This window comes from Linepithema humile, chromosome 8, assembly GCF_040581485.1.
Source record: "Linepithema humile isolate Giens D197 chromosome 8, Lhum_UNIL_v1.0, whole genome shotgun sequence".
NCBI lineage: Eukaryota > Metazoa > Arthropoda > Insecta > Hymenoptera > Formicidae > Linepithema > Linepithema humile.
This window is the reverse complement of record NC_090135.1, coordinates 1,526,412-1,598,500: the sequence shown is the minus strand read 5'-3', so window position 1 is coordinate 1,598,500 and position 72,089 is coordinate 1,526,412. Positions and strand designations below refer to the sequence as shown.

Here is a 72,089-nt window from a genome sequence, read left to right as displayed (position 1 = left end):
ACCGGGGGTTTGAGAATACCTCCTGATGAAAAGTCTCAAATGGAAATAACCAGCTGGCCGGGATCCAGGCTAAACAAAGATCGCCCCGAGGAAGGAAAACCTCGTTAATCAACCGGGGGTTTGAGAATACCCCCTGATGAAAAGTCTCAAATGGTAATAACCAGCTGGCCGGGATCCAGGCTAAACAAAGATCGTCCTGAGGAAGAAAAACCTCGTTAAAAAACCGGGGGTTTGAGAACACCTCCTGATGAAAAATCTCAATGGAAATACCCAGCTGGCCGGGACCCAGGCTAAACAAAGATCGTCCTGAGGAAGAAAAACCTCGTTAAACAACCGGGGGTATGAGAACACCTCCTGATGAAAAGTCTCAATGGAAATACCCAGCTGGCCGGAACCCAGGCTTAACAAAGATCGCCCCGAGGTAGGATCGCCTCGTTAATCAACCGGGGGTTTGAGGATATCTCCTGATGAAAAACCTCAAAAATGGGAAAAACCAGCTGGCCGGGATCCAGGCTTAACAAAGATCGTCTGGGAGGTGAGGGCGGCTCCCCTAACAAGTTGCTTCTGGGAATGGACGACCCGGTACATGTAGCGAAGGTAGCTACCAAGCCAATGGCGCCCGACGACTCGGAGTAACGACCCGGAGAAGGGTTAAATAAACGTCCAGAAGGATACTCCTTGAATAAACCTGGGATTCCTAAAGGGTGGTGCCCATGATTGAAATTACCCCCTTGTGATGGGGCGACCTTCGGGTCGCCGTTTCAGGGTTGTAGGTTGTCGTTAAACCTTCGTGATGGGCCTTCGGGCACACCACTATCCCTCTCGTTGTGCGCCACCTTGTCGTGGTGAGAGGGCTCACCGTGGGGTGGTCTATGGATCACTCCACGGTGCTAAGAGCGCACAGTTCCCTTGTTAGAGGGAACGCAGGAGCCCGGCGACTCCTTAGGGACAAAGTCCATGCTTGCATGGCCCGAATCCCAATCGCCGGTAGGGGAAGGCGACCCCGACTACAAACGCCCGGTGGCACGGCACCGTTAGAGGGAGGTCTACTCCCTGTCCGTGACGACGCGGGTGCTCCCGCAGGCGCGTCTCTGCATCTCGGTGAGAAGCGGAGGCGCACGCCAAGAGGAGAAAACCTCTATAAAAAACATTGCGGGTGCTCCCGCCGGCGCCTCCCCGCGGTCTGGGTGCTCCTGGTCCACGGGTGAGTGCATGCCAACCTGAGCCGGCGGCTCGGTTCCCTTCGGGGGCCCGGGCCGCTGGCTCCGGTGGGGGGAATGTGGGTGCCTGGCTGTGACCAGTCCAAGGGTCCCACAAGGGTGATGACCAGGGATGCTATCTCTGGTCAATCATGGAGGGACAGTCTGAGGTACCTGAGAATATCAGTGACATCGGACTGGGTCACACTTGGTCTTTAGTAAGACTAAGGTGACGATGATGGTCCGGGGCGGATCCACCGGGAGTTTCCCGGGCTTCCGGTCCGGTCCAGCGGCTGGGGCCGTCCGACGTACTGTTGGGTTGGGCCCAGCCACGTTTTTATACATCGGGCAGGTCGGACTCGCTAGCCTTGGCCGGCAACCGACCTAGGAGAAGGAAAACTCTGATTACAAACCCGCAGAAGGACACTGTGTTAACAAACTACTTTTTTTATGATTAATATGTCGAGTAGCAGGAATAAACTTACTGCGACAGGGGGTTCGGATACCCAGTCGCCGGCGGGGGGTGAGGGAGGCTTCGGCCTCGGTAGTGTCCTACCCTCGTCGTTATCAAGCAACAGGCTATCCGTTGAGTCGTCGGCGAGCTCAGCGGCTGATAGAGAAGCTATCGCGCGAGATATTAAGCTCAATCCATCAATTGTATTGATTGATGTGAAAAAGGAAATGAGCTCCTCCAAAAAGAAGAGCCGGAGGAAAGTGGCCCCCAAGAGATGCGCTGTTAAACGTGAAAAGCCACTGGAGTCGGACGAAATTCTAACTCTCAGTTCTAACTCGGACACGCTCACCGAAAAGATGGAAGAATGCCACTCGGACTCGAGTGACTCAAGAATGAGTCTTCGAAGTTCAGCAAGCGACATATTGGGAAAGAGGCCACCGTCTCGCAGGCTATCCAGCGAGGCAGAGGACGAGTTGACGCTGGATGAGAGTTCCCGTACTGGCCCTTCCCAAAACAACAACAGGAGGAAGAAGAAAAGATCAGCAGTAAGCCCTCCTGCCACTGTATGGCCCACGAGTGAAGAGTCTCACGCGTGGGCAATAGCAGGTATGGAGGAGAGAAAGCGCGGGCGTCCACCGACTACGGGCGACTATGCGGGACTCGCGGCGGCTAAGCGAGAAGTCAGAGAGGAAAGGGAAAGAGAAGCGCAGCTCAAGCTTGAAGAGGGAATAATTGAGGAATGGATGCAACGGTGCAAAGACAAAATGCAGGTACTAGGCAAGACCCCCAGTGATACCGACTTTTCCCCTGATGAAGGGAAAGATGTTACTGGGCCGATCGAGGGAGCCAATGCGGCTCTGCTTGTTAGGATGGTGGAGAAGGAAGCTACAGCAATCAGGCGTGTCGCCACGACATGCAAGAACCTTAAGGGATCTTACATCAAGTTACTTAAGGACGCATCATCCACGATCCAAGTGGTTGCGGAGACCCTCAGCCGGCGCTCTCTCAAGGATGAAACTAAGAGCATGGCGGCAGAGAACAAGCGCTTGCAGCAAGAGGTGGAGTCACTGAGGAAGGAACTGCAAGAGGTTAAGGATGAAATGCGCGAGCTTGCCACCATGAGCACCCGCCATTGTCCTTCCCCTCCCGCACCTGAGATGGAACTGGAGCTGCAAATGCCTGAAGTGGAGATGAGTGAACCGGCCACTCTCCGAGACACAGGGGAAGTAAGGCGAAATGCACCCAGGAAATGTAAGCTACAGGAAGACAACAAGCCCTGGGAAACCGCGCAGGAAACCGCGCAGGATACCAGCAAATCCTCTTTTGAGGAACTCGCCAGGACCATCATGACCCAGGTCGGAATGATGATAACTGCGCGGTTTGAGGCATTAGAAAGCCGCTTGCTACCTGAGCGGCCTCTGCGGCCACCCCTGGCCTCTAGGAAGTCCGCTGACCCAAAGCTCGGTTCGGGCCCCTTAACTGCAGGCGAAAAACGGGACCGTAGGAAAGAAAAGCCCACCATTATAGAGAATGTGCGCCTTAAGCAACATATGGTAGTGGCTCGTCGCGAAGATGAAACTCCTCTGCTCCCACCCGGTAATATGAGCGAGGCAGCAACCTGGACGAAGGTTGTTAAATCGAAGTCCAAGAAAAAGAGGAAGACTGCTACGATTGCGAGCGCGGACACAGGTAAGGGGAGTGAGGTACCGCAACCCCAACCAAGATCGGCTGAGCTGAAAAAGCCCCGCGAACAACCACGGAGGGCTAAGAACGAGGGTAAGAGAACCCCCAATGAGAGGGCCAGCTCGCAACCCCGTCGAAGACGAGCACCGCGAACAGCGGCGGTAGTCATTCGAGGTAAGGATCCTCAATGCTCCTATGCCGAGATCCTCTCTGAGGCCAGGAGGAAAGTTTCCCTGACGTCCTTGGGGATAGAATCCTCTAAGGTTTGCAAGGCCGCTAGTGGGGGCATGATCATTGAGATCCCCGGAGCTGGTGGAGCCCAAAAAGCGGATGTCCTGGCTGGCAGGCTCCGCGAGGCCTTCAGCGAGAGGAAAGAGGGAGAGGAGGTGGTTGTCTCCAGGCCAACTATCAAGGGCGAACTTCGAGTCATTGGGCTCGATGATACGACTGATAGTGTCGAAGTTCAGAAGGTCATCGCTGAGAAAGGTGACTGTAAGGTGGAAGAAGTCCGAGTTGGCCGGATTCGGTCTATGACTAACGGCATGGGACTAGTGTGGGCGCAGTGCCCCCTTGCGGCGGCAGTCCGTGTGGGCGGCTTAAAGAAGCTTCGCATGGGATGGACGACTGTCCGGGTGGAATTGTTGCGCGCCCGCCCCGTCCAATGTTACAGGTGCTGGGGATTCGGGCACTTGAGAGCGAACTGCTCCTCCCCGGAGGATAGAAGTCTAAAATGCTACCGATGCGGTGAAACGGGGCATGGGGTAGCAGAGTGCAATAACATCCCACATTGTTTACTTTGCGAATCCCAGGGGAAGGAAAATGGACACCGCCTTGGCTCGGGACAATGCGGCGCCAAGAAGACCCTCACTAAAGGCAAGGGCAAAGGGCCACCCAAGAGCGTTGCAGCGGAGGATCCGGTACGGAGGGCCGAGGCAATGATGGACATTGACGATGGGGACCAAGGTCCTACAGATTAATACCAATCATTGCAGGCAAGCGCACGACCTGCTCGTGCAGCACTTGGCCGAATTGAGAGTTGGTATTGCTGCGGTGTCCGAGCCCTACAGCATCCCTGACTCTCCTTTCTGGCATGCGAGTGGCAACGGGAGAGCGGCCATCTACTGGAATAAAGACCATCTCCAACAGGGCTGTAGCCTATTCCAGAGAGGCGACAATTATGTGGCAATCTCATGTGGGGATGTCAAGGTCATCTCTTGCTACATCCCCCCTGAAAAAGGACAAGACCGAATAAACGTCTTTCGCGGAGAACTGCATAAGCTCGAAGGAGTTATACGAGCTGCGGGCAACAAGGCGGTACTGTGTGGCGACTTCAATTCGAAATCCCCGCATTGGGGCTCCAAGGTGACAAGTCGTAGGGGCGACCTCCTTTGGAGGTGGGCCACCAGCCTGGGGTTGCGAATCGTCAACTCTGGTGACACGCCCACGTGCACGCGACCTCAAGGTACGTCGATAGTGGATCTTACCTGGGTCACCGAGGACCTGAGCGCGCGTATGACGGACTGGAGGGTCGCGTCGAATCTTGAGACCCTATCCGATCACAGCGGAATCCTCTTTTCCATCAGAGAAGCGGAGAGAAAAAGGCGACGACGTCACCGTCGCCGACCACCATCCTTCAAGGACCCACCTCGATGGAACCTAAAGAAAATCGAGGAGGATGTATTTAGGGCCTCCCTGATTTGGAGCGGCGCTGTGCACCAGGCCGACTGCGCATCTGCGAAGGACTGGGCCGACTGGACTCATCGTGCGATGACGGAGGCATGCAACGCCTCAATGCCCAGGTCTCAAAAGGGGAATCCACGTCGGTCGGCGTATTGGTGGAGCCTGGACATCGCTGAGCTACGCGAGGGTTGCATTCGGACCAGACGAGACTGGACCCGGCTGAAGCACACGCGGCGTGGCGCGAGGGCAGCCACTCCTGAACGGCTGGAAGAAAGCGAGACCGCGTATAAGGAAGCCAAACGCACGCTAAAAATTGCGATTTTGAGAGCCAAGGCGAAAGCCTGGAGAGATCTCATTGGCGAGATCGACAGGGACCCCTGGGGGTTACCCTACCGTCTGGTCATGGGCCGACTGCGGCGGTCCGGGGCCGGTCTCACGGAGACCCTAGATACGGAGACTCTCGACCGTCTCCTGGACTCTCTGTTCCCGGCAGGGGAAACGCGCAATTTGTGCAACAATTGGCTAGACTGTGAGTGGGACGACGCATGGGCCGTCACTCCCCGAGAGACATCGGCCGCGGTCTGCGCACCCAAGAAGGCTAACGTAGCCCCTGGCATTGATGGGATAAGGGCCGCTGTTTGGAGGAGGATTCCACTGCCCATGATCGAAGACCTAACCCATGGCTTGAACGCGTGCTTGCGGGAAGGGGTCTTCCCCGCTCCATGGAAGGAGTCTCAGCTAGTGCTGATCCCGAAACCCGGATCGCAGGCCCAGGCCGGAGTGAATACGCTGCCTAAGGCGCGCCCCATTTGCCTTCTCAATGAGACGGGTAAGATCTTCGAGCGCGTCATAGCGGAGCGCATGCGTCAGCATATGCGGGATCATCCAGCTTCCGAATTGTCGCCGAGACAGTTTGGCTTTCGCAAGAGCCTGTCCACTTGCGACGCCATTCTGGAGGCACGGCGAATCATTGGTGAAGCGACACGCGAAGGGGGATTCGCACTTGCGGTTGGGTTGGACATTCGTAACGCGTTTAACTCCATCCTATGGATGACCATGCGTCGGGCTCTGGCCGACAGGGGGTTCCCGGACTACCTGCGGAGAGTGCTTGACGATTACTTAGCTCAGCGTACGATAGTCTACCCAACGATTGACAGGACAAGCGTCGGAAGAAGAGAGGTCCAGGCGGGAGTTCCACAGGGATCCGTCCTGGGTCCTCTCTTGTGGAATGTCACCTTTGACGATGTCCTAAGGAGGGAAACGGAAGACGGGTGCTGGGTTACCTGCTATGCCGACGACACGTTGGTCATTGCTACCGCGGAGTCTGTCCAGGAGGTCCGCAGGCGCGCATGCGTCCAGGTCTCCAGGGTCCTGCGCGCCATCCGCAGTCTGGGCCTTACTGTGGCTATCCCGAAAACAGAGGCGGTACTTTTCCACCGTCCGGGGCGAGCCCCGGCTGTACCACCCAGAGTTTGGGTGGGGGACAGGGCGATTGAGACCCGAGCGTCGATGACTTATTTAGGAGTGAAGCTCGACAGCGAGTGGTCCTTTCGGCCCCACTTTGAGTACGTGGAGGAGAAGGCGAGCCGGGTGGCGAGGTCCCTGGCACGACTCATGCCGAATCTCCGAGGCCCGGGAGAGGATAGGCGGAGGCTGTATGCGCACGTCCTACACTCCGTTGTATTGTACGGAGCGCCGGTATGAGCGGAAAAGCTCATGACATCTCCGCGCGCGCAAATACCCCTGCGCAGGGCACAACGCGCTATAGCGCAAAGAACAATTGCGGCATACCGAACAGTATCGAGCGCGGCGGCCACACTGTTGGCAAGGACTCCGCCCATTTATTTGCTGGCGGCCAAACAAGGCCGGACCTTCGTCCGGTTGAGAGAGCTAGCGAGGAGGGGCGAATTAACTCCTGAGATAGAGCGCGAGGTTCGACAGGAGGAGGAAACTCGGCTCCGCGAGGAGTGGCGCAGGGGTGCTTCTGCGCCATACACAGAGCCAGGATGGAGGACCCGGGAGGCTGTCGTGCCTGTGTTCGACGGTTGGCTGGACCGATCCCACGGTCTGCTGACCTTCAGGATGACCCAGCTGATCACCGGACATGGGTGCTTCAGCGAATACCTGTATAGGATGGGCAAATTGAACACCGACAGGTGTTTCCATTGCGGGGAGGGTCCGGATACTACACAGCACACCATGCAGGTTTGCCAGGCCTGGTCTGGACAAAGGAACGAGTTGACGGGCACGATCGGAGATGATCTGTCGCTCGGCATGGTTATGCGGACAATAACCGAATCCAGAGAGGCATGGGCCGCGTTCCACTCCTTCGCGGAGTCAGTAATGCGCGCCAAAGAAGATGAGGAAAGACGGAGGCAGAGCGAGGAAGCCGCGGCAAGGCGGCTACGCTGCAACTCCGACAATGAGAGTGAAAACGATGACCGGGACTATGCACCCCCTGATGGGGAATCGGCCTCCTCATCGTCGTAGGCTAGGAGAGACGCAGCACCGTTACGATCATCATCATCAATATATTTCTTCCCCCTTAATGCCGTAGAAGGGGTAAGAAGGTGCGAACAACAGGAGTCAGGGCTCTTAGATCGGCTAAGTGGCCTTAAGAGGTCAGAGTGCCCACTACAAGTGGCACGACCTGGCAATACCCTGGAAGATATGCTCATGGCGGTTCCCGACGTATTGTCGAAAAGGGCATAGGAGAAAGACTTGTCAACGAGGTGGAGGTTTTAGTGGGTAGTCTGTCCAACCTGCATTCCCCTTAATTGGGGTCAGGTTGACAGGAGTCCCACACTCCCGTCAGGACAGCCTGACGGGGTGCGTAAAAGCATTTCCCCCATCCCGCGCAAAAAAAAAAAAAAAAAAAAAAGGTTAGGTTTCCCCCCCCCCCCTTGTTGTGCGCCACCTTGTCGTGGTGAGAGGGCTCACCGGGGGATGGCCCGCTGGGGTCGTCTCACGGTGCTAAGAGCGCACAGTTCCTCCTTAGGGGGGAACGGGGGTCCGGCTACCCCTCAAGGGACTTGTCCCGATTAGCCGGTAGGGGTTGGCGGCCCTGACTTCAATCGCCCGGATGCCTGGATCCGTTAGGAGTGGTATTCACTCCACCGGGATAGAGGAGCAAACCTCGAGAAAAAACCCGGGGCCTGACCAGCCTCGTTAGCACGCCGATGTTTCGGCATAACGGTCGAGCCCCCCATGGCACGTGGGGGGGCGTGGCGACTCACACCGTAACCCCAGTTAATGGGGCTGGGGGCTGGTGCTAGCCTAGCTAGGACGGGCCGCGAGGGTGGTAAAACCTCTATAAAAAGACCCGGGCAGGCCGAGCTTGTTAGCCCTGTGTGGGCAGTCGGTCTAGGAGAAGGACACTCCGAAATCAAAACATAGGTGGATGGGGGGGAGGTGCGTAAGCTCTCTCCCCCAGTCGTTCCCGGACTCTGCGTGCTCGGCCGGGGGTCGTCCCTCCCCGTGACTCACGCTCATACATACGCACATTCACGCACACATACACACTTGGCCCCCGTACTCTCTGGGCGCCTTCGCTGCAGCGAAGATGCTCGGAAGTCGGGGGTCACGCATGCAACGGCGCGGGGCACCCGCGCATAGAGAGATGCGTGGGTTGCCATCTCCCGCCTTGCATACACATACACACTCATTCATAATCATACACTCTCACATTCACTCCGTACATTCACACCTATTCATTCTCATTCACGCCCGCCTGGGTGGGGACCTTTGGTCCGTTTACGGGTCGGCATGTGGTGGTGAGGGTGCGGCGGCCGCATCGGGACGCGTTCCTCGGGGGAATCCATATTCCATTGTGGGATCGGAGCTCCTTCCGGGGACGCGCTTTCGGGGCGTGTTGCCGCGCGTGAGCCGCCGCATGTCGGGCTTCATGCGGGCGGGTGGGCGGGGGGGGAGGTTCTCCCTCCGGCTGATCGGTTGCGTGCGCCGAGCGGGCCGGTCGCTTTTCGGGGGTCCGTGAGGCGTGCGCGCCGATTTGTGTGTTTGGTCCGGGACGACAAGGATGGTGTCTCAAGCCAAGGTGGAAGGTATCGTGCCGAAGGTTGAATGACCACAGAGACGGAAAAAATGTGTGGTCCGAACGATCCCTGTGGGTGAGTTGCGCAACCCCACAGTACATAAGTATACCGTAACCCCATGTCTGGGGCCGGGGGCCGGTGTATGCACTGTGCATACACGGGCTACGAGGGTGGAACAACCTCTATAAAAAGACCCGGGCAGGACGGGCTCGATAGTTCTGGTCGACAACCGTCCTAGTGGAAGGAAAACCACAATAAAAAACCTGAAGATGACAACTCTGTTAACAAAATACAAACATGGTAAATATTACGACGACAGGAAGAATACGTTTACCGCCCCAGGGGATTCGGACCCCCAGGGGCCGGCGAGGGGGGTATACCGGCTCGGTGCCCCCCCTGTCGTCATCGTGCGACGAGCTACTCAGGGCGTGCCACGCGGGCGTCCTGGGTCATATGGCTACCGCGGAGGGTGACCTGTGGGCGGAAGCCCATAGGCTTCTAAGGGATCTCCTCGTCGTTATCGAGGAGATCCGAAGAGGTCGCACTAATGTGCATAATAGAAGGGGGAGATTCCCCAGAGGAGGAGGCGTCAAGCCTCCCTCCTCCAAAACGGAGAAGGTGTCTGCGACAGGCAAATCCGAGACCTGGACGCAGACACGGAGGAAAGAAGGGCAACAGCCCACTTGCCAGGAGGAAAAAGGGGGGAGGGATGATTTCATCCTCCCCCCTCGGTGCTATAAGTGCCTCTGTAGGGGGTGCGAGAGATGGCGGTGCCCCTCGGCGGTGGATCGCAGCAATTGCTGCCTCCACTGCGGGGGGGCCAACCACAAGGCGCAGGGCTGTGTGCAGCGAAAGACGAGCTGCCCAGTCTGCGCGGAGGAGGGCAGGAGGGCGGCCCACCGGATTGGTGGCCGCACCTGCCCGGTCGTCCCACCTAAAATGGGACGAAGAAAAAGGGGAGGAAAAGGGGTGAAGGGAGGACCAGCCCCCTCAGCTGTACCCCAGGTCGGAGGAAGTCGGGGGGGGGGAAATACCATACCCCCCTCGGCGCTCCCAAGTGGAGATGCAGGTAAGGAGAAAAAAGTCCTGGGGGGCGGGGGAGAAGGTGGGGATGTCGCTATCCCAGTTATCACCCTCTCTCCTGACCTACCCCAGGCAAAGAAGGTGGAAATGGGTGGGGGGACGGTCCCACGGAACACCTCAATAGAGGAGGAAGTGGGGAAGCCGATCCCATGCCCTCAGAAATGGAGGGATGGAGTGGGGAGAGGGGGACCGATAAAAGTCCCATACTCGGCCCCACCCCAAAGAGGAAGGTGGAGACTGGGAATGGGGGGAGAGGGGCCAATAAAGGCCCCCTACTCCCTCCCACCCCAGCAAGCAAGGTGACCCAGGGAGTGGACGGGGGGGCCACACAGGACCCGTGTCCCGTCCCCGCCCTGGAGGAAGAAAGGAAGCCGCCTAAGGGGGGAGCTCGAAGCACCCCCAATCTCAGGCGGAAGAGTTGAGGAGAGGGGGGGGTGGAGTTGGCCGAGTGGCCTTCTTTTAGACACCGTACAATTAGACACGTTGCAATTGGACACGATATTTTGCACACGGTTCAATTGGGCACAGTGCATTTGGGCACAGTAATTTTAGACACGGTAGCTTTTAGACACAGCATATATGTGTACATACATAATTTGTATTACATAATATATACATATGTAAATACCGGGTGACACCCGTTTAGACACGTAACGATTGGACGCGTAATATTGGACACGGAACGATTGGAAACCGCACGATTGGACACCGCACGTTTGGACACCGCACGATTGGAAACGCATACTGCACGATTGGAAACCGCACGATTGGAAACTGCACGATTGGACACCGCACGATTGGACACCGCACGATTGGAGACCGCACGATTGTTTGTGGCTAATGCTAAGGACCATTATACATGAAAAAGTTTTAGTTGTATTCGTAAGTCTGTAGACAAATTAACTACTAATCAAAATTAAACATTTTCACAACATTTTCATAAGAGTATTTGATAATAATTGATTCGTTTGCATGGGATATCCGACTGTGATATACGATGCATTGTAAAACAGGCCTTAACGTCCTAATGACTACGACTAAAATTTTTTACATACATTGATCTTTATGGGTCATTTTGCATAAGTTACTTTTAACCGTGATAAGTTGCTTATTTGAGTAATTTCAAATAATTTTTTTTTTTACACATAAGGTATATATCACTGTTATTTATAAGTGTTATTTACTAAAATTAAATAATGATCCAAGATTACAAATTAGCGATATTTTGTGTTCCAATTGTTAATTACTCTCTTTTACTTTCAATAGTACAACTAATTACCACATTACTGCTACAAATTATATATCACTGTGTCAACGTAATAACAGTGCTGTAAGAAATATGTATTTATAGTCTAAAATAATTATTTTTAATCTCTACATTAGTTGATTAATAAACTTTAATAAAATATACATGCTAATACAACATTTTTAATCAAATTATAACCTGTACATGAAATTCTGCTTTTGAACATAATGCTTTTAATTTAGATCATTAAATGTCAAATTCATTTATCACATCTAAAATTAATCACATTTAAAAAAGTTAAGAGCGACATATCCTTGCATCTGTAGTAATTACAAATGAAATTTTTAACTGATCAAATATTAAGAGAAAATCTATTGACAAGGTATGAAATTCTATTAAGTGAGAGTTCTTCATTATTGTCTCTGTTTTTAAGAATTTTATGGAATGTTATGGAATTATCTGCTGTTTTAACAATATGGTATTCCACCCGGACCACCCGCTCCAGGAATTGCTCCCAAGAGCGGACGGCCCGAGCCCGGGCCCGCCGTCTCATACGGTCGACCGCGCCGGGAGGGATATCCCCCTCTCTGCGGAGCTCCCTAAGGCTATTTAACAAATTAAGTTGTGTTTATTAAAGAATCAACGTGCTTCTACAGTTAACGTATGTTCGTATGTAAAGTATTAATGTTCCTATCCAGTAAATGCATGTATGTGTATACTTTAAAATAGTCTGTAGGTTATCCATAGAATGCAGAGTAATATATTATCTACATCACAGTACTTAAAACTCAAACAATATGTGTCGTATCTGCTATATCTATGTATTTTTACAAATACATGTATGTAAGTGAAAATGTAATCAATTTAAGCCTTGAATTATGTGATATATATAGCATATCTACATAAAATATGACAACTGTCATACTTTATTAAATCTACTTGGATTAAGTCATTAGTTAAAGAAGCTTTTATGTGCATGGCATTTTCTTTAATTAATCATAATGTAAGAATGATCCATAAAATTATAAATTTAAAGCTTTTGGATATGGATTACTAACAAGTAATCCATATCCAATTTTCCTACATTGAAAATTATCAAAATCTCATGTAGAGAGGATTTCTCCATGAAAAAAAATTAATAAGAGAAGTTTTTATTTTCTATTAATTATATCATTTTTTACTTGGGTCAGTTTTTATCTATTTTTTAAGAATTAAATTTATAAATAATTAGCCAAGAAAAGAAAAAAAATTATCATGCTTGATCCAAGAAATAATAGTAAAAGAAACTTTAATGTAATTTTTAAATCATGTTAATTAAATTTTTATCTTTATTTTTCTTAAAATGTTCTTCATGTAGGTTGAATTATTTTTGTAGTCAATTAATAACTCAAAAATTTGTTTATTTATAAAATGGTAAAAGAAATTCTTGTTCAGAAACTCACAAGTATTTGACATCTGTCGTACTTAACAACGAATACACCATGTAATACATAGTATTAGTTTTTGAATGCAACACTTTAAAATACATGCTTTACATTTTAATTCATATATGTATATTACCTCTATAGAAAATAAATGTATGCCATCCTAAAATATTGTAACAATAAAAGAGACTTTAATATTTCAAGGAAATCTTTAAATTATATGGATGAACGCTGATATTTGCACAACATGTCACAAAGATTCTAATAGCGGATAAAATATTAAAAAAACTTTTGCTTAAAAGAATCTCATGTCTTGTTAATGGATTCTCTTCTAATACTTGATAACAGCTAGAGAGCTGCCTTGTAAATTATTTTGGATGCACAGAATATATGACTTGAAGCTCTTTTAAATCTGAAATAGGCATTTAATGATTTTAAATAGCACAATATATTTAAATTTCATATAAGCACAATAATTTTAATAGAACTTTATTAGCACATATCACTATACATACTCTATTAAGATTTAGTATGTAGGAAATCTTAAAACTTCTGAAACAGCAACTTGCATTGTAAATGACTTCTCTCACAGCACTAATGGATATTGCACAATGATATGTTTACCATCATATTGACACCTGTTATATTATCGAAAACAAAAATTAATTATTTATTGAAAGATATTGTTATAAATAAATTAATATGATGTAATAAATCACTAAACTTTTCTTATTAAAAAGTATTTAGATAAACATACAACACTTGCTTAAAATAGTGATATAACTAATTAAAATTCAAAGAATTTGTTACAAATATTAAATATAATTATTTTAACTTCTGATACATGTCTTCCTGATTATTTTATTTCCTCTTTTTACAAAGGCATACAAGCGCAATGTTATTTTGCAGAAATGAGGATATGGAGAGAATTTACACTGAGACGCTCTGAAAACAATAATATAACTTATTACAGGGCAATACAATAAGAAAGGTTAAAAAATATAACAAAATATAACACGTTATGCAAGGAATAGTATAATTTTTAATTATTTGAACATAACATACACACACTATGTAAAAAGTAGAAATATGCTTGCTGAGAAAATTGTTTGCACATATTCTTTAAAGTTACAACACTCCAAATTGTCACTGCGAGCTCCGTAATGATTATGACTATTATGTATCACATTATAAATTATATTGCATATTACGTTCTCGTGAGAGAGAAGAATCGGTTTCGACCGCGGATGACGATTATGTGTTGAAGAAACTGTTCGCCAAATCAAGTAATTAACGTTTAGATTTAATATTGATTTATTTATTAAATCCCATTTATAATTTGTATCTTTATAATACTTTAAGTACAAAAAGAATCAATCCAACTTAGTGGAATGCTTCAATATTAACCGATTTAGCAAAACACACATATTTTATCGATTTAGTATGTAAGCTAATATATAAATTTTATAGTTAATATTTAAAAGTAACAATTACAATTATAATACATTTATTAAAGTCTATTTTACATATATACGTTCATATACATACATTTTGTATTTTATGTTTCAGCTGTCAGCTCAGCCTTTCAACACGAAGCAGTATTATCGAATGTCCGTCATAATGATGATAATGAAAATACAATGCAATATACTGTTGTACAATAAACATGTATATTATGAAATATTTAAACTTACATATGTAATAACTAATTTTGCACCTTATATCGCAATATGATTATTATTACGTATCACATATCAAATTACAAAAAAAAAAAAAACAAAACGCAACGTGTTTTAATAAGGAAAACTATTGAAAAACTAATGAAACTTAAAAAAATAACATCCAGCAAATTAATATTCCTCTTAAAAATCGTGAAAATAACTAAAAATACTGTTGTACTATAAATATGTTATAAAGTATTTGATTGAAACCAACATACGTAATAACTAATTTTGCACTTTATATCGCAGTATGATTAGAACTATTGTGTGTATCACATTACATATTACTACGCAATATGAAACAAAACAACGTGTAATAATAAGAAAAAGCTGAAGAAAAACTTATAAAAATAAAATGTAGCTAATTAACATATTTTTAAACAAATCTATCATGTTAAAAGTTTCAACAAATAATTAAATCTTTTAGCTTAAAGAACAGGCTTCATAACACTAATACAACTTTATTTTGGAAAGTTTTTGGCTCATGTTGCTTTGATATTAATCCATTTCAGATATTTTCTTATTCCTCTTGTTTTTTTTTTTTTAATTTTCTTGTACATTTTTGATAATTATTTTCAATATTTAATTGATTTAGCTGGAATATTTGAGTTATTAGAACTGAAAAAAAATTTTAGCAATTAAAAAAATTATTGCAATTTTTTTAAATTATAAAAATGGTTCTAATGGTGACTTACTTAATAGTAAATAATGGTTTTCGTTTCTGTTTGCGTTTTGTCTCGGCTTGTATGTCTACTTTTTGAATAATAACTTGGCATTGTTGATATTCCTTTTTAGTATCTAAAAAATCAAAATTCTATAATATAAAATATATGTAAAGAAAAAGTATTTTCTTCAATTTAAACGAGCCGCGCTCCTCGGACTCGGCGCACCATGCAAACTGACCCCGCTAGATGGAACGAGCAATACGAGAAATACATCGACTGATTATCGACAGACAGGGAGACAGAGACGAGAGGAAAAGATAGACAAAGAGAAACGAGCACACGTATGCAAGGAAGAATTAGGAGAGAAAGATAAAGTAGTTAAAAGATATTGTGAAAGACTAGAGACCAAGTTAGTGTAAATAAAAGGATAATAATAGGCTTTAATTGTCGTTTCTTTGTTTACAGGTAAGAGTGTGAACATTGTAAATAGTTGTGAATAGTGAATAAATTTTAAACTTTGTTTACAGAGAAACATATTGTGTCGATTATTATCCGTGAAGGACCTAAGAGAGGATAATTGTCTTATATATATACAATGTACAATAAAAATATTAATAAAATATTATATATACAAGTTGTTCAAAATGTGTCAAGACAGCTGGATATTTCTAAAAATATACATTTTATAGAAAAATATTTTAAGCAAAAGTTACAGGATAGAAAGTAATATATTTAGTTTTAAACCCTGATAAATATTTAACAGTGTGAAACTTAAATCAAAAATTTAATCGTTAACATCATTAATTACATTACTTTATATTATGTAACTTTTGTCTAAAACATTTTTGTATAAAATGCTTTTCGAAATATCCAGCTATCCTCATACATTTCGGATATCTTGTATATTAGATTATATACAATTAATGAATCTAAATTTGATTATTGATATTGGATAAATAATTTTCTTGTATATACAGTATCGAGTTTTTTTATCGATATTATCTATAATAAAATAAATTTACATAAAAAATTATTACAACTTGTAATGTTAATCACAATTATATTATAATTGAAAATAATTGATGTTAGTTTATAAGTTACTTATTATAATAATTTAAAATAATAATAATTTTACCTTCCAGTTTGTTTGAATGGTCAAGATTAGTGTTTTGTTCGGAAAAATGAGTCATTTTTGTAAATATATCTTGATTATATATAACTAAAAATAAATAGGTGATAAATTTTTGTTTCTAAAATGCTATCAATATTTTTTAAATACATATTTTATTATTACCTATTTTTTATGATTTTTTTATTTATTTATATTTCTATATAAATAAGATAAAAATTATATATATTACCTTCAGATTCATTCAGATTATTTTCAAATGTAATATTATGTAAATAATCCACAGTTTGATCCATATTTTCAACATCAGTATTTGAAACTATAAATTATATATTACTATATATAATAATTTTACCTTTAAGTTTGTTTGAATTATCAAGACTGATATTTTGTTTGGAAAAATGAATGATTTTTGTAAATATATTTCGATTATATATATGTAATTTAAAAAAATAGACGATAAATTTTTATTAAGTACTAACTTAAATACTATCAATAATTCTTTAACGTATATTTTATTATTATCTATTTTTAAACAGTTCAAACGATTAACGGATTCGACTATGCACAATTACTATCATTAAAAGCATTTCATAAATTATATTTTATTTGTAAATAAGAAAATAATTGAACATTTAAATTTTATTAGAATCACGTATGTAATACCTTTTTAAAAAAAGGTAAAAAAATGGCGCCAAGTACACGTCTTTTCAAAAAAACCTGTCCTATATTAAAAAACCTATAAAAAAAATGTCGATTATGTTAAAAACCTTTCCAAAAAAATGTCGTATATATTAGTAAAAACCTTTCAAAAAAACTGTCTTATATATTAACCCTTTCAAAAAAACCTATCCTACATTAAAAAAATCTTTCAAAAAAAAGATGTTATAAATATTTAAACTTTTCAAAAAAAGCTAACTACAAATATGAAAAATACAAAATATGAAACTTTTTACAAAAAAATGTGATATCAGAAAATGACGCCAAGTAGGACTAAAGAACTATGGAAAAAGTTGTAAACTATTTTTATAAAGACTCTTGTATATAAAGCTGTCATATATATTAATGTTAAATAACTAAATATTTAATTTACTTCTTTGATTGGAATGTAGATTTTATCCTAAATAGTTTAAACCAATCGGAGAAGCAGATTTAGTTTTCTGATTAATATTAGATAACTTTTGTTTAGTACGCGTACCAAATATTTAATCTACTTCTTTGATTGGTGTACATTTTACCCTAAACAGTTTAAACCAATCGGAGAAGCAGATTTAGTTCTGGTTAACGTCAGATAGCTTAAACCAATCGGAGAAGTAGATTTAGTTCTGGTTAACATTAAATAGTTTAAATTAATCGGAGATTATAAAAATAAATAAGTTAATACGTAAAAAACAAAAAAATAAAAATATTAGAAAATAAAAATATTTAATTAAGAAATGAAAAAAATATATTTAAAAAATTAAAATAAAAAGATTTTTTTCAAAATGCTAAAAAAAACTTGGCGCTGCTACATTGAACTAGATTGTTAACTTACATGATGTCAACTTATTATTACATGATGTCAGTACACTGAATTACGTTGCTAACTTACATGATTAACTTATTTGTCAATTACATGTGTCAATTACATGATGTCAATTTATTACATTATTATTCCTTTTTATTCCTTTATAATATTTTGAGATTGTAGCAGCGCCAAGTTTTTTTTTGCATTTTGAAAAAAATCTTTTTATTTTAATTTTTTTAATATATTTTTTTCATTTCTTAATTAAATATTTTTATTTTTTAATATTTTTATTTTTTTGTTTTTTACGTATTAACTTATTTATTTTTATAATCTCCGATTAATTTAAACTATTTAATGTTAACCAGAACTAAATCTGCTTCTCCGATTGGTTTAAGCTATCTAACGTTAACCAGAACTAAATCTGCTTCTCCGATTGGTTTAAACTGTTTAGGGTAAAATGTACACCAATCAAAGAAGTAGATTAAATATTTGGTACGCGTACTAAACAAAAGTTATCTAATATTAATCAGAAAACTAAATCTGCTTCTCCGATTGGTTTAAACTATTTAGGATAAAATCTACACTCCAATCAAAGAAGTAAATTAAATATTTAGTTATTTAACATTAATATATATGACAGCTTTATATACAAGAGTCTTTATAAAAATAATTTACAACTTTTTCCATAGTTCTTTAGTCCTACTTGGCGTCATTTTCTAATATCACATTTTTTTGTAAAAAGTTTCATATTTTGTATTTTTCATATTTGTAGTTAGCTTTTTTTGAAAAGTTTAAATATTTATAACATCTTTTTTTTGAAAGATTTTTTTAATGTAGGATAGGTTTTTTTGAAAGGAAGTGTACTTGGCGCCATTTTTTTACCTTTTTTTAAAAAGGTAATTTTTCCTAGATATCACTTGTTTTTTTTTAAAATAATCAGTTTTTTTTGAAAATGTGGGTCCAAAGAACCACAACCAATTATTAATAATAAAATATATATATATTAATAAAATATAAGAAAATATCTATTGCATATCAGATTAAGATATCTAATATTCAGTTTCCGGCTCATGCGAGACACCGGATAAATCGCGCAGCGAAAATTAAAACCTAATTCACTTTTTACGCGACAATGCTGACGAACGATCGAATTTCGTCAGCAAGTTAGATCGTTAAAACTGCAATCAAGTACAGTTTCACATATATAAAATCGCCGTCGCGAGATCACGACGGCGGGTCTAAAACTATCAGTCACAAGAAACGGACGTATGTCCGTTGGGACCACAAATCTAGAAGAACGCGAATTATAACAATTCGTTAAAAGTGAATAAGAGTAACTTGGGGCTCCGTGATACTACACTAAGGCAAGGATTCCTGACGGAACCTAGATTACATAGAAGTAAGGGAATTTGTAATGAATCAAGAGATCAATAAATATGTGGAAGACTGTTTTTTATTAAAAAAAACGTCAAAGGATTATTCCCGGATTCCCGGCCTAACTCCTTGGCAGATCCCGAACCCGTGCCCTATCACCAAGGGCACAACAAAATTCTGGTGGCAGCGGTGGGATCTGCCTCTCCTTCGGGACCAGGAACCCGGAAGTCCAGAGCCTGAAACAAAAAGAAAAAATTTTAAGTGAGTGAAAATTAGTCGGCGGACAAGTTTTAATACGGAGATTATTGAAACGAGAAGACCCCGACCAACGCAGCAGTAAGCAGCCGAAAATTGAGTGCAAAATAGTCGACGGACAAGTTTCAATACGGAGATTATTGAAACGAGAAGACCCCGACCAACGCAACGGTAAGCAGAGTAGCAGCGCAGCAGCTGACTATCCAGAGCCAAGCAGTGCCGAGCGGAGTCAGCGAAATAGGAGCCAGCCGCAGAAAGCAGCCGAGCGACCTACACCTACAGCCTACGATCTACAGCCGGACAGCGAACCGCAGCTAAGGACGAGGCAACATGCGAGCGATCATACTACTACTACTGTAAGTCCGAACCATTATATAAAATATAAAAACGCGTGAATGTACAAAAGCGAAAGCGACCCCGGTCCCATACGAAATAGGTCGTGGCTATTAAGCAACCAAGCGCGACACGCAATCCGCACAGCGTTAAACCCGATACGCGTTATCGAAGACGCGACTCGCGACATAAGCGATAACGTACGCCGTACATTACAATACACAAACTCGGACGGTGATACCGACGACGAATTAGATGCAAACATAGAAACTAAACGAGATTACACTTTCGAAGATATCGATTCGAGTTTAATTCCCGCTCTTAACGATACCGTGATAGAAGTAAAAACTAAAAAGACTAGACCTAACATTAGTAAAACACCAAGCCGCGTGTCAGATTACAGCGAGTTTGAGCTAACATCATACGATAGTAGCATATTTGATCCGGACGAAATCCGTGAAAGAAGAAACGAAAAAATGTCTCAAAGAAGGAAGAGTGAGGCAGACATCGAAATAGAAAACGAAATATCCGCGTTAATGGAGCAAAATACAAGAGAAAACGAAGCCAGCGGACTTCGAACGGGAACACGCCCAAAAAATAAAAATCAGATTTCAGCACTAGAAGAAACAGTGCACGAAATGCGCGAACAGATCGCGACATTATTTGAGTATCTTCATGCGCATCATCACGAACGAAATCCGCGACAAGAACGCGAAACCGACATTTCATACGGTCGAACTACTGAAGACATACGAAACAGACAATCCACTGACGCACAACGCTACATGACATCAAAAAACGCGATAAATTTAATACCTATTTTTGACGGTACGTCACGAACGAACTTAAAATCATTTCTAAGCGCTTGTACATGTGCAATGAAGTATGTAAAGCCCGAGTTCGCAGACGAGCTACTCGACGTCATAATGTCGACTAAATTGCAAGGCAGAGCATTAATAAATTTTGAGATCAAAGATATCAGATCGTTTGAACAGTTAAAAAACGAACTGGAAAGCTTTTACTACCCTAAGAAAAATCCTGCATCGATTCAAATTGAATTTAATCATTTGAAACAACGACCCGGAGAAAGTGCAGTAGAATATGGGGCACGAGCAGACCATTTAGCGATGCAGCTATACGAATCTCTAACAGACAGTCCAGGAAAGACACCGCAAGATAAACGCACTATATTAGATACAGTTAAACAGCAAGCGCTACAAAACTTTGTGTATGGACTGCGCGAGGATATACGAATGATAATACGCGCGCAACGATATGCAACCCTGCAAGAAGCCATCGAAGGGGCCAAAGCAGAGGAAAAATTAAAGAGACCACGTGATTCCGCGTACAACGCGAATAAAAGTTTTAATAATCCTAAGGCAATTCAATGCCATAAATGCGGCAAGCAAGGACATTACGGTCGCGATTGCCGAACGAGCCGCTACGGTAATCAATTCACTTTGCCTAAACCGAGCGGATCAAGATTTAATACGCTGGATAAACATTGTAATTATTGCAAGAAATCCGGACATAACCGTACCGAATGTTGGATATTAAACGGAAAACCGGAATATACTAAAAATAAGAAAATAAATGAAGAATCAAACACGCGAAATACCATAAATAAAACTAATAAGCATCGCGAGACTGAGGACGACGATGCAGAAAGGAAAACAATTAAAGCAATAGCTAAGACAGTACGAGAGCATAAGGTACTAACAGCTGATGAGATAAATCATGCACACACTGAGCTCGATCTGATTTCACTACCCATGAATGAAGTGATTGACGATAAAATAAATATGTTGATCGACACAGGAGCTACCATGAGTCTAATAAAATTGAATAAATTGAAAGATGAAACCATAATATACGATAAAAAGATAACAATCATTGGCGCAACAGGACACAAAGCGGATACTATAGGCGTAATGCAAGCAACTATTCCGTTAAAAACAAGAAAAGTTAAACATGAATTGAACGTGATAAAAGACGACTTTCCTATCGAATATGACGGAATCCTCGGAGCCGACTTCCTACAAAAATATCAAGCATCTTGGGACTATACTACCAAAAAACTACGCATCGATAAAAATTTATTTACGCTTTTCCCATGCAAAAAGTTTACTTTAGAAGCTAGAAGCGAAACTATTATAACAGCCATAACTAAAGAAAACACAGCAGGAATAATCCAAGCAGTGGAAACTAGACCAGGAATATTTATCGGAAATTGCCTAGTCGAGCCAAAAAATAATAGTTGCCCGATTAGCATAATAAATACTACCAAAACTAAAATAGAAATGCAAGCTCCAGTAGTAGAAATTGAAGAAGTAATGACAGAAGAAAATGCCGAGATATTAATAGCTCAGACGTATATACCGAAGGAAATTCCCTTGTCACGCATGCAACGAATTAAAGAGGCGCTTCGTCTCGATCACTTAAATAACGAAGAGCGAAAAACTCTACTTAAAATCTGCGAAGATTTCGATGATGTATTCCATTTGGACGGAGAACCCCTGACCTGCACCGAGGCACTGCAACACGAGATCGTAACTCGAGCCGGTATGGCACCCGCGAATACGCGACCGTATAGATTACCGGAGAAGCATAAGGCCGAAGTAAATAGACAGGTACAGGAAATGTTAAAAAACGATATCGTACGTCCAAGCTCGAGCCAATGGAACGCACCACTTTTGGTGGTACCGAAGAAAACAGACGCTTCAGGAAAACCTAAAATGAGAATCGTGGTCGATTTCCGAAAATTAAACGACCTAACAGTCGGAGACTCTTTTCCACTGCCAAATATAACAGATATTTTGGATCAACTAAAGAATTCGAAATATTTTACAACGTTAGATCTGGCATCGGGCTATCATCAAATACCCATGGCAGACAGAGATAAGCAAAAAACGGCTTTTTCAACGCCCTACGGGCATTATGAATTTAATCGGATGCCGTTCGGGCTAAAGAATGCCCCGGCAACGTTTCAAAGATTAATGAATACTATTCTGACGGGCATACAAGGAATACGGTGTCTGGTCTATTTAGACGACATCGTGATATACGGCGCTAGTTTAGAAGACCACAACCGGCGACTATTAGAAGTATTACAAAAAATACGCGACAATAATCTAAAATTACAGCCGGACAAGTGTGAATTTCTTAGAAAAGAAGTGGCATATTTAGGACACATAATTACCGAACACGGAATTATGCCTGACCCTGGAAAAATCCAGGCAGTAAAGAATTTCCCTACGCCAAAACGAGTCAAGGATGTGCAATCATTCATAGGACTGGCGAGCTATTATAGACGGTTTATCGAAAATTTTTCGAAAATAGTCAAACCACTCACAAAATTAGTTAAAAAGGGAGTAAAATTCGAGTGGACACAAGAGCAGCAAAAAGCTTTTGACAATCTAAAAGAGAAACTAATTACCGCCCCCGTCTTGCAGTACCCAAATTTCAACGATGAATTTATACTGGCTACCGACGCATCGGATTTCGCGATAGGAGGTATCTTGTCACAAGGAATGATAGGACAAGACCGACCAATAGCTTATGCTAGCAGAATTCTTTCTCGTGTAGAACAAAATTATAACACGACGGAAAAAGAATTACTCGCGATTGTGTGGGCGGTCAAACATTTTCGACCGTACCTATACGGGACCAAATTTAAAATTGCCACCGATCATAAACCGCTAATTTGGTTGTTTAACGTGACCGATCCAGGATCTCGTCTAATTAGATGGAGACTGAAATTGGAAGAGTACGACTATGAAATCGTACACAAAGCCGGAAAATACAATACAAATGCTGACGCACTAAGTCGCAACGTCGCTCACGCTATACATATAATCGACAAGGAGAAAGAGAGTGACGAAGAGGAAGAAGAAAGAGATAGCGAAAAAGAGATAAAAAGGTACACGGAGGAAGAGAAACAGCAAATATTATATGAGTATCATGATGCACCGATAGGCGGGCATCAAGGCGTGCAACGCACCATAAATCGAATCCGTTTAACTCACAACTGGAAAGGGTTAACAAAAGACGTAAAACAATACATCGCCAAATGCGAGCATTGCCAAAAGAATAAATTAAAACGGCGAAGTAAAACGCCAATGATTATTACCGATACTCCGGATAGGCCATTCGAAAAATGCGCACTAGATATAGTAGGACCGTTAACCGTAACTCTAACCGGAAACAAATACGTACTAACATTCCAAGATCATTTCACGAAATTGAGCAAGGCAATGCCCATCGAAAATCAGGAAGCTGGTACAGTAGCGAAGGCATTCGTTACAAAAATAATTTTGGAATACGGAGTGCCTGATAAAATTCTCACCGACCAGGGAACGAATTTTATGAGCGAAGTGTTTAAGAGCACTTGCAAACTGTTAAAAATTGAGAAGATTCGTACAAGCGCGTACCACCCAGAAAGTAACGGCGCGCTCGAAAGATCGCACAGGACACTAGCAGAGTACTTGCGACACTACATAAACGGAGATCAGACCGATTGGGACGAATGGCTGCCCTACGCGATGTTTACATACAATACTACACCACATACAGCGACAGGTTATACGCCATTTGAACTGTTGTACGGACACCAGGTTACGCTCTCTACGGCCCTGACATTTTCTCCGAAATTAACGTATACGTATGATGACTACATATCCGAGTTCAAAGAAAGATTGCGTACAGCACACCAGGTAGCGAAAGCGAACATGCAAGAGGAGAAAGCAAAGTCAAAAGAAAGCTACGACAAAAAGGCTAATATAAGCACACTTAGAGCAGGCGACAAGGTATTATTATACGACGAAACACTAAGACGAGGACGCTCGAAAAAACTTGACGCGTTATGGACAGGACCTTACATAGTAATTGAGAAAAAATCAAGCGTTAACTACATCATAAAAAAGGGGCGAAAAACAATGCTGGTGCATGCAAACCGCATTAAGCATTTTACCGAAAATTAAATCACACTTACCACATTATGGAGAATCGGGATATTCTTCGATCTCGCTCTCCTCCTCCGCGAGCCATTGCACCCGGTTGAGAACACAGGTCATCTCCGAAATCAGTAACATAACACGTCGCCACTGTAAATGTCCAATCCGGCGACGGCGACCATTAAATGGCCGAAATTGCCGCGACACAGCACGGCGCAGCCCAACAAGGAGCTGACGACAAAGGGCTCTCCTTTGTCGCTGTATGACAAGTCTCTCAGGAGAACTTTGCACGAAGGCAGGTACCAACTCTTCCAATATCTCCGCAAGAGAAAATTCTCGTCGCATCACTACCCTATCATCGGTCTCAGACCGTAAAACAACCACTAAATTCTCGAACTCCATGATAATGGTAGACACGGTAACAAATCAGACGCCGAACGAAAACTGATGCACAGTAGCACTCGCACAAACCATAAGACCCTTTCAAAGGACAAAATGCAGAACACGCACATATAAAAAATTATCGTAACACCCTACACTATTGATATAATATAACACGTAGCATAAAACTTCCAGGTACGCTATACTAGAGGATAAACTAATCAAGGTGAGAACTGAAACAATATCCCCAGTCAAGATAGAGTACTTCTCACAAGAACCAGGGCTATATTATGAACAAATAGGAGAACTAAATCTCATCGAAACAAAATGGAAACTAGTAATAAAATTAGATATTACGGCAATAAATATAAGATTTAAACGTATTAAGGAAAAAATACAAGATACGGATGAAATTTGTAATGAAATTAATAATAAATCCACTAAACAACCATGCCGAAACATGAAGTTAATAATCGAAAAGAACATTAATCAATTGACGGAATCGATAAAACAAATAAATACCATTTATAAAAAACCTTCCGACAAACGACGCGGATTAATAAACGGGATAGGTAGTATCGCTAAAACTCTATTTGGAACCATGGACGCAGATAACGAGAAAAATATTAAGGAACAATTACACTTGATAAAAAATAACGAACAAATAACACAACACGCCGCAAAAACGCAAATAAAAATATTAAACACAACGCTTACACACATAAATAAGCTAGAAGATACACTAGAACATAATAACGAATTATTAAAAAACGCTACAAAAAATATTTACAATCGAATCTCAGATGAAATTAAACGAGAAGATATATTAGAACACTTTCTAATAATAAATGCAATTCTAACTGATCTGCAGAGAGACATTCAAGATATTATGGATTTTCTGACACAAATACAAAACGGAATATTAAATCCAAAAATAACACCAATAGAAAAAATAATTTCTGAATTAAAAGAAGCGACGCCTCATTTGCCTCAAGGAACACAATTTCCCTTTGGACTCAAAATAGAAGAATGGAATACCATCAAAAAATTAATTACCACAAGCGCATACTATGACAATACAAATATTTATACTATACTACAATTCCCTTTGATAACATTTCCTAAATACAAAATAATAAAAATAATTCCTTTACCTATACATGACCATGACAATATTTTCGTTTTCACTGAAATAAATCAACATATAATCGCGATAAGTACAGACGGACCGACATACATGACTATAACAAAAGAAAACTTAAATAAATGTATCAATGTACACAATACATATTTATGCGAACCTTATAGTCCTATTTATATTGTAAACACAAATTCTCTTTGCGAAATACGAACGTACTCACATATAACAAAAAATGCGGATAATTGCGATAAGCGTTATATTAAGAGTAATCAAACTTTATGGATAGCATTAAAAACACCAAATACATGGTTGTACTCTACACTTAAGGAACAACAAATATATATACATTGTAAAAATAATAAAGAAACTGTTGTAGTAATTAAGCGAACAGGAAAAATAACGTTAAAAGAAAACTGTAAGGTAATTGCAACAGATATGACAATAAAAACAAAAAACGTTGAGCAAATCGCGAATATACAAACTTATTTACCAAATTTTAATTTAACATTTAGCAAAGATCAGAATACACAAAATAAGAAAAGTCCATTGCAAGGACTAAAATTTAAAAAAATTATACAAGATCCGAAAGAATTAATGGACCTCAGTAATAAACTTGAGGAAATAAATAAAGATGTTGACGACAATCTAAAAAATCCATTCGCAGAACAAGCATTTGTCTATCCTATGACAACAAGTAGCATAGCTGTTGTAATTGCCATAATACTTGCCATTATATTAGGAATAAAACTATGGAAAGAACGAAGTCCATTTTAGAATAAATAAATGGAGCCTCAAGGTTACGAAAACTCGTATCTCCTCGTTTTCTTTTCTCAACGGGGGGAGGATGTTGTGGGTCCAAAGAACCACAACCAATTATTAATAATAAAATATATATATATTAATAAAATATAAGAAAATATCTATTGCATATCAGATTAAGATATCTAATATTCAGTTTCCGGTTCATGCGAGACACCGGATAAATCGCGCAGCGAAAATTAAAACCTAATTCACTTTTTACGCGACAATGCTGACGAACGATCGAATTTCGTCAGCAAGTTAGATCGTTAAAACTGTAATCAAGTGCAGTTTCACATATATAAAATCGCCGTCGCGAGATCACGACGGCGGGTCTAAAACTATCAGTCACAAGAAACGGACGTATGTCCGTTGGGACCACAAATCTAGAAGAACGCGAATTATAACAATTTGTTAAAAGTGAATAAGAGTAACTTGGGGCTCCGTGATACTACACTAAGGCAAGGATTCCTGACGGAACCTAGATTACATAGAAGTAAGGGAATTTGTAATGAATCAAGAGATCAATAAATATGTGGAAGACTGTTTTTTATTAAAAAAAACGTCAAAGGATTATTCCCGGATTCCCGGCCTAACTCCTTGGCAGATCCCGAACCCGTGCCCTATCACCAAGGGCACAACAAAATTCAACAAGTTTATTTTAATATAGGACAGGTTTTTTTTTAAAACGACGTGTACTTGGCGCCATTTTTTTACCTTTTTTTAAAAAGGTAATTTTTCCTAGATATCACTTGTTTTTTTAAAAATAATCAGCTTTCTTTGAAAAGTTTATCTAATACAATATTAATTAGATTTTGCTGCAAAGAGCCCACCACCACCCCCGTCGTATTTTCAGTATGCAAGATACGACGGTCCTCTTTGATTGATTATGTTATAAAAATAAATACAAAATTATATAAAAGTTATATCGTTTTAAGGCCATTGCGTTTTTCTAATTTAATCATCAATTTCAATTCAACAAGAAATATCAACAATTACTTATCAATCTTCTGTAAGAAAATAATACAGATATCTTTAGCGCCTCTAGGCCATTGTCTATTTCTAATTTGCGCATCGTCAGCTTCAATCCAAGTGTTAGATATTGCTTCTCTACATATACTTGTGTAGTGACCTTTTTCGATACATGATCCATGATGGAATATAGCACTCATTACTTTGTAGAATTGTCCAACAATGTTTATTTTAGTTGTTGGGACAGCACGCAAAGTAAATTTATCTGTTTTTGATTGTATACCGTCTTGAACTGATATTAAATAAATGACCATTATATCTCCGATTAATGTAAATTCACTTTTACATAATATGTCATTTCCTGTGCAATTTTTGCATGATTCGTTCTGTAATTGATAATGAGAAAACGTTGCATTAAATAATTTATTAAGATCTAAACTTTTTTTCTTCCATTTATTTACAGGAATTGAAAGAAGGATATTATTTTTAACAATAGTCGTTGTATTATTACAACTTTTGCATCGTTTAACAGAAGTGACTTGATGCTCGATTAAACTTTTTATATAATCATATTTTGTACAAAGAGCTGTAAGAAATTCACATGCATCCTGTTTAACGCTTTTTGAAAAAAAATCTCCTAAACATTGCCGTATTACGTATGTATTTAAATTAGGCAATTTGTTTTCATATTGATGCATTAATGTACCTAAAACATTTGATTTATCATAATCAAATATTTGTTTTCTAATAGCATTTAAATTGAATAGACATTGCAATACTGCATTTGCATAACATGAAACTTCATCTGTATTTTGGAAACCATGCATGATCTGAGCAGTATTTTTTCGAACTATTTTATGTGACTCTTGAACAGAACTAATTACTTTTGGCTGTACCCACGGAACATCTTTTATCCTATGATACTTTTCATTCAAAACAGAAATTATTTCTGTTTCTGGTTTATGTATTCGTTTTAATCGATTATATTCAATAATAGCTTCTTCACTAGCTGCTATAGATGAAGGGTCGAAATTAATTAAATGCAATCCATCTAAAGATGTTAATCGTGACAATGCAACATAAATTTGGCCGTGACTAAATACAGAATTACCTATATCCATAATAGCATTCTGCAAACTCAGTCCTTGGCTTTTATGAACAGTAATTCCATAACTCAAACACAATGGAAATTGTCTTCTAATAACATATGCTTTTTCCATTACCGCAAACTTAACACTTACTCTCTCAATAGAATATTCTTTACCTGATAGTAAAAGAATCTTGATTTTTTCCACACAACCGGTAGACGTATCTTGTACAACTGAAATGACTTTAGCAATTGTACCGTTTACAAGACCCAAACTAGCATCAATATTACGCCTTATCATTACTTTTGCTCCAATTTTTATAACAATTTGTTTTGAAAGCCCAGCTGTTTTAGAATTATCATCATCATTATGTGCTAACACTTTCAATATTTTATTTTTTAGATATGGAACACAATCAATTATATCATCAGCAATTAATAATATTTCTTTGGAAGCAATACGACTTAACATTGCAGAATTTAAAACATCACACATATGACAAGTGGGCAGCAAACAAACGGTGTCTGATGACAAATTATTAATAAAGTCACATAATTCATTTAATCTAGACTCGAAGGAATCTCCCTTAAAAGATATTTTTCTACTTTCTAGCATTTCACAATCAGACTTTGTTAATAAACCAATACGAATTCTTGACAATAAATCGCGATAAGACGTATCTTCTTGCTGGCGCATATTAATTTTCAATTCATCGTAATCAAATAATGTTTTCCACAAATTCACATTCCCTAGGCAACCGATATATTTATCAAATTTTTCTTTTGACAAATCTACAAAAACAGAATCTTCATGTACAGGAGGTAATTGAAGCAAATCTCCAAAGAGAAGAATATGCTTCTTGCCAAACCAACCATCAGGGCAATCAATGGAACCAAATATTTCAAACAATCGAAGATATATGTACATTAGAGTCAAATTAGATATCATTGATACTTCATCAATTATAAAAAGAATAACATCACCAAGCTCTTCTCGTAAAAGTTTCAACACATGATCAGACAATTGTCTATATACAGGAGTACTACCATGTTCAACAGGTAATTGAAGCAATCTATGAATTGTCAAACCATCAATATTAAACGCTGCTATACCGGTACGTGCTGCTACAGCAGTATCTTTCTTTAGATTTTCTTTTATCCAACATCTAATAGTTTTAATTAAATAACTTTTTCCAGTACCACCTTCTCCACTAACGTATAATCGCAATCTTGAATCATCTGATTCTACAGTGGTAATAACTCTGTCGAATACTCTTTTTTGATCCATATTTAATTTCTCGATCATTTCTAATACATCGATTTTTTGATTCTTATCACAGAGATCCTTAAAATCTTGCATCACTTCACCGGCTTCTATTATATTTTGAACACCTATTGGATTGTCAGAATCATCCTGTGACTCATGTTGTTTTTCTACTTCATCTAAATATTGCTGAACTAACTCATTAGCAGTGTCAAATGCTTTTTGCAATTCTTCTAGTTTTTCATGATATTGTAATGCTTCCGTTAGATGTAGTTTTACCGTGTGAAATGATGCAGCGTATGTATTACATCCATTTCTAAGCCCTTCATATTCTCTCCATGGTTGAAACAGAAGTAATAATGAAAAGAAATACTTTTCCGGTTGTGTATTAGGATTAAATCTATAATGATTAATAAGATATCCACGTTGTCGTCGTCTAAGATACTTATCATTGTATTCATAGAATTCAACCAATTCATTTCGTGGTTCGGTTTTTGTGATATCAAACTATTTTGCAAACTCATAAAGAGACATATGTTCCAATTCTTTTGGTCTCTGTGGATAGTGATTATCTATCCAAGATTCATAAAATATATCTGTCGAAGAAGGATCCATATGCTTCAGTGCTTCAAGCTCTTTACAAGTTTTTAATTTTCTACATCTTATTTGTTTAACATCTAACCATCTAATAGTTGTATTTGGATCAGTTCCCCATAAAGAAATACTCAGTAATGTATCAGCAGCTTCAAGAGCTCCACATTCTCTATTACTCGTGAATCGCAAGGCAACACTCCAAAGATAGCTCGGCAATGATTTATTCGTATTATTTTTAGTATTAATAATAGCATCAGACAGCTCACATTTCCCCGCTTTATTCATATATTTAGTAATGTACCAGGTGAGCAGTGTCGACTTTTCACCAATAAATTGTATATCCATATTTCCTTCCCATGCAGTAAGAAGAACAAGATTATAATCATTTATATTTTTTTCATCCTCAGTTCGCGGAAGATCATAAAGCCTACTTCTATGTTTTAATTGCTTTCTACCTGCTATGGCACTTGCAACATCTCTTATATTTAACGTTTCAGTAACAGGACGAGGAAATCCAAAACGACATATCCGAATAACTTTACGTCCAACTTTTTTAGAACGGAGACAGTAATTATTATGTTTGTGTCGTTGATGAGTATTGACACGTCTGTACAATAGTGGTGAAATATTTTCATCTGGCATTTTACAGCTTATATATTTTAAGATAAATTTGGAAACTTCTTCCATAGAAGATTCACCAAGGATCGGAGCATTTTTTATCCAAATTAATAAATGAAAATGTTGTATGCCTCTACCTTGATATTCTCGTCGCCAAAAATAATGAGTAACTTCTCCGATCGGATGATCTTTGGAACAAATAAAGTCAAGCATCGCACGAAACGTACTATCGAGAAATCTCAATGTTGATACAGGATCTCTAGCAACAAGTACACTGGTATATACGGAAGAATCACACCATCCATTTACTTCACGAATATATTCACCTAATTCTTCCCATAACCATTCAGCGGGACTTAATGTTAGAAACCATGTTGCAGGTCCGTAATGTCGTGTCATACAATCTAAATTATTTCTCGGTTTCGTCCAGAATTGTTGCGTATTCCTTAATGTCGCAAAAATAGTGCTTAAATCGGATTCTAACTGTCCATTGGCCATTGCGCGTAAATATTCCGTAACCGTAAAACTGTCTTGTGGATTAGTTACATGCATTTTATGAAAAATTCCACGACTTAATTGACGCATATTCGCATTGTTTAACAAAAAAAATAGGTATTGTTGATTTAATCTAAACTGTGGATGTTTAGACATCAAACGACATTTAATAAATTCATGATCATGAAGCTTGACATTCCTTTCTTTGTGCTGTCCATTAATACCAAGAGGATATAAATCTGGAAAACACAACAAATCCAAAGATTTCTCACGATTATCCAAAGGTAAATCTTGAACTTTCAACATTTGATATAAAGCCGTTGCACTTTTATTTTCTCTTTTTTCATATAAAGGATATATAGTATATTGCTCATAATAGCCATCATTTTCATCAGTAACCTGAGTTAGCATTGCTTCATGTTGATTCAATGCAGCATCTTTAAGATTTTTTGTTCCCTGTATTTTGGTTTCTAAATTATTACTTAATGACATATGTTCCTCATCCGATATATCTCTCGCAGCATTTTCGTCTTCTTGCACAATTTCGTCCTCTTGTATTTCAAAAAATTTCAGATTATTATTTAATTTTGCCAAACATAAATCTTCATGAGTATCAGGTAATGTTATTTCAGAATAGAAAAGATTATTATTTTTTAACCATATTAATGCGTCAAATATTTTTTTAATATTTACCATTTCTTCCCAGATAATTTTTGATTTTGTGGGAATGTCTCTCACTGAGATATATAATTCATGATTAATATTTATCGCATCAGTATTAGAACATAATTTGTTTAATGTCTCTTGCATAGGAAGTGGTAAATGAAATGTTCTACCTTTAACTTTTTGTACCATTTGCCTTTCAGGTAATTTTTTGTTAATAACAGTTCCCATTTTAACAACAGTTTGAAATGCTTTGGCTCTCTGTATAAGAATCTTTTCGAATCCGTTAAGAGATGATATTACTTCAGGCACTTGATCAGTAAAAAGATTATTAAAGATGCAATACGCAGGCGTAAAGTTGTCACAAAATTTCTTTTTGCAATAAAGACATATATATTGCGGATTAATTTGTCGTTTTTCCACATGTGCCATTAAATCTTTCCAAACTGGATTATTTATTTTTTTTGTAATCTTTCTAACTTCAGAAACATTTTTTTTATAACAAAGCTTTTCGCATGACACACAAGCATAACGCGGTGTGTCTATTAGACGTTTTTTCAAGGCCTTAAACGAATTCTCATATTTGGAAAAGATATCGTCGTCACTCATAATTGTATCGGTTTGCTGACGCTTGTGTATATCTGCCTTTTCTTGTGCAGCACTTACAATTTTATTTAACCTTTCCAAATCAGCACAATTTAATGCTTCATCTAAACTTAACATTTTTTTATAAAAACTTATAAGTCGATAAACAGAACGCATCATATTTCTCACTTTCGGAAAATGAGGTGATAACAATAGAATTGGTAGAAACATTGCTTTACAAAGAGTGAAATTAGTATAGCAGCTCTGTGCATGACCCAGTTTCATATTCGAAGTTTTTACTGTACATGTGTGAATAGTTTCTATCAATGTAGGTATATTTTTTACAGTACATGTACTAACAGTTTCAAGAAATTGTTGATACCGTTCAAGTAAAACCGGATTGTCAGTTTTACAGGTAGTACTGCACGTCCACGATTTTTTTGCTTGTGCTGTTATCAAAGGTAGTACATTTACAACTTGTCCTTCCATATTCATTATTAAAGACTCCTCAAAAATTACATTATGATATGTGGACTCTATAAAATAATTTTCAGATGAAACTGTATGTCTAGATATTCCACATAATGCATCTAATTTTTCATCAAATCCACAACACTTATCGACAAGAGTCAAGAAGACTTCTGATTTTTTTTTAAGTGTAGCTAACATGCTATACATCTTGCGAATATAATCGTTCCTAACATGCATACACCAACGTATTATTTTATCAGCTTCTAATTGTTTTTCGATCTGATCTTTAATATTTAATTTTTCAACAATATTTTTCTTAATTATTGTTAAAGAATTCTGGAGCTTCAAAGTTTTAGAACTCTGACACCGAAAATTTTTATATTTTTTAATAATTTTATTTGCAACATTAAACTTATTTAAACATTTAATACTTTTATTCTTTTCTTTTTTTCTTTCTTCTTTTTTCTTCTCGTAATATTGTCTTATTACGACGTTTACGTTCTAATATTTTTTGTCTTTGTTCGTTTTGCGAGGCTTTAGCATAACATATGCGTTTTTGTGCGCGTTGTCTTACAGAATCTATTTCATATCGCTTTCTCTTTTTAGCCCGATTATTTTCCAAATCATTTTCATATTGACGTCTTTCAGCGCGATATTCTTCCGAATTATTTTTACGTAGACACCGCTTTTTAGCGGAATTTTCTTCCAAACTTTGTTCTTCATTCTTATGTATATTTTTGTTTTTCTTACGCAATTCTTTTTTAAATTCGCAATTTTTTTGCAATCGATTTGCTTTTTCTTGTTCTGTCTCTTTTTGACGTATTACACGTAGACGAGTTGCTTCAGCTTCTCTTCTTTTTATCAGCGCTAATGAAAACACTTTTTGAGGAACATTATAATTTAAATCCTGGGGGAAGTGCTCAATCACATTAGATTCAAAAATTTTTATTAAATGTGAACGCATTAAACTGTGATCATACCTAACTTTTTCGGGTTTAATATTAAATAACAACGAAATTGCAAAAGCAATTGCAAAAACACCGCAATCGCTACAATTCGGTTGACTTTGCACAATAGGAAATTTGATAGGTCGCTTATCGAAAGAATAAAATGGAAATAAATGTATTAAAAATTGTTCATGATCTTTGTGTAACTTTTTTATATTAAATGAATCATAGATAAATATATTTTTTCTATCATAATAAGCACATACCCAATGATTATTTGAGCTAAATAATATTTGTATATGTTTCTTATTTTCTGCTACAGATTCTATATACTGAGGAAGTTGTATTTTTCACGTTCCTTCAGGTCTATAATCTGAACAATTTTTTAAAAGTTAGTTGAAATGATCCATATGCATATCATTTAACCAGTCGCCTTGAACAATAATATCTTTTTGTTTTGATGATAGCATCATCTGTCTTTCTATTCTTACCGACATTTTTGTTTAAATAAATATATATTAATAAATTATTATAATAGTACTATATCTTTATAGGCGCACAGCAGCCTTGTATTGGCGCACTGCAGCCAATCTTTATAGGCGCACAGCAGCCTTATATTGGCGCACAGCAGCCAATCTTTATAGGCGCACAGCAGCCAATCTTTATAGGCGCACAGCAGCCAATCTTTATAGGCGCACAGCAGCCTTATATTGGCGCACAGCAGCCAATCTTTATAGGCGCACAGCAGCCTTATATTGGCGCACAGCAGCCAATCGTTATAGGCGCACAGCAGCCAATCGTTATAGGCGCACAGCAGCCTTTATAATAAAAAATAATAAATATACTTACCTAACTTCCCCTCTTGTCTTGCACTTACTTGTCCAACTAAAAAATAAACATTTACAATATACAATAATAAATTAGAATTGATAAAATAACAATAATAAATTAGAATTGATAAAATAATATTCAAACAAATATTTTATTATATTAACTAATTACAAATTTTAAATATACCTTTGTAAATGATGGCCCTCCTAACTTCCCCTCTTGTCTTGCACTTGTCCAACTAAAAAAATAAACATTTACAATATACAATAACAAATTAGAATTGATAAAATAACATTCAAACAAATATTTTATTATATTAACTAATTACAATTTTAAATATACCTTTGTAAATGATGGCACTTTCCTCTTCTTAACAAATCTCTTCTCAACAAATCTTTAAAAAAATCTTTTTAATAACTGTAATAATTGATATAATTAGAAATTTATAAATAATGTATGATTATTCAATTAAAACCGGAACATAAACTACATTTAGCCCGGAAGTATAATAGATGTAAGCTTTAAGTCATAAGAAATTGACCATTCACAGAAAAATTATAGAAGATAAAAGAATTATCGACTGTGATTGGTCAATTTCTTATGACTTAAGAGGATGCTGAACCTTCCTGTTTTACCCATTTCTCGAAAAAGCACTTTATTATTTTTTGGCTGTGTGGAATGAAAAATCCTTCTCTGTAATTAAAATACATATGCCAGTGCATTGTCGTCTGGTCCATTTGAATAGATTTTTTATTCCATATTTACGAAAAATAGAAGGTAAAACAGATCGGATCTGTTTTATCTTCTATTTTTCGTAAAATTCTGTTTTTTGGCTATATGGAATAAAAAATCTATTCAAATGGACCAGACGACAATGCATTGGCATATGTATTTTAATTACAGAGAAGAATTTTTCATTCCACACAGCCAAAAAATAATAAAGTGCTTTTTCGAGAAATGGGTAAAACAGGAAGGTTCAGCATCCTCTTAAAGTTTACTACACCTATTGTACGTCCGGGCTTAATGTCACCCTTAGTCAAATTTAATAATATCCATAATTCTAAGATTGGCCAATCACAGTCATTCCATATTTTTCAGGAATAACTGTGATTGGTCAATTTTAAAACTATCGTTATTAATGATAAAAAGTGATATGTAGTCGCACTATGTTAATATTTATTACGTTTATGGCTTCTGCACACAGTACGCGACAACGCTTGCCGCGCGGCAAGATGCGACGCGGTGCCCAATCAATTTTCTGCTCTTATAGAAAAGTTGTAAGTTGATTGGCTACCGCGTCGCGTTTTGCCGCGCGGCAAACGTTACCGCGTGCTATATGCAGAAGCTATTACTCTACGTTTACACGATCTGAAAATTATAGTATTGAGATTACAACTACTGACGTTAGATGCCGTAAACCTTATTTTTTGGATAATTATTACATCATGTAGTAACTGTGATAAAATAGCGTTTTTACACGGTATCTAACATCAGTAATTATAACATCGATGTTATAATTTTGGCGTAAATCAAGCCGTGTAAACATCATAAACATAATCACTAAAATATTGTTTTATACAACATACGTATTTTAAAAGTGTATAAAAATATTCCTCTTGCTTATCTTATAATTATAACCTTGCACACTTGCACTTCTGTCACTCTGTCACTTCTGTCTGAAAAAACTTCGATGCCAGATGGCAGACATAGATAGAGTCATATCTACATAGATGGGCTACTATTAAGACCAAAGTCCACGATGCTAGAAATCAGTCCCAGTTTTCGGTCCGAGAAACCAATAAAATTGCCGGCTTTCTATAAAAACTGGAAGTTTATCTGAAATGTCGCCTAAAGCGAATTTTTGACAGTAGATGCGCTAGTGGCGGTGATACTAGTGGCGTTGCATGTTAAAATATTTTAATTCATATATTGGCGTTTTTTATTGGGATTGCACTCGTGCAGTGTTTCCATAAGAGCAATGTTAAAACTTGCATGAGCTCATTAAGAGGATGCTGGACCTTCCTGTTTTATCCATTTTTTTAAAACATAAACTACTTTTTTTTAGCTGTGTGGAATGAAAAGTCTTTTTCTGTAAGTAAAGTACATATGCAAATACAGTTCGCTCTGGTCGATTTGAAAGGATTTTTCATTCGACGCAGCCAAAAATAAGAATTTTACGAAAAATAGAAGGTAAAACAGGTACAATCTGTTTTACCTTCTATTTTTCGTAAAATTCTTATTTTTGGCTGCGTCGAATGAAAAATCCTTTCAAATCGACCAGAGCGAACTGTATTTGCATACACAGCTAAAAAGAAGTAGTTTATGTTTAAAAAAAATGGGTAAAACAGGAAGGTCCAGCATCCTCTTAACGATGCACCAATGAGAATTACATGACTGCACTTTTAATTCAAGTAAATATCTAAAACAAAATTCATATTATACTTTGTTGAATTATTGTAAAGCATTACATATTACACAAGTTTACATATTTTCTTTATGGCTTGTTGCAATTGTGTCACTTCTTCTAACGCAGCATTTTCTAATATAATATCTTCCGTTTCAAGGAATCTCGGATCCCGATTTTCAGGATTTTTATCAGATATTCTGTAAGAAAAATAATAATAAGAAAAATAATTATAAATATAAATAATTTCAATAATTACTAGAATATTTAAAAATATTTATGTTTTTACTTACTTAATGTTGCTAAATGATAAATATGTACGTTCCTAAATATATTGATATTGATAATTATAGCACCGAGAGAGCTCTTCATACGGCCAAATAGAACGAAAAATGTCGATCATTTAATATATAATAGATAGATAGGTAAATGGGGTTCCCCTAATCAACATTACACATTAGCGCTTCGCGCTAATTTTCCATTTCCTTACGCATTTGCTTATGAACCAATCATTAATACTATACAAGTTTGTCTGGATAGGCCCTAAAGGCCAAAGTCCGCGATGCTAAAAATTGGGTCCGAGTTCTTGGTCCGAGAAACATATAACCAATCAACTTGCAGTTTTTATGGAAAGCCGGCAATTTTATTGATTATATGTTTCTCGGATCAAGAATTCGGACCCGATTTCTAGCATCCTGAACTTTGGCCTTTAGGGCCTATCCAGACAAACTTGTATAGTATTAATGATTGGTCCATAAGCAAATGCATAAGGAAATGGAAAATTAGCGCGAAGCGCTAATGTGTAATGTTGATTAGGGGAACCCCATTTACCTATCTATCTATTATATATTAAATGATCGACATTTTTCGTTCTATTTGGCCGTATGAAGAGCTCTCTCGGTGCTATAATTATTAATATCGATATATTTAGGAACGTACATGTTCATCATTTAGCAACATTAAGTAAATAAAAACATAAATATTTTTAATATTCTAGTAATTATTAAAATATCTATTACATATTAAATGATCGACTATGATTGCATCATTTAGATGGCCATTTTTTCCTTCTATTTGGCCGTATGAAGAGCTCTCTCGGTGCTATAATTATTAATATCAATATATTTAGGAACGTACATGTTCATCATTTAGCAACATTAAGTAAGTAGAAACATAAATATTTTTAATATTCTAGTAATTATTGAAATAAAATTATTTATATTTATAATTATTTTTCTTACAGAATGTCTGAAAATCGAGATCCTGAAAATCTGAATTCGGAATTCCCTGAAAATAAAGCGGAAAATGTTGCATTAGAAAATGCTGCCCTAAAAATAGAAGTAAGACAGTTGCAGGCACAACTGCAACAAGCCATAGTGGCAATGCAACAACAAGCTGCGATGCAGCAGGCTATGATGCAGCAAATCGCTGCATCACAACCTGCTGCAGCACCGCCACCGCCACCGCCACCGCCACCGCCATCGCCATCCCCATCAACATCATCGCCATCGCCATCGCCACCGCCACTGCCACCACCACGGACTTGAAGGACGGAGCATTATGGGATATTATGGACGCGGGGAGTGAAGCACTGGTGCGGGGGGGATTTGACTTCTAAACCACCTTCAGCCATATTTATATGGGCCATTAGTGCTGCTATCTATTTGATGATCGTGGTGGTTTAACATATCCTTCAAGTAGTGTAATAAAAATATACCTTGAAACGGAAAAGGCTATCAGATTTACCATAAAAGAAAATAATATAACTTCAAATTCGAAATATTCCGTTCACTGTATTACACAAACTGTACTTTCAAATTTAAATATGATAAATATATTTAAAGAATTATTAACACATTCAAATGATCAAAACTTCTTAATATGTCATAGAATTAATTTAATTAAAAGTGTTATAATAAAATACGTAAAAACACGGTACTTTTATATTGCAAAACAAACTGATAATAATGTAAGCAAAAGACAATATTTTAATAAATTAATATTATTTGCAGGACAGTAAATTATGTTTATTTTTGTATACTTATTTATGTATATTTATTAAATGTGTTATAAATATCTATAATTCATATTTTATTAAATTTTGTTTATTTTTGTTAATTTTTTGATTAAATATTTTTTTAGATTTATTTAATTATCATTCTATTATGTATTATTCAAGCAAAGTATTGTGAAATACTAAGAGATGGCAGTGGCCCATATAAATATGGCTGAACACGTGCTTCACCTTTTTCAAGTAACACTCCGTCCTTTAGGTCCGTGGCCACCACCAACACCATCATCGTCATCGTCACTACCTCCGCCATGTGAAAACAGGAACATGGGAAAACAGAAAAAACAAAGCACAGAACGTAAGTATACAATATCTTTTATTATTTTAATCATAATAATTTAATAACTATTATAATAATTTATTAATTCTGAATAATTTTTTTTGTTACAGTTAAAAGATGGATGAAGGCAGGCCGAGGCCGAGAAACAAATAGAACTTTTTGGAACCGAGGCGGCGGCAGAAGAGGCAGTAGAGGAGGTGGAGGTGGTCATGTTCATTTTCATGTATACAATGTATAAAAGTAAGTCCAAACACATTATTTTAGATTTAAATTTTTTTTTATTTAATAATTATAAATGAAATTTTTTAGGGTCATATCGAAACAATGCAGGGTTCGCGCTCGTGGACGCAAAAGGAGGTTTTTGAAGATTATTAATTTTATTAAGATTAACAGACGTTCTTTATGAAGATGCCATGATTCTTAATTTTGAGTTTTACAGTTTTGAGTATACAGTTTTTTTGTAAATCTATATAGAAAAGATTTTTATTTTTTGCGGTTATATAGATGAATATGTATGCAACATTTGTTAATTGCTAAATAAATATGTATGCTACGTTTCTTAATTACTAAACATTTAATAAAATTGTTATTCCTCTATATTGTTATTCCTCACTACAAATATTTTTATAAGAAATTACGTTATCTGAATTCAAGCAAACAAGATATATATCAAGCACTACATATCAAGAACTATTGGAAATTAAACTATATTTATTATTATGCTATCGTTTATACTAGTTACTAATTGGAGGAAAATATGTAAACTTGTGTAATATGTAATGCTTTACAATAATTCAACAAAGTACGCATATGTGTGAAATAATTAATTGAATTAAAAATTTTTTACATTCTGCATCTAGTTCTGAAATTATTTGTAGCAACTTAAAGTTTTGTTCCACTCAAACATGAAGTTTATAAATAAAAAATTATCCGGAGATTATATCTTGTCTTATTCAATCCAATTACATTTTTCATTTCCATGTTTCACTTTAATGGCGTGAATGGGATTTCTCGTGTGCATCACATTCCTATAACAAATTTAAAGCATGAAAGATAAAGATAAGAAGAGTAATAAAATAGTAATAAAAGAATTATAAAAATATGTACCTCAGAAGTAGACTTTGGTACTAGTCCTAAACTATCATCAAGCATACCAGACTGTGTTGATCAACAGGATGTGCCGATGTTTTTTTACATTTATCAAATGTCTTGCTGTAATACAAAAATACAAATATTTAATTCAAATTAATTGCTAACAACAATGAATGAAAAGGATTATAATTGTTAATACCTAATCGATTGCTATCATTCGACGTGTAACCGCACAGACATTGCAGTTTTCTTTCCAGCGGGATGTTTATTAAAGGAGATGGCACGATCAGACTGGTCTTCGGCCTTTCATTATAGATTTGTTGTTGATGCTCTTGAAACGCACGCCAACATGTGATGTAACGACATTGTTGACAACGCTGTTCGCCTCTGTTAATTAAAATCGAAATAATTTATATGCCTACTATCTGCAAGATAGATAATTGATTTTAGGATTATATGCTTACGGATAATGCTCTTCTTTGTCAATATCCTCTTTGCATTCATGACATGACAAATAACTGATGAAAGTATTCACTGTGATCGACCCAGTATTCCATTTCTGTATCTTTTCATCTGGTGGTAATTCGGGAAGTGGAGTGTCTACAGTGAATCGTATAATCTCTGGTCGCTCTTTTGAAACCATTATCCCGTTGTTGCTAGCAGAATATGGTATTGCTTCTGTAAACAAAATTGTAATTTATCACAGAAAAGCAAATTATAATTTGAATAAATAGATAATAAATACTTTGTATTTTTCTAAACTTATTTGAAATTACATTACATACCACAAGTTACAAGTGTCGTTGTCATTAACAGATATTTTCTCTCAATTCTCTCTTTGGATCCTACGGAAATCATACGTTTTCAATAAATAACAGTTAAAAATAAACAATTGTATTATAGCTTTGAATTTATAGAAAATGTATGATCTCCGTAGGATCCAAAGTTTACTGATTAAAGTTTAACGCGATCAAAATATCAAAAGGATGTTGCGAAGAAGCGAAATCACAAACACAATTCACTCATAACCTTTCACTTATAACATCAAGATTTATTTTCATATTATTACTTATACTCGCACTGCACTGCTTTTCTAGTATATATATTCATCATACATATATACATACTTGATTAAATATAATAAAATAATAGCGCGAGGCGAGACATCGTGTGTCTTGTTGACATTGAATTGAATCTGGTACACCGCCACTATATCTATCACCACCACCAGCGCACCTAACGCCAAAAATTCCAAACTGTACGCTTCAGCCGTACATCCGTCGACGACGACTGACATGAAAATAGATGAAAATTTAGACTTTTCAACTTTAAAAATTAATATCTTTTTATGTACACCACGCACAGCAAAAACAAGCACACTTTAATAACATAATTCGGGTACGCGCTATCGATTGAGCCTACTTTGAAATCAATCGGTCCAGTCATTATTGAGATCCGATAATCTCGGCTCGTCTCAACTTTCGGTCTCGCGTTAAGATACACGGTCGGTCTCGCGTCATGTCGCTTTGCGTTATTATGCGCTACGCGTGAACTTGGCGCGAGACACTACCGTGTCTCTTGATTAAGTGCTTTTAATGTATGTAAATTTAAATGTCTAATTTTATTTCTTTATCTATAAAAAGTATATAATTTATTACAATTTATAAACTAAAAATAAATGACAATTTATTAATATATTTTGTCATTTAGAACTTAAAAAATAAAATAGAAAATTGAAAATAATAGCACACTACTTTTATAATTATCTGAATTATTATTACATCCCGTATTCTTTATACATGGATAAGTATTTTGATCTTGAATAGTAATCATAACTAAAAAATAAAATTATAAATATGTTATAAAAAAACTTTTTATTTAACAACTTTTATTTAAAATATGAATAAGATAAAAACTTTATATATTACCTTCAGGTTCATTTGAATTATTTTCAAAAGTAGTATTATGTAAATAATCAATAGTTTGATCCATATTTTCAACATCAGCATTTGAAACTAAAAATAAATATATATATTACTTCCTCTGTGCATGCGCGCGCGTGTGTGTGTGTTCTTTACGAAATTAAGTAGCAAAATTTTTTTTTGCCACAGTTTTAAAAATATATATAGACCGTATGGTTTCTATAGTATGTTAAAATTGAAACTTCAAGCAAATTTAGAAATAACAAAGCTCTAAGGTAAAAGCCACACACATATATATATATAAATTTAACCAAGGCAAATAAAATCCGAAATACAATATTTTATAAGATCTTCCGTACCCTCTTAAAGACTTGTAGACTAGATAAAAAGTTATCGAAGTGAAATTGTTTTAAAAACTTGATGTATCAAGAAAATTTGTGTCTTGTGCACAGCATTCAGTTTCATACAAAAATTAATTTTCTACGAAGCTCAACGCACTATCATCCGTGTTCGGCTCTCATTTGCCCCGGTTTAATTTGAACCTTTAAGCTATAAAGTTTTTTAAATTTTTTACCGAGATATCAAGATTATTTTTTTAAAATCTTAATATCAGGTTTAGTTTCAAAGTCGTGTATTCAGCCAAAAAACAGAAAATTTATAAAAAAAGCGTTTTGTAATATGTTGTTATGGTATTTGTGTTAAACTTTTACTTAAAAAAAATTTTTATTGAGCTGCAGAATTGCACTCAAAAGTGCAGAAAATAGACGACAAAATAAAAACACTGATAAAATATATAGTTTTCTTTATTAATATATTTTCTTTATTGAATAAATTCTAAGAAAGATACAGGCTGCATTGCAGGCAAAGAGTTAACCCAACTCCATATTAATATAGAAAAGTATATTTTTCCTAGGTATTTCCTAGGTATTTCTATTTTTTTTGTCTATTTTCAACACTCTGCAGTTACATAAAAAAAATTTTTTTCTCGAATAATTTAACAAGTATCATAAACTACAATATTTTTCCTACAAAACGCGCGTTTTTTTCAACATTCCTACGATTTTTTGCAACCGTGTCACACAACTTTGAAACTAAATCTGCATTTTTAAAAAAATAATGTTAATATTCGCCAAAAAATTATCACAGAAAAAAAATTTTTTTTAAATTTGAAACTTCAAGTTTTAACTGTAATGTATTATTAGTGGTTTTTAAAAATATATTATATTTCCAGTTCTAAACAAGAAAATTGTATTTGTCACAAGTGTTTCCATTTTTTTGTTTACCCCCTGTATATAGTTAAAGCTGAAAGCAAATGGTATTAAAAAAAACTTGTATATAATAAATTATTTAACAGAACTATTTTGAAATAAACTTTCTATTTTTAAATATGTTATCGGCCAATGTTTGAAAAATTATTACAAAATTAGCTGATGTTAACTCACCTGCATCGACATCTCCTTCTTTATACAGGGTGTCTGGCAATAATCGCCCCACCGGTCATATACAGGTAGAGGAGGTCAAATCGAATAGAAAAGTCCTTTACCATTTTTTGATTTTTGTAATAAGTACTAAGTAATTAACGAAAAAAGATTGGTGAATCCGTGCAAGTAAAGCGCGCGCAGCGAGAAGGACATCCCACTGCTATGCGATCACTAGCCGCGCGATGAAGCGTTGGGAGGAGCGCTCTACAAATGACAATGGCAACATACCAGCGGCGCGTAATGCTAGATTCTTGTGTCCTAGTGATCGCGTAGCAGTGGGACGTCCTTCTCACCGCGCGCGCTTTACTCGCGCAGATTCGCCGATCTTTTTTCGTTAATTACTCAGTACTTATTATGAAAATTAAAAAATGGTAAAGGACTTTTCTACTCGATTTGACCTCCTCTACCTGTATATGACCGGTGGGGCGATTATTGCCAGACACCCTGTATAAGTCAGCACAAATCTCTATTTCATTATCATCATCTAAAAAATTCAACATAATTAATATATATAAATTATTGTAGAACAAACAAACAATGAAATAGTACAAAGAAATAATAGTACAACCAAGAAGGTAATAATTCTATAAAATTAATTGAAAACACAATTGTTTTTATCCAGAACTTTGTTCTTGAAGAAATTAATTTTGAAAAAAAATTGGAAAATTTGGGGATGATATACTTTTTTCAAATTAGAAAAACCTAATGTAATTTAATATAATTTTCTTACAATCTTATACCATATATTATCAAATTTATCTCGATGGAATTTACTTTGTGGATATAAAATAATTTTTTACATACTAAAAATTTAAGTTTATATAATATATTAAAGTTTGTTTTATGTACAATTTCTTTAGTGAATTATTTTAAATTTTACAAAATTAAACGTTATACTTTTTCATATTTATGTATTAACCATCACTGTGTGAAGACGAATTATATAGGTGACACATTACATTAATTAAAGATCATTTTCAGCAAGAACTCGAATAATTGATGTCGAGTCAACATAAAAAACATATAATGTCGATAAGTTCGACATCAGTAAAACATCGATTTAATGGGTTATTTTTTTAAGTTGAGAGAGAGAGAGAGAGAGAGAGAGAGAGAGAGAGAGAGAGAGAGAGAGATATGCAATAATTAAAATTTGAATTAACTTAAAGCAAAGCCTTACATAAAAAAAAATTATTTATACATTTTTATATATCTTTTTCTTTATGAAGAATTACCTTTTCAAATTTTTTGTATTATCAGTTATGAAATATCTTGTAAATAATGACATAAGAATATTTTAAATTTAAAATCTACATTTTGCATTCAATTTGTATGTATAACATTTTTAAAGAAATTGTACATAAAAAATAACAAAATGTGTATTTTAACAATAACGTCATAATATATAATAAAATATACAAAAAAAATAATAATTAATTTGTAAACACTTACCTATCAATAATGCTATTTTATGTTGTTTACGTAAATTTTCCTCACTAAATAACTGCAAAAATTCTTCCAATGAATAGATACCACGGGATAAATAATATTGCGCTTTTTCAATTTTTTTTGTTTTTATACTCGTTAAATGGATTACGATCCCTTGTTAATTGTAGACCATTTACTAAACGATTATAATTAATTTCTTGATCCATAATTAATTTAGAAAGATTATCTGCAAAAATAAATTATTTTGTTAATACACATAAAAATTATTTCAATGCATATGACGTTACATAAAGAAATTTTTATTTTATTGTTTAAAAAATTAATTTAAAATTTTTTTTTACATTTTTATAATTAATTTCTAAATCATTAACTAAACAAAAATAAAGTTCTCCAATTTTATATTGTATAGCAATAAGCTTAAAGAAAGAATATCAAATTTTATAAAAGATTTTTATAAATATAATTTTTCGTATATGTTTTAAAATACTACATAAAATTATACCTAAAAATGTCCAAAGATTCGGATGAACTGTTTGCATCTTTTGCGCCATGATATTATGAAATGATTCTACAAGATTATTGGTTCTAATTGGGCATCCATATACACTTGTTTTTTTCGATATTGGAAGCCATGTGTTTCTCATATATTTCATAAAGAGCAATATATTAGGGTAATTATCAGATTCTTCATCCGCAATTGTCTGCATGAGGTTTAAGCCTTCTGCAAACATTTCTGATGGTGCTAATGCTAATGTCATTGCCATGGATACTATTTTACGTGGTGCTTTTAAAAGCAGGGACCCGGACCGGACCGAAACCAAAACCAATAACCGAACCGTAACCGCTATTTAAGTCCAACCGAAACCGAAAACCGGACCAAAATATTGTGTAGGCTAATGGACCTGAACCGTAACCGGACCGAAAATATTTTTCCGGTTTTCGGTCCGCTTTTCGGTCCGCTTTTCGGTCTGCTTTTCGTTTCAGGCTCTCGAGCACGTACGTGGTTTCGCTGCGTGTTTCATTTTTTTTCAACAATTGCGCATTGTTGAAAAAAATGAAACACGCAGCGAAACCACGTACGATACTTATCTATTCTGGCATTACGGCGCAGACATCAAGGCAGTGCTGTAGTGTAGTGAGTGTAAGGTGCAGTGTTGCAACACTGGTAAGGTATAAAAACGTAAAAACAAAGTGTGGAATTATACAACATGGGAAGAAATCTTACAAATAAAGCGCACAAATATTTTAATTATAATCAAATAACGAATACTTCGATCTGTACTATCTGCAAGATATCGCTAACGGTAAGTACAAAATTTTCAAAGTTATACAAGATACATTGTTAGGATTCACATTTGTTTAGAGACAAGAGTCATGTCATGTCTATTTTACAATAAATAAGGTTACATTTGCTGTAATCTGCCCAAATATGCTTGTAAACTGTCATTCTTATAGATGTAGATCGTGTTTTAGATGTATATTTGTACATACAGCATAGTTGCAACTTGCAAGCAGAATTTATTATTAAAGATATCTCAGATTCTATATGTATATGGCACGCGGCATACGCACATGCGTTTTGCTCTCCTGCGTGAGTGGTCTGCTCTATATTATTCTGTTTGAATATATTTTGATTTTATAAATAATATATTTTGTAAAATATACGTACAATATATAACATATATATATATATATGTATGTATATATATATAATTATAAAATTTAAAATTAAAATAACTTAATCTTAATCAAAATCAAAATAAAATTTTTTCTTTGGAACACTTTTTTCAGTTTTTACTTGCTTATTCGGCTAGACCTTTTAAGAATGTAAGATTACTAAGATATTAAAAATTAAAATTAATAACATATTAATAGAATAATAAAGAAAATGTCTCTTCACAGGGTAAACACGCAACTAACTTAAGGAGACATTTAACCCGTTTCCACAACTTCAAGGAGAGTGATTTTGATGATGGTTCTTCAAGTACTGTTAAAAACAGCGGAACAAAGAGTAAGAAGATATCGAAGAATGAAAATCAACTTCGTATTAATGAGATAAACTTCATCAAAGTAGAAATGACGCGTAGAGATTTGGAAAACAGCTGCGTTGAGCTTGTAACAGTCAATGAGAGGCCTTTCAGCATCTTAAATGATTCCGGGTTTCTAAATATCGTAAACCCAATCAAACGGGCACTAGAACAGACGAGAAAAGAAACATTTTCAATTTCGCCGGAATCAATTAAAAAAAAAGTTGTCGAAGAAGCAAATAATATTAGAAGAGAAATATTAGAAGAAATTAAAAATACTATGGTTTCGATTAAAATAGATGCAGTCACGCGTTTGGATAGATCGTTTTTGGGTATTAATATGCAGTATATTAAAAACTCAAAAATTTTGCTTAGAACCTTGGGTCTCGCCGAACTAAAGGAAAAACATACCGGTATGTCAATATGGTTAATAATGCTGTATTGTGCTGCATATTTTGCTGAGAGAAACATTAATAATTATTTAATTTATAATGTAATTATAATTTGCAGGAGCATATTTAACTACAATTATAAGAAATATATGTAATCGTTATAACATACATATGGACCAAGTATACACCATCACCACAGATAACGGTGCAAATATGTTGAAAGCTATAAAGATACTGTCTTCAGACTGTAGTGATTCTAATGAAGCGCTTCTCGTGGAAGAAAATAAATGCGTTAATATTAATGATGACATCGACTTAGACCCGCTAGATTTGGATGAACTTACAGAAGAGAATGAAAAAAATAAAACAGAGAATCATATCGAAAATATATTACAAGATATTGAAAACAGTACCCTAGGGTCTAATTTTTCAAGTAACATATTAACAGGTGCAGCGTTTTAACATTAATTAGCTAGTATTTTAACAAAGTTTTAAATATTTATTTGAATTATTGTTTTACGAGCATTAAAAGTATTATTTAAAAAATATTAGTAATAAATATTTAGTTAATTAAATAAAATATTATGCTTACAGCATATTACGGTTTAATTATTAACGATTTTATAGGAGTGAGATGTGCAGCACACACCTTGCAACTAGTCGTAGATGATGTCTTCAAAAATGCAGATAAAGGTATTTCATCCTTGATACAGAAGGCTCGAAGGCTCGTAAAGAAACTGAGAACGCAAACTTTTTTATACATGCTCAAAAAACAAAAGTTGAAGAAGCCGATAATTGACTGCCCAACACGTTGGTCCTCGACAGTTGATATGCTCGAAAGATTATTATTATTAAAGGATTATTGTACAGAACTGGCTGTAACAAAATTCGAAAAGTTCGAAACATTAACTGATGCAGAATGGGTTAAAATTGAAGAGGTGTGCCAAACTCTACAGCCAATTAAAACGTGCACAGAAAAACTCCAAGCCGAACAACTGACTCTTAGCGACTTCTTCAGCAATTGGTTAGAGACAAAATTAACGATGAAAAAAATGAATACACCTTTCGCAATACTTATTTTCGAATTCATGATATCTCGGGAAAAGCACCTGCTGGAAAATAATGTGCTATTATCTGCTCTCTTTCTGGATCCAAGATTTAAAATTTTATTAGAAGAGATACAGATAGAAAAAGCAAAAACTCATTTAAAACATCTTTGGGTAAAGATTATGTCCCTGCAAGAAAACTTTATTACGTCAAACTCTGATTCACAAGAATGTGGCTCAGAGTCAACGAGTGACGATTTCGAAAACTTTCTCAAATTAAAAGAGATACACCATTCTGGTATTTCACGTTCATCGTCGTCTGTTCAATTACAAGGACATCTTTCTTTGCAACGGATTGAAGTTTTACTAGAAAACTACAACCAAGAACAAAAGAGAATCTCAAGAAAAACTAATATCTTAGAATTTTGGAAAGAAAACAGTATAACTCAACCAGAATTGTATAAATTAGCGATGATTGTTTTGGCAGTACCAGCCACGCAAGTGAGCGTCGAACGGTTGTTCTCAAGCTTAAAATTCGTGCTTTCTCCTCTAAGAACGAATATCAACGAAGCAATTCTGGAGGATCAACTATTGGTCAGAGCTAATCGAATTTTTATCAACAAAGATGACACGTACGTTTGTAATCTTATATTCATATTTTTAACGCTCCGTAGACACGCAACTGCGTGTTTAACTAATTTCAAACAGAAATTTTTTCTCAAATTTTTGGACATAAAATATATTTAAAAAAATGGAATCTTTATAAGAGTAAAACTAAAAAGTCTTAAAAATATAAAAATTATCAATTTTCCGCTCTTTTGTAGCACTGAAAAAGTATAAAAATCTTAATTAAATTTTTAAGATTATAGGTGTTTAATTCTAAGTTCTAGATAAATAGGGATATTACATAGTATCCACGGAAGATTACTTTTTTATTTCTTTGCTTGTATTATGATAATTTACGTAATATTAATATGTTATTATATAGAAAACTAACAAATTCGAAACGAGTATTGGCGATGATGCAAGTGGATGAAGCGGCAGCAAAAAAGAAAAAAGAAAATCCAAGATCCGGAACCTCCCATGATTCATGATGATGATGTAAATCATTTTTTCTTTAATAAATATTTTTATTTAATTAATATAAATTTTTTAATATGCGACTTATTATCTTTTTGTATTGTATTATCTGTTTTATATTGTACATTATAAATTTTACAATAGTTAATTATACACTTGTAAACCGTAATCGTATCTAAAAAAGACCGAAATCCAAACGGTTACGGTCACCGTTATCGATAAAAGGACCAGAACCGAAACCGAAACCGAAAATTGGATATAACCTCGGACCGTAACCGTAACCGAACCGAAATTTGATTTTGGTTCGAGTCCCTGTTTAAAAGTCCTAATCGTTTCCACTTTTTTAGAACAGCCTACCAAAGTAAACATAAAATATATAATTAATAAAATGTAAATAATAAAATATATATATATAATAATATATTTCATAAGTGTTTATATATATAAATGTTTTTTAAATAATTTATTAATATATATAACTATTTTTTGCAATTTTTTTACATATATAAATGACTATATTTATAAAATACTACATAAATATTAGAAATAAATAATATAAGTAATCTCAACTGATAGTTTTGTTAATAATAAATATTTGACATACTTGACAGTAATGAAACCAACAGCCTCGTAGAGATACATGGGGAAATTGTTCATGGACAGCGTTCATCGATGCTTTTTCATAATCCATCATTATGAAACGCAAATTACATTGTAGACCAGGTGCCAGTTTTATAATTTCTTTCCATATGGATTTGTAAACTAATTGTGTTCTGGCTTCACACAAAATAAATACTACTGCAATACCCTAAAAAGAAAATGAGAAAACATTTTTAAAAGAGTATATATGAAATAAAAGTATATGGAGTTAATAATCATTTGTCATCAAAATCAAAATACCTTATCCATGTACCGCACATGTATTGAAAATAGTTGTGCAAAGTTTGGTGCTCTAGGTACAACCTAAAATAATATATATTTATATATGATTATAACAATATTTCAATTATAATTATCTACAAATAATATTCCAAAAAAGTAATACTCTTTAATCACAAATATAAAATGCTAGTGATTAATACTTACAGAAAATGTACCATCAATAAAAACTTTAGAACATTTCTCTAATATTTTTAGAAGCTTATCAGTGGTAAATATGTAGGAATATTTGTTATCTTCAGATATAACACAGCCTTTATAAATATTTTTTGTAGGTTCATAACCTTGAAGCAAATTGTCAAGCTCATACACATTCGAAGGTAATGAAGGACGCATTTTGATTTTTTCTTTTGATAACTGATTTCTCATAGCATTATATGAAATAAAAGCTGCAGCTTTTGGATTTTTTCGAGAAACAGTATCAAATATTTCTTTGTTTGTTATAGTGGTTTCTTTGCACATTTGAATCATTTCTTTTTTTAAATTTAAAATATCAGCTATATAAGGCTCACTTGAATGATTATGTTTACAATCTAAAATAAACTTTTCATTTTCTTTAATTAGCACACCTTTGCATGCTGTAGTACGTCTTTTCGCACAACGATATATGTAATTGTATCTTTTATCAATATTATATGTATATCCTTCATATATATACAAATAACTGCCCTTTCTTTTCCCAGATATTATTTCCATTTTTGTATTGCAAGTATAAAAAATGTACTGTACATAAAAAAATATAAATGTATAAAATATAATATGTATAAAAATGTTTCCTGTTTATTTGTTAATTGTTTCTTAAAATATACATTTTTAGTTATATAATAATGTTCAAGATTTTTACATCTTTTTGTTCTATTAAATTTTTTTTGTTCTATTATGTTTACAATGTTTTTATTAAATTAGTTAAAAGGTTATATATAGGCTGCATTCTGTAATCCACTATCAGTATTTTGAAGATCTATAGTTCACGTTATATATTATAGATTTTCAATACTGGTAGCAAATTACGGAACATAACCATATAATGTATATACAATAACCTTTAATTGATTTAACAAAATTACTTGTGAACAAAAACAGAATAGAAAAGCTCAAGAAAACAAAAAGATCTTGACGCTATTGTATAACTGGAATATTTATATAATATAAAATTAAGACGTACCGTAAGAAATTAAGCACTTGGAAAACGATTTCTGTTCTTTTCTTCTTCTTCAATAATTACATTTTACATTGTGATCTCTGCAATCTAGGGATCTATTCAAACAAACTTGCATAGTCGCATAAACATATGCATAAGGAAATTGATTGGTCCATAGGCAAATGCATAAAGAAATGGACAAATACTACTAACAATAATTCAATAATTTTTAATAATTCAATAATTTTCAATAATTTGGAAAACGCTATTCAACTGCTAGTCATTTGCTGATTTTTGTATGTTTTTTTATTTTGTTTGCATATTTATTATTTTTGGCAAAAAATTGAAATTAAAATCAAGTTTAACCACCAAGTATAATCGCCATTGTTTGGATTTTTATTTTGTGATTTCATGAATATTGCGGTTAAAATGTTTGCTGGTTGTTTGCTAAATCCGTGTACACAAGTATTATATTTTTATTTTATCGATAAATTGTACAATATTTTATTTATTAATAATTTGTAAATTTATCTAGTAGCTTTAGTCTTAGTTACTTTTCGGCGGCTTAATGCATCGTTAATTAGATATAGAAACCATACGGTCTATATATATTTTTAAAACTGTGGCAAAAAGAAATTTTGCTACTTAATTTCGTAAAGAACACACACACACGCGCGCGCATGCACAGAGGAAGTAATATATATATTTATTTTTAGTTTCAAATGCTGATGTTGAAAATATGGATCAAACTATTGATTATTTACATAATACTACTTTTGAAAATAATTCAAATGAACCTGAAGGTAATATATAAAGTTTTTATCTTATTCATATTTTAAATAAAAGTTGTTAAATAAAAAGTTTTTTATAACATATTTATAATTTTATTTTTTAGTTATGATTACTATTCAAGATCAAAATACTTATCCATGTATAAAGAATACGGGATGTAATAATAATTCAGATAATTATAAAAGTAGTGTGCTATTATTTTCAATTTTCTATTTTTTAAGTTCTAAATGACAAAATATATTAATAAATTGTCATTTATTTTTAGTTTATAAATTATATACTTTTTATAGATAAAGAAATAAAATTAGACATTTAAATTTACATACATTAAAAGCACTTAATATTACATACGTGATTCTAATAAAATTTAAATGTTCAATTATTTTCTTATTTACAAATAAAATATAATTTATGAAATGCTTTTGATGATAGTAATTGTGCATAGTCGAATCCGTTAATCGTTTGAACTGTTTAAAAATAGATAATAATAAAATATACGTTAAAGAATTATTGATAGTATTTAAGCTAGTACTTAATAAAAATTTATCGTCTATTTTTTTAAATTACATATATATAATCGAAATATATTTACAAAAATCATTCATTTTTCCGAACAAAATATCAGTCTTGATAATTCAAACAAACTTAAAGGTAAAATTATTATATATAGTAATATATAATTTATAGTTTCAAATACTGATGTTGAAAATATGGATCAAACTGTGGATTATTTACATAATATTACATTTGAAAATAATCTGAATGAATCTGAAGGTAATATATATAATTTTTATCTTATTTATATAGAAATATAAATAAATAAAAAAATCATAAAAAATAGGTAATAATAAAATATGTATTTAAAAAATATTGATAGCATTTTAGAAACAAAAATTTATCACCTATTTATTTTTAGTTATATATAATCAAGATATATTTACAAAAATGACTCATTTTTCCGAACAAAACACTAATCTTGACCATTCAAACAAACTGGAAGGTAAAATTATTATTATTTTAAATTATTATAATAAGTAACTTATAAACTAACATCAATTATTTTCAATTATAATATAATTGTGATTAACATTACAAGTTGTAATAATTTTTTATGTAAATTTATTTTATTATAGATAATATCGATAAAAAAACTCGATACTGTATATACAAGAAAATTATTTATCCAATGTCAATAATCAAATTTAGATTCATTAATTGTATATAATCTAATATACAAGATATCCGAAATGTATGAGGATAGCTGGATATTTCGAAAAGCATTTTATACAAAAATGTTTTAGACAAAAGTTACATAATATAAAGTAATGTAATTAATGATGTTAACGATTAAATTTTTGATTTAAGTTTCACACTGTTAAATATTTATCAGGGTTTAAAACTAAATATATTACTTTCTATCCTGTAACTTTTGCTTAAAATATTTTTCTATAAAATGTATATTTTTAGAAATATCCAGCTGTCTTGACACATTTTGAACAACTTGTATATATAATATTTTATTAATATTTTTATTGTACATTGTATATATATAAGACAATTATCCTCTCTTAGGTCCTTCACGGATAATAATCGACACAATATGTTTCTCTGTAAACAAAGTTTAAAATTTATTCACTATTCACAACTATTTACAATGTTCACACTCTTACCTGTAAACAAAGAAACGACAATTAAAGCCTATTATTATCCTTTTATTTACACTAACTTGGTCTCTAGTCTTTCACAATATCTTTTAACTACTTTATCTTTCTCTCCTAATTCTTCCTTGCATACGTGTGCTCGTTTCTCTTTGTCTATCTTTTCCTCTCGTCTCTGTCTCCCTGTCTGTCGATAATCAGTCGATGTATTTCTCGTATTGCTCGTTCCATCTAGCGGGGTCAGTTTGCATGGTGCGCCGAGTCCGAGGAGCGCGGCTCGTTTAAATTGAAGAAAATACTTTTTCTTTACATCTCCCCCCCTAGGATGAGAATCGTCGCAGCGCATTCTCACCTTAGGTTTTCCGGTTTAATCCTCTTCATCTGTGTCCTCATCCATTCCCGATATTGGGATCAGTTTTGTTATGTGGAACAAGCTTGTCTCTGATTTTTTTCTATTAGTCTTAATTTTGTATATCGAGTTCGATATTTTTTTCGTTATCTTAAATGGTCCAATTCTCAAATCGTCTAGCTTTTTCCTGTTTAATCTATTACCATTTTCTATATATACCATGTCACCTGTATTAAACTCGTGATGTTTCCTATTTTTATTAAATAATTTTTTATTATAATCATGTGACTTAATGGTTCTTTCTAGGGCTAATTTCTTATCTTTCACCCAGTCCTCCTGGTGTTGTCCTCTTCTTAATTCTTTAGGTAAAATACTTGTGTCCGTGCCATCCAGCAGATACTTTGGTGCAAAACCAGTGACCGTATGTTCTGTCTCATTGTATCTTTCTACACATTCCCTAGCAACCGTTGTCCAAGCTTTTTCCTTTTTACCTTCTTTTATTTTACATCTTATTTTATTGACTAGCGTCTGGTTTAATCTTTCGTTTAAGCCATTTGACAATGGTGCATTTACAGCAGTGAAAATCAGTCTAACATCGTTTTCTTCTAGGTATTCTTTAAATTCCCTCGAATTGATGCCTGGGTATTGGTCTGTGAGTATTGTTTCAATCTTGTCTGTTTTTAGTACGTTTTTTACTAGCTTGATAAAATCAGTAGCATTTTGTGTCTTCGAAGTTGTAATAACTGCGTATCTGGTAAAATGATCAACCAGTAGGTGAAGGTATTTTTTTGTCGATCTTAGTCCTCCAAAGCCTCCAATAGTGTCTATTGACATTATTTCAAACGGTCTGGTTGCTGGTCCTAACTGTGACATCAGACCATATTTTTCTTGGCCTCTAGACTTATTTTTGGTACATATTTCACATGTCTTGCATATTTTTTTTATATTTTCTGTTAGATTTCTGGCTGTATAATATGGACATATCTTATTTATTGTTTGTCTGATCCCTATGTGGCACCATTCATAATGTATTTCTTTTATTATCTCTATACTTGATTCTTCGGATAAAATTATCTTCTCTTTATTTCTGATTTTTCTATAGAATATTCCATCTTTTTTAATTAATTTTGCTTCCCTTTTCTTTATCCATTTATTTTCATTTTGGTCTATCTTTATTTCCTCTATCTTCATTAAATTTACTAATTTCAGTATTTCTTCCGTATTCTCGCTTGGTTCTAATACTGGATTTCGGCTTAGGCAATCCGCTTCGGCGTTATCTTTTCCTGGGACATATTTTATTTGAAAGTCGTATTGTGATAAATAATAATTTATGTCACCTAGTTCTTCATCCGTTCTAGCTTTGATGTTCATGTTCTCTAGCGGTTTATGGTCTGAATACACTTCAAATCTTCTACCGATCAACCAGTGTTGCCAATATTTTACCGCTTCTTTGACAGCCAGGCTTTCCAAATATATCGCTTTTTTTCTTTTTTGGGATTCGTTTAATTTCTTTGAGAAGTACGCTACTGGCTTCTCTATTTCGTTGTGCTGTACCTGTTTTAATACTGCGCCTATACCTTCAAGTGATGCGTCTGTGTAAATCCGTATAGGCAAATCTTTGTCGAATATCTCTAGCACTGGTTGAGAGCATAGCAATTTTTTTATTTCTGTAAAAGACCTTTCACAATCTCCTGCCCATATAAATTTTTCATTTTTCCTCAATAATCTATGTAGTGGGTCTAACAATATCGAGCTTTTCGGTATGTACTCATGATAAAAATTGACTTTTCCTAAGAATTGTCTGATATTTTTTTGTGTTTTAGGGGTTGGAAAATTTTGAATTGAAATTAAATTATCTTTCACTGGTCTCACTGTATTGTTTTCTATTATGTGTCCGAGATATTTCACTGATTTTGCTGCAAATGTACATTTTTTTAGTTTTAACCTGAAACCTTCATTTATTATCGCATCCAGTACTCTTTTTATATGTTCTACATGTTCTTGAAATGATTCTGAAAAAATTAATATGTCGTCTATATAGTTTTCTATGAATTCTTTAAGATTATGTTTTCTTAATATGTTGGATAAAATTCTTTGGAAAATTGCTGGTGACGTCTTTAATCCGAATGGTAGGCATGTCCATTGAAAGTGTCCATCCTGTGTTACGAATCCTGTTTTCTTTCTATCTTCAATGCGTAGTGGGATCGACCAAAAAGCAGAATTTATATCTAGTGTAGTATAGTATTTGCAGTTTCTTGTTTTTATTATCAGGTCGTCTATTAGTGGAAATGGTTGGGCCTGTGGTATAATAATCTTATTTAAGTCTCTGAAGTCTATACATAATCTAGATCTCTTTCCTTTATCTCTTTTATAGGCTAATGTCACTGGCGCAGCGAAAGGGCTGTAGGATTCTTCAATTATTCCTTTCTCTAGTAACTTCCCCACTTGCTCTTCAATTTCTTTTTTATCCTCTATTGTACATCTGTATGGTCTTTTACTACAGTATTTATCCACAATTAGATCTATTCTAGCCTCATAGTCTGTTACCGAACCGATGTCATATTTGTCTTTTGCAAATATGGGGTTATATTCTTCTATTAGTTTTTTTATCCTGGTTTTCTTTATATTATCTAAATGGTCTAGAATAACTTTAAATTCATCTTCTTTGATGTGTTCGTTAAAATTTACGAAGTATTGTTGTAACGATGCAGCCCGCTGCATCGTTACGGCTACGGACCGTCCATCGTCCGTAGCCCACCAAGGGCGCATCGCGCGCCGATAAATTTCCTATCAAAAACAACGGCGGTCAACCGCCGAAAATCCCCCACACCCGACCGTTCCGAAATTCCGTATTGTGGGGGACTCGCCGCCGAAACCGCCGATGCTTGCCGATTCGAAATCATTCGGCCGCCAGCCGGGTATAAAAGAGGCCCGGCTGAACGTCTTCTCACCAGACTCCGTTCGCTGATCGACAGCGAACAACCCTGCTACGAGCGTCCTCGTAGTCCCGACCGAGCATACTCGGACTCTATACCTGTGCCAGCACACGAGTATCCTCGTGTACCGCCGAGCGTCCTCGGTATTCTTTGATTCCAGGATACGAATATATTCGTATACCCGCCAAGCGTACTTGGTTCCTCTAGGCCACCGAACTCTGTATTGCGGGCATTTCCGCATACCTAGCCAGGTCGCTATTCTAAATTCCGTCTTCGTACGAGCATCCTCGTACTCCCGCCGAACGTAATCGGCAGCCTAAGTCCGCACACCGCGTTTATTCGCCGGGATTTCATAACGGTAATCCGTCCGGCAAGCAACACCGCGTCGACCAATCCGCGCCGCCGAATAGTCCGCATCGATCTACGATCGAACAGACTCGCGATACTACGAACGCACTCACCGACGAGCGCTCCGTCTCGTACCAACCGTTGCGACACGATCGCCCGCGCTTGCGCTCTCGCCGACCGCACCAGGACGCCTCACGTCATACTAAATAATTATTCCACCGTCGCCTCAAATAATTATTTCATTATTACGATACTTCGCATTGATTTTCACGTATACTTCGCATTTATTTTACGCCGCCTTAAATAATTACTTCGTCGCCGCTCGAATAATTATTTCATTTTGCCGATATCTTGCATGTATTTCCACGTGCTTTCGCTTTTGTTTTGCGCCGCTTTAAAATAATTATTTCACCATTGCTTAAATAATTATTTCGCCTTTGCCGATATCTTGCATTTATTTTCACGTTGCTTTTACTTATATTTTGCGCCGCTTTAAAATAATTATTCCACCGTTGCTCAAATAATTATTTTACCAGTAACGATACTCCGCATTTATCCACACGCTACTCTGTATTCATTTCACGCCGCTTTAAAGAACTATTTCGCTATCACTTGTTAATTGCTTCACCGATATTTGGCTAATTTGTATACTATTTCAAATTCATCTTGCACACGCTTCGCATGTATGCACGAGCATTGTAGCAGATCATTCGAGGCAAATCGTATCAACATCTTTCTCAATAAACACTGTTTCATTATTTTTCTGATAAACAAGTATTTGGTTTATTTGACATACCCCCAACCGACCGAACCTGGATTCTGGCGAGCTAATCCGCGTCCGCCGAAGCTCACACGGTTTCATTGTTTATTTTTATTGTAATTATCTGTTTTTATTTTTAAATCTGGTTCTTTCTTCTATGAAATTTGTAAATCTTCGTTCTGTATTAATTTAAAGTTTTTTATCATATCTAGTCCAATGATGAAGTCCTGAAAGTTTTCTTCTTCAACTATGTACACGTCCATTTTTTTTTCAGTATCAAATATTTTTATCTTAATTGTAATTAATTTTTTTGTTGTTCCCACACTATTAACCGTTTTCAAGTATATTTTATTTACATCGTTTTTTTTTTCTTTTATTTTAATCAGTCTTGAATTTATAAGTGATACCTGAGATCCTGGATCATATGTTCCTTGAATTTCTAGCTTATCTTCTATTAATAGCTTGACCCTGATTAATGGTGTGTTTATTCGTTTTTTTTCTCGGTGTTTAACTTTACATCAATAACTGAGTTGTTACCTACTAAATTTGTTGTGTTGGTATATTTTCCTTCGTCTTTTGTTTTGAACCAACATTTTTCTGCAGGATGATATCTAATGCCTTTATTCAAACTTTCGCATGTTCTGCACGGTTTTTTTTCTTCACCTTTCTTTTTATATCCAAACTCATTTTTGTGTAGATAAGCTTTTTTATATATTAGATTTTCATATTTCCTGACTTCGTTAAATAAAGCGGTTGAATCTTGGCATTGTTCTCTGTCTATTTTGTTTATAATAAATTCTGGCAATCCAATTGCTATTAGGGTTGTCAGTGTTTTTGAATCTATATCTTTATTCATGTCTAACAAAAGTCTTTCTTTCTTTATTGCATAATCCGTAAGTGCTCCTTCTTTATATCTAAATGATAAAGCATATTTCACAGTGCTTCATCCTTTATCCGCAAAGGTCTCTAAAAATCTATCTTTCCATTCATCCCATCTGGCCTCAACAGTTAACTTTGTTAATGTTGCACAGTGCCAGTCTGAACAGGATCTGTCTAAAAACAATCTTAGTATTTCTATCTTTGTTTCATCTTCTATAATGTCGAATCTTGTACACTCTTTCTCGAATGTTTCTATCCATTGTTTCGCGTTTGAATGTTTGCTGGTAAATTTTTCAATCATAAACTTTTCCGAAATTTGTTTTAAATTCTTCCCTTCTTCTTTTCTTTTTGATGACTCCACAAGTTTTTCCAATATTTTTGTTAAGTTATCATTTTGTGTTTTATCTTCTGATTTTTCCTCGTCTATTTCTTCTAGATATTGGTTCTCAAATTGCAAATTCTGGTCTTCATCTATGTAAATATTTTTTAACTCTTTTGTCATTTTTATCCACACTTTTCTTTTTTGGTGTCTTGTTTTCAGAGTGTTTTTTAATTTACTATAATTTTCTGTTTTTGTTAATTCCTTGTGATAACCTATATGTCTAAACTCTGCAGGTAGGACATACCTTTTCCCTTCCTCTGTATTAATTGAGGTTATACTAATTATATTTGTTTTGTCATCCTTGTTTGATGCTACTACTGTAAACTCAAATTGTAGTTTTTCCATATTGACTGAAATTGTCGTTTTATAAGACAATTATCCTCTCTTAGGTCGTTCACGGATAATAATCGACACAATATGTTTCTCTGTAAACAAAGTTTAAAATTTATTCACTATTCACAACTATTTACAATGTTCACACTCTTACCTGTAAACAAAGAAACGACAATTAAAGCCTATTATTATCCTTTTATTTACACTAACTTGGTCTCTAGTCTTTCACAATATCTTTTAACTACTTTATCTTTCTCTCCTAATTCTTCCTTGCATACGTGTGCTCGTTTCTCTTTGTCTATCTTTTCCTCTCGTCTCTGTCTCCCTGTCTGTCGATAATCAGTCGATGTATTTCTCGTATTGCTCGTTCCATCTAGCGGGGTCAGTTTGCATGGTGCGCCGAGTCCGAGGAGCGCGGCTCGTTTAAATTGAAGAAAATACTTTTTCTTTACATATATTTTATATTATAGAATTTTGATTTTTTAGATACTAAAAAGGAATATCAACAATGCCAAGTTATTATTCAAAAAGTAGACATACAAGCCGAGACAAAACGCAAACAGAAACGAAAACCATTATTTACTATTAAGTAAGTCACCATTAGAACCATTTTTATAATTTAAAAAAATTGCAATAATTTTTTTAATTGCTAAAATTTTTTTTCAGTTCTAATAACTCAAATATTCCAGCTAAATCAATTAAATATTGAAAATAATTATCAAAAATGTACAAGAAAATTAAAAAAAAAAAACAAGAGGAATAAGAAAATATCTGAAATGGATTAATATCAAAGCAACATGAGCCAAAAACTTTCCAAAATAAAGTTGTATTAGTGTTATGAAGCCTGTTCTTTAAGCTAAAAGATTTAATTATTTGTTGAAACTTTTAACATGATAGATTTGTTTAAAAATATGTTAATTAGCTACATTTTATTTTTATAAGTTTTTCTTCAGCTTTTTCTTATTATTACACGTTGTTTTGTTTCATATTGCGTAGTAATATGTAATGTGATACACACAATAGTTCTAATCATACTGCGATATAAAGTGCAAAATTAGTTATTACGTATGTTGGTTTCAATCAAATACTTTATAACATATTTATAGTACAACAGTATTTTTAGTTATTTTCACGATTTTTAAGAGGAATATTAATTTGCTGGATGTTATTTTTTTAAGTTTCATTAGTTTTTCAATAGTTTTCCTTATTAAAACACGTTGCGTTTTGTTTTTTATTGCGTTGTAATTTGATATGTGATACGTAATAATAATCATATTGCGATATAAGGTGCAAAATTAGTTATTACATATGTAAGTTTAAATATTTCATAATATACATGTTTATTGTACAACAGTATATTGCATTGTATTTTCATTATCATCATTATGACGGACATTCGATAATACTGCTTCGTGTTGAAAGGCTGAGCTGACAGCTGAAACATAAAATACAAAATGTATGTATATGAACGTATATATGTAAAATAGACTTTAATAAATGTATTATAATTGTAATTGTTACTTTTAAATATTAACTATAAAATTTATATATTAGCTTACATACTAAATCGATAAAATATGTGTGTTTTGCTAAATCGGTTAATATTGAAGCATTCCACTAAGTTGGATTGATTCTTTTTGTACTTAAAGTATTATAAAGATACAAATTATAAATGGGATTTAATAAATAAATCAATATTAAATCTAAACGTTAATTACTTGATTTGGCGAACAGTTTCTTCAACACATAATCGTCATCCGCGGTCGAAACCGATTCTTCTCTCTCACGAGAACGTAATATGCAATATAATTTATAATGTGATACATAATAGTCATAATCATTACGGAGCTCGCAGTGACAATTTGGAGTGTTGTAACTTTAAAGAATATGTGCAAACAATTTTCTCAGCAAGCATATTTCTACTTTTTACATAGTGTGTGTATGTTATGTTCAAATAATTAAAAATTATACTATTCCTTGCATAACGTGTTATATTTTGTTATATTTTTTAACCTTTCTTATTGTATTGCCCTGTAATAAGTTATATTATTGTTTTCAGAGCGTCTCAGTGTAAATTCTCTCCATATCCTCATTTCTGCAAAATAACATTGCGCTTGTATGCCTTTGTAAAAAGAGGAAATAAAATAATCAGGAAGACATGTATCAGAAGTTAAAATAATTATATTTAATATTTGTAACAAATTCTTTGAATTTTAATTAGTTATATCACTATTTTAAGCAAGTGTTGTATGTTTATCTAAATACTTTTTAATAAGAAAAGTTTAGTGATTTATTACATCATATTAATTTATTTATAACAATATCTTTCAATAAATAATTAATTTTTGTTTTCGATAATATAACAGGTGTCAATATGATGGTAAACATATCATTGTGCAATATCCATTAGTGCTGTGAGAGAAGTCATTTACAATGCAAGTTGCTGTTTCAGAAGTTTTAAGATTTCCTACATACTAAATCTTAATAGAGTATGTATAGTGATATGTGCTAATAAAGTTCTATTAAAATTATTGTGCTTATATGAAATTTAAATATATTGTGCTATTTAAAATCATTAAATGCCTATTTCAGATTTAAAAGAGCTTCAAGTCATATATTCTGTGCATCCAAAATAATTTACAAGGCAGCTCTCTAGCTGTTATCAAGTATTAGAAGAGAATCCATTAACAAGACATGAGATTCTTTTAAGCAAAAGTTTTTTTAATATTTTATCCGCTATTAGAATCTTTGTGACATGTTGTGCAAATATCAGCGTTCATCCATATAATTTAAAGATTTCCTTGAAATATTAAAGTCTCTTTTATTGTTACAATATTTTAGGATGGCATACATTTATTTTCTATAGAGGTAATATACATATATGAATTAAAATGTAAAGCATGTATTTTAAAGTGTTGCATTCAAAAACTAATACTATGTATTACATGGTGTATTCGTTGTTAAGTACGACAGATGTCAAATACTTGTGAGTTTCTGAACAAGAATTTCTTTTACCATTTTATAAATAAACAAATTTTTGAGTTATTAATTGACTACAAAAATAATTCAACCTACATGAAGAACATTTTAAGAAAAATAAAGATAAAAATTTAATTAACATGATTTAAAAATTACATTAAAGTTTCTTTTACTATTATTTCTTGGATCAAGCATGATAATTTTTTTTCTTTTCTTGGCTAATTATTTATAAATTTAATTCTTAAAAAATAGATAAAAACTGACCCAAGTAAAAAATGATATAATTAATAGAAAATAAAAACTTCTCTTATTAATTTTTTTTCATGGAGAAATCCTCTCTACATGAGATTTTGATAATTTTCAATGTAGGAAAATTGGATATGGATTACTTGTTAGTAATCCATATCCAAAAGCTTTAAATTTATAATTTTATGGATCATTCTTACATTATGATTAATTAAAGAAAATGCCATGCACATAAAAGCTTCTTTAACTAATGACTTAATCCAAGTAGATTTAATAAAGTATGACAGTTGTCATATTTTATGTAGATATGCTATATATATCACATAATTCAAGGCTTAAATTGATTACATTTTCACTTACATACATGTATTTGTAAAAATACATAGATATAGCAGATACGACACATATTGTTTGAGTTTTAAGTACTGTGATGTAGATAATATATTACTCTGCATTCTATGGATAACCTACAGACTATTTTAAAGTATACACATACATGCATTTACTGGATAGGAACATTAATACTTTACATACGAACATACGTTAACTGTAGAAGCACGTTGATTCTTTAATAAACACAACTTAATTTGTTAAATAGCCTTAGGGAGCTCCGCAGAGAGGGGGATATCCCTCCCGGCGCGGTCGACCGTATGAGACGGCGGGCCCGGGCTCGGGCCGTCCGCTCTTGGGAGCAATTCCTGGAGCGGGTGGTCCGGGTGGAATACCATATTGTTAAAACAGCAGATAATTCCATAACATTCCATAAAATTCTTAAAAACAGAGACAATAATGAAGAACTCTCACTTAATAGAATTTCATACCTTGTCAATAGATTTTCTCTTAATATTTGATCAGTTAAAAATTTCATTTGTAATTACTACAGATGCAAGGATATGTCGCTCTTAACTTTTTTAAATGTGATTAATTTTAGATGTGATAAATGAATTTGACATTTAATGATCTAAATTAAAAGCATTATGTTCAAAAGCAGAATTTCATGTACAGGTTATAATTTGATTAAAAATGTTGTATTAGCATGTATATTTTATTAAAGTTTATTAATCAACTAATGTAGAGATTAAAAATAATTATTTTAGACTATAAATACATATTTCTTACAGCACTGTTATTACGTTGACACAGTGATATATAATTTGTAGCAGTAATGTGGTAATTAGTTGTACTATTGAAAGTAAAAGAGAGTAATTAACAATTGGAACACAAAATATCGCTAATTTGTAATCTTGGATCATTATTTAATTTTAGTAAATAACACTTATAAATAACAGTGATATACCTTATGTGTAAAAAAAAAAATTATTTGAAATTACTCAAATAAGCAACTTATCACGGTTAAAAGTAACTTATGCAAAATGACCCATAAAGATCAATGTATGTAAAAAATTTTAATCGTAGTCATTAGGACGTTAAGGCCTGTTTTACAATGCATCGTATATCACAGTCGGATATCCCATGCAAACGAATTAATTATTATCAAATACTCTTATGAAAATGTTGTGAAAATGTTTAATTTTGATTAGTAGTTAATTTGTCTACAGACTTACGAATACAACTAAAACTTTTTCATGTATAATGGTCCTTAGCATTAGCCACAAGCAATCGTGCGGTCTCCAATCGTGCGGTGTCCAATCGTGCGGTGTCCAATCGTGCGGTTTCCAATCGTGCAGTATGCGTTTCCAATCGTGCGGTGTCCAATTGTGCGGTGTCCAATCGTGCAGTATGCGTTTCCAATTGTACGGTGTCTAATCATGCGGTGTCCAATCATGCAGTGTCCAATCGTGCAGTGTCCAATCATGCAGTGTGCGCTTCCAATCGTGCGGTGTCCAATCGTGCGGTGTCCAATCTTACAATATGCGTTTCCAATCGTGCGGTGTCCAAACGTGCGGTGTCCAATCGTGCGGTGTCCAATCGTGCGGTTTCCAATCGTGCGGTGTCCAATCGTTCCGTGTCCAATATTACGTGTCCAATCGTGCGGTGTCCAATCGTTACGTGTCTAAACGGGTGTCACCCGTCAAGGGCTACACCGCGCCCATCAACATTTGCTCGGGGGTGCGCCAAGGTTGTCCGCTAAGCCCCATCACCTTTGACCTCGCCATCGACTCGGTGCTGCGTGCAGCTGCCGAGGCGGGGGCGGGGTATGACCTGAATGGGGTTAATTGGTCAATTCTGGCCTATGCGGACATTGCACTGGTGTCCGACACGCCTGAAGAAATGGAGCGGCTTCTAGCCGCGGTGGAGGGCGAGGCTCTGTCGGTGGGACTGCCAAATGCGCCACACTGCACATCGGTGCAGCCATGGTGTAAGAAAAAAGGTGAATCATTCCGGTGGATGCGCTCTAGACTAAAAGTAGTGGGGGACAATCAGCCAATCACGCTTTGAGCGATTTTGCGAAATTCAATATGGCTGCATCCTAAGTTTCGCTGTGTTGAATGTTATATTGTAAATCATTATTGATTATCAATTGAGTGCTTTCGTGATCAATGTGATAATGCCGGTGTGTTGCGTTCCAAACTGCCGAAGCCGGACTGGCCGTGGTAATAGAGAAAATTATAATATGGTATTATATTGTTTCCCCAAAAAGCCTGAACAAAGGAGACAGTGGCTCGGAGCTTGTCAAAGAAAAGAAGGGGATATAAGACTCAACTGTGGTGAGTTATATTTTGCTCGCTTATAAATATAATTTTTTCCTTTTTGTATTTTATGTCACAAATACTGTTACGATATAGTGACATAACCTTGTTGTCAAACCAAAATCCTATTTGATCATCTTTAATTTTTTAACATTTGTAATATAAATGTACATTTTCTGTCGGGTGAATGTTTTTATTTCTCATGGGACACAGATTATTAAGAAATCTTATTTGTAGCTGCAATATGTGAGCGACATTTTTTGCCGGATTGCATCGAAGAAAAATGGATACAGCAACGTTCGAAAAATTAGCCACGAGTGATTCGACGTCTGAAAAAAGGCTCAATACTAACTAAATTGCTGAATATTCCAAAGGAAATAATACCACAACTTGATGAGCCAAAAGAAAAGATACCTCGGTAAGTTCAGGAATATATATTATTCATTTAATAACTACGTTTACACCGATCATTTGGTACGCGTACCAAACGACCGCTGTAAACGATCATTGACGGTACATTGACGTAGTCAATGTTTTGTATTTATTTTTCATGAACTTCTGTTGTGCGGTTCATAATAGTTTCGGAATAATATAAAAAATTGAAAATCTACCTCACACAATTTGCATTTATAATATTTATTTATTAATTATATATTTATTCTATTATATAGTAAATCCAGAATACCATCTTACAACGAACTTGCTGCTTGTACAAGGAGAAATACGGAGATGGATGTTAATACTGTGAGCACCAAAAACATATCCGAAAATAATAATCGAGATAAACAGTCGAAAAGTGGACATGATTTACCAGTGGAAGCTGAAGCAATTGATATGTATGTATATGTACATTTTTATTGTATATCTAAATTTAAATGATCAATAATAACATACTTTTCCATAATTTCTGTTATAGAAGAACTGGTTACTAAAAACATTTTCAATATTTTAATTTTGTAACTTGGTTTAAAACATTCCAATTATTTCAGTATTTGTTATATAATATTACAATTTTAGCGAATTGTTTATAAAATCTATAAATTATCTAAAAATTCTCAAAATTATTTTAAAAATGTAAAAATTATACAAATAAAATAATTATTGAAACATTTCCGATTAATATTTATTTGTGTGTTGTTCTTTTTTAACAGTGCTAAACAATTGGACAATCAGCCGAAGGAAACTAAAATGCTTCTGGAACAGCTGAGAAAATTACAAGAGGAGAACAAGCTACTTGTTAGCGGGAATACGCAGCTCTCTACTGCGAATACGCAGATCTCCATCGCATTTAAGCAGCTCGCCGAAGAAAATAAGCATTTAAAAAAAGATGCCATTAAAAAAGTCCAGGAATTGCAAAAAAATGTTGAAAAAAACGCAGAAACAATGGCATTTGACGCACTGCGTATAGTGTTTACACCTGGACAAATTAAAAGGATTATGTCTCCAAATAAAAGCCGTGTGACATGGTTAGCTGAAGACATTTCTTCTGCTATTGCCTTGCGATCAGTAAGTGCCAGAGCATACAATTATTTACGGACAGTTAAAAACATTCCTTTGCCTTGCGTACAAACTCTTCGAAATTGGATATCTCATTTTCATGTCAAACCGAACATTCTGAAAGACGTTATACAAATAATGCAGAGTAAGGCACAAGACTTGTCTGTGATAGACAAACTGACTGTATTATCTTTTGATGAAATCTATATTTCTAATAAAGTAGACTTAGAACGTCATGAGCAAAGGATATATGGACCGCATAAAACAAGCCAATTTGTTATGACTTGAGGCGTTATCAAAAACTGGAGACAACCAATCTTTTATGACTTTGACCAACCTATGACAAGAAAAATTTTATTTGAAATCGTGACACGTCTTCAAAAAATAAATTATACTGTTGTTGCGGTTACGAGTGATTTGGGACCTACAAATGCACGCCTATGGAAATTAATGAATATTGGAATTGAGATTTCAACTAAGAATTCTGAAGTGATAAAAAAATCAGACGAAGAGAAGCGGTGTTTCTTTTTGCACCCATCAGACAAAAATTTGAAAGTGTTTGTTTTTGTCGACGTTCCGCACATAATAAAACTAGTTAGAAATAATTTATTTGATTCGGGATTTCTTGTGAATGATCAATTAATAAGTAAAGATATTTTGGAAGAGCTTGTTGCACTCAATTCCCGTGATTTAAAAATTGCCTTTAATCTTACTAGATTTCACTTAGATGTTAAAGGAAATCAGCGACAATCTGTGAAATTAGCTGCACAAGTTTTTTCTCATCGCAATGCAAAAGCAATTAAATACTGCGGAAAAAATAAATTTCTTTGGCACAGTAATTGGCAGATAATGTTTAAGGTTTTAAACCTTTTTAATGATTGGTTTGATCTGTTTAATAGCCAATTTAAATTTGGCAAACACAGTGGTTTGCGTGCGTACGGAGTTACAGAAACAAGATATCATTCTTGATCAAATGGATGAACTTGTCAGCAATATGCGAACTCCAAAGAGATCTACATTGCTTCCATTTCAAAAGGAAATTTTATTAAATAACCAATCATTAAGGCAATTATTTCAGTACGTGAAGGAGAAATATTCTACGGATGCATTAACGATCGATTTTATCATTACGAGAAGATTAAATCAGGATATTCTCGAAAATTTTTTTTCATATATAAGAGCCATGGGATACGCAAATGACCATCCTTCGCCGATGGAATTGCAGAACCGCTTAAAATGGTACATTCTTGGAAAGCATTCTGGGCATGCTTTATCAATGAAAAAAAAATACGGAAAATGGTCAAACATCGGTATCCTTCACAGATTTAGAAGATGTACACGATAATGCTTTTTGTACATCTGACTGCTCAGACTTTCAAGAAAATGATGACCTCGCAGAAAAGACAAAATTATTTATGCAACTTGATCACGCTAAAACAATCACAGTCAATGAAAGCCACGAAGAAGAAGTCGATGAAGAAGATAGAGGTATCAATATAAAGTTTTTACTTCTTACTTTATGCCCTTATTAATTTACAGTTATCATCTCCGTCGCCAAATCTATGAATTTTATACAATTATTACGTACCGCGACATCAGAAATAATATTGTAAATAGCAATACTTGCATAACAAATAATTAAATTCCAATTATTTTAGTACAATTAATTATAATAATTATAATTATTATAATAAATAATAATTATTATAATTATTATAATAACTTATTAATAATTGTATTTATTATAATAAATAATAATTATAATTATTATTATAATAATTTATTAATAATTATAATTATTATATCATCTAATTAAGATGTCTGCAATGTACATGCATAAAGAATGTATGTAAATAAGAATATACACAAAGAATAAAAAATACTATTTTGTTTTATATGACTTTTATTTTATATGCCTTTTTCAGGAACGCAAATAGTTGAAACCGTGTGAGCTTCGGCGGACGCGGAGTAGCTCGCCGGAATCCAGGTTCAGTCGGTTGGGGGTATATCAAATAAAACAAATGCTTGATTATAATAAAGTAAAGAAAACAACGTTCATTTGAGAAAGATGTTGAAATGACTGTTTCAAATGATCTGCTTCAATGCTCGTGCGTACATGCGAAGCGTGTGCGAAGCGAATTCGGAAAAGTATACAAGAATCGTGAGTTAACTAGCCAAGTATCGGTGCGATCGGTATATTAACAACGGTGAAATAATTTAGCAACGGTGAAATAATCCTTTAAAGCGGCGTGAAAATAAACATACAAGTATCGGTGAGGTTGGTATAAGCGACGGTGAAATAATTAATAAGTGACAGCGAAATAGTTATTGAAGCGGCGTGAAATAAAAATAAAGTATTGGAAATAGTAAAATAATTATTGAACCGAACGGTAAAATAATTATTGAAGGCGGCGTGAAATAAATTCGAAGGCGACGGTAAAATAATTATTTACGTGAACGGCGAAATAGTTATGTAGAGCAAATAGTCGAACAGATTATTAAATTTCGACGTGAGGCGTCTCGGTGCGATCAGAGAGAGCGCAAGTGCGGGCGATCGTGTCGCAACGGTTGGTACAACGCAACACTCGTCGGCGAGTGCGTTCGTGACGGTATCGTGAGTCCGTTCGATCGTAGATCGTAACAGGTCGTTCGACGGCGCGGATTGGTCGACGTAGTTTGCCCACTGAATGGATTCTGCGGATGAATCCCGGTGCGTGGCAACGCGAAATCAGGAACAGGACGTCGAGTATGCTCGACGGGAGTACGAGGACGCTCGCACTAGAGGCTTGAGGCCGAAACTGGTCGGCGGACGTACGAGAACACTCGTACAAAGGCGGATTCAGAGCGGCGACTCGAATAAGTATGAGGGAATGCCCTGCATACGAAATTTGATGACTAAAGAAGCCGAGTACGCTCGATGGGGTATACGAGAATGCTCGTATCGGAGATAGAAACGGTATCGAGAACGCTCGTGTACCTGGAATAAGGCATAGAATCCGAATACTCTCGGCCGGACTACGAGAACGCTTGCAGCAGGATTGTTCGCTGCCGAGGCAGCGAACCGGGTCTGGTGAGAAGACGTTCAGCCGGGCCTCTTTTATACCCGGCTGGCAGCCGAATGGTTTCGAATCGGCAAGCATCGGCGGTTTCGGCGGCGAGTCCCCCACAAAACGGAATTTCGGAACGGTCGGGTGTGGGGGATTTTCGGCGATTGACCGCCGTTGTTACGATAAGAAATTTATCGGCGCTCGATGCGCCCTTGGTGGGCTACGGACGATGGACGGTCCATAGCCGTAACGATGCAGCTTGCGGGCTGCACCGTTACATAGTTAATATTACTCCAACTATTGACGA

The 72,089-nt window shown here is 35.4% G+C and overlaps 4 protein-coding genes and 2 long non-coding RNA genes across 8 annotated transcripts; 3 read left to right on the top strand and 3 right to left on the bottom strand.

The window, feature by feature from the left end:
• Positions 1-1,277: 1,277 nt before the first annotated feature.
• Positions 1,278-7,506, top strand: LOC137001635 (uncharacterized). Its single transcript, XM_067360745.1, has 4 exons — positions 1,278-1,417; positions 1,670-4,253; positions 4,309-6,671; positions 6,768-7,506. Exons 1-4 carry the CDS (start codon positions 1,278-1,280, stop codon positions 7,504-7,506), a joined length of 5,826 nt encoding a protein of 1,941 aa, XP_067216846.1.
• Positions 7,507-28,079: 20,573 nt separating this feature from the next.
• On the bottom strand, positions 28,080-30,016 carry LOC137001634 (ATP-dependent DNA helicase PIF1-like). The gene is made up of 2 exons (XM_067360744.1): positions 28,489-30,016; positions 28,080-28,087 (listed from the first exon to the last, which is right to left on the bottom strand). Exons 1-2 carry the CDS (start codon positions 29,831-29,833, stop codon positions 28,080-28,082), a joined length of 1,353 nt encoding a protein of 450 aa, XP_067216845.1. The 5' UTR covers positions 29,834-30,016.
• An 8,548-nt stretch (positions 30,017-38,564) lies between these two features.
• LOC137001373 (uncharacterized) lies at positions 38,565-40,922 on the top strand. Its single transcript, XR_010891409.1, has 2 exons — positions 38,565-40,377; positions 40,470-40,922. It is a non-coding gene; the product is annotated as an uncharacterized lncRNA (long non-coding RNA).
• Positions 40,705-43,562, bottom strand: LOC105668544 (uncharacterized). Of its 3 annotated transcripts, XM_067360101.1 has the most exons (6): positions 42,579-43,562; positions 42,237-42,296; positions 41,916-42,129; positions 41,651-41,838; positions 41,467-41,571; positions 40,705-41,387 (listed from the first exon to the last, which is right to left on the bottom strand). In XM_067360101.1, exons 2-5 carry the CDS (start codon positions 42,259-42,261, stop codon positions 41,504-41,506), a joined length of 495 nt encoding a protein of 164 aa, XP_067216202.1. In that variant the 5' UTR covers positions 42,262-42,296; positions 42,579-43,562; the 3' UTR covers positions 40,705-41,387; positions 41,467-41,503. The 3 variants fall into 3 exon arrangements, with proteins under 3 accessions (XP_067216202.1, XP_067216203.1, XP_012216417.2); XM_067360102.1 differs by lacking the exon at positions 42,237-42,296 and having other exon boundaries at positions 42,579-43,561; XM_012360994.2 differs by lacking the exon at positions 42,579-43,562 and having other exon boundaries at positions 40,710-41,387; positions 42,237-42,473.
• A 3,488-nt stretch (positions 43,563-47,050) lies between these two features.
• On the top strand, positions 47,051-50,872 carry LOC137001372 (uncharacterized). The gene is made up of 3 exons (XR_010891408.1): positions 47,051-48,740; positions 48,838-50,397; positions 50,754-50,872. It is a non-coding gene; the product is annotated as an uncharacterized lncRNA (long non-coding RNA).
• A 164-nt stretch (positions 50,873-51,036) lies between these two features.
• Positions 51,037-62,077, bottom strand: LOC137001371 (uncharacterized). The gene is made up of 3 exons (XM_067360100.1): positions 61,517-62,077; positions 51,746-61,454; positions 51,037-51,653 (listed from the first exon to the last, which is right to left on the bottom strand). The coding sequence occupies exon 2, from the start codon at positions 52,478-52,480 to the stop codon at positions 51,914-51,916; it is 567 nt and encodes a 188-aa protein (XP_067216201.1). The 5' UTR covers positions 52,481-61,454; positions 61,517-62,077; the 3' UTR covers positions 51,037-51,653; positions 51,746-51,913.
• Positions 62,078-72,089: the final 10,012 nt, after the last annotated feature.

Bases quoted from the DNA above. Each gene is read 5' to 3' on its own strand.
- LOC105668544 (XM_012360994.2), bottom strand. From the start codon at position 42,309: ATGATTTCCGTAGGATCCAAAGAGAGAATTGAGAGAAAATATCTGTTA. The intron at 42,130-42,236 runs GTATGTAATGTA...TTTTGTTTACAG, and splicing joins AACGACACTTGTAACTTGTG to AAGCAATACCATATTCTGCT. The intron at 41,839-41,915 runs GTAAGCATATAA...TTTAATTAACAG, and splicing joins GACAAAGAAGAGCATTATCC to AGGCGAACAGCGTTGTCAAC.
- LOC137001635 (XM_067360745.1), top strand. From the start codon at position 1,278: ATGTGGGTGCCTGGCTGTGACCAGTCCAAGGGTCCCACAAGGGTGATG. The intron at 1,418-1,669 runs GTAAGACTAAGG...TATGTCGAGTAG, and splicing joins TGGGTCACACTTGGTCTTTA to CAGGAATAAACTTACTGCGA. The intron at 6,672-6,767 runs GTATGCGCACGT...ACCCCTGCGCAG, and splicing joins GGAGAGGATAGGCGGAGGCT to GGCACAACGCGCTATAGCGC.
- LOC137001371 (XM_067360100.1), bottom strand. From the start codon at position 52,480: ATGGAAATAATATCTGGGAAAAGAAAGGGCAGTTATTTGTATATATAT.
- LOC137001634 (XM_067360744.1), bottom strand. From the start codon at position 29,833: ATGCGCCAGCAAGAAGATACGTCTTATCGCGATTTATTGTCAAGAATT.